Here is a 60,948-nt window from a genome sequence, read left to right as displayed (position 1 = left end):
GTACGCTCATCATGGACATGAATAACATGGGCTTTGATCTTTAGTGCCTTAAAAAAAAGAATTGTGGTCAAGTTTGAATTTATTTTGGATTTTTCCACACAGTCAAAAGTAGAGATACATGGGTCAAATATATGCATAAACTGAAATCTTTTAATAAGTGGTTCTGAATGAACTACACGGTCTTTTAAAATCGCACCACACATCAAAACTGGAACGGATGAAGAAGGTTAACATTCCCCAAAATTTTAGGACTATGCTTAAAAGCAGGGTCTGTACCATAAAACCAAACAATTTAGCCAACTACTTTTTGACTACCAAAAATGCCTGGTTAAGGTGGTAATTGCTAATGGACATTTACCCAAATATTAGTCCTGGTGTATTTGTACTTGTATCTCTATGTGTGTTATCATTATTATTATTATTATGTGTCTGTTATTATGAAAAATTCACCTCTTAACAACCAGGAATGCTGCAAACGTGACAGTAATCAAATTTGCTTCTGGAACACACAGAGAATGACACATTCCGGAAGTTTGGCTCAAAATTCAGGATTTTACCAGTAGTTATATTTCATTTTTCTTAGTTAACCATGTTTCTGCTAATAGAGCTCACACTGCCGAATGTTTTCTCCTCCTGTCAGCTGTTGTCTCTAGAGTCCAATAAAGCACTCACTTTTCAAGAATCACAGTGGACTTTGCTGTTACATATTATACACAGACACACATTATATTAACATGGACCCACTCCAAGTTAAGGTCAGAAAGGGAGAACATTCTGATACTTTCCCAGAAACACAGAGGAAATTTGAAGGCTACAACTTAACAAATTTTTAAAAAAAACCTGTGATCCAGCCTTATCCTGTAGACTGCAGGATAAGGCTGGTCATAGTTTGTTTGTTCTTTAAGTTAGTTTACTAAACACAGCCAAGAGTAATTCAGTAAGAACACAAGGGTCTACTGGTTCAGACCAGCCCGTGGTCATCAGGACTTGGCTCCATCCAACCTGGAAATTATCAAAGCATTTTGGAATACAAAGTTTCTTTTCTGGAAGATATACGTACTAGGGAAACTGCACTAAGAACCAGGAACAATGCTAAAAATTAACAATGGCCCTTGATCTTCAGGCAGTACTGCATAAAAACCAGGTTTCTGTCATGAAAACTATGGGATGGGTAGAGGAACACTTCTAGAAATCCTTGTCTGTGAACACAGGTCACAAATTCAGGTTAAAACCCTGTCTCTCTGCAAAGTAGAAGCCACATATGAACAAGAGCCAGAAACATCACCATCTTCAATGAGCACAAGCTCTTTTAAAATGGACTGGGGCAAAGTGGGCAACTGATCTGTGATCAGACATTTCTATTTCTATCCTTAACCACCATGAGGAAGTCAAAAGTGGCAGACACATATGTGAGGGTGGTGTAGAGAAATGTGTCGTGAAAGCCTTAAAAGACAAATTGAAGTATGCTAACTGTGTCTTACTCAGAGGTTGTGTTAAAATGCTGTACAGTTCAGTGCAGGCTAAACAGGTTAGATTTCTGTACTGTGGTGAAGTCTGCAATATGACTGAAGTATGTGCTGAGAAAAACTGCCAAGAAAGCGTACGGTGTGGTGGTGGAATAAAAAATACAGGAAAATATTCGAAGGGATGGGTTATTTATATCTGCTAAATTGAGTATGAAAACCACTGAATTGTGATAAATAAATGATCATTTGGGGAAAAAAAATATACCTCAAACATGCACTATGAAAAATCTCTGAACCTTTTTGTCTTGACGGTCATGTCTATAACTTTAAGCTGCCCTAAAGTGCTTTGGAGGCAGACACATTTACATTTCAGGTCTAAAAAAACCCAGATTCAAAATCAATGAAAAGCTGGAAGGCGTGTTTTGTTGGGTTAACTAAGTATTTGGGGAAGTAAAACCTGGGTGATTTAGTGGTAACTGAAATGTGTTTGCAAATTGCTGATGTTTTATCTCATAACTCACAACACACTTCTCTCCTCTACATAAGCTTTACAAGTTAAAAGTATCAGTATCGGTATTAATATCAGCGATAGTGCCCCTGTATTGACCTGATATTAATATTTTTTTTGCTGTATTGAACAAAACTTAATTGTAAATTAGGCGCCAGACAGGAAATCACGTGCTGCCTTCACGTCACCCTGTAAAAACTGGCTATTACTTTATTCGACATGATTGTGGGACAGTTAATTGCTATTAGCGTGAATAGTAATTCTGAGATCATAAGTAACATAATTAATAACTTTGGAGATGTTTAGAGAATCAAGCACTGGGCACGAGGAAAGTAAATATTTACTGTTTGATTTCCCTCTGTGATTTCCCACCCTGCGTGAACGTGGCGGGGAGGTACGACGGTTACTGACAGCGACACTTTCTCTGCATACTTCGAAAAATGTCGCTTTCTGAGGAGATGTACCTGCGCTATCACGGACTGATTGTGCCCAAGGAGACTCACTCTTATGAGAGTTTGGAGTTTGCTCAGGGATTCAAGTTTGAAGACGACGACGTCCTGGCTGTTACATACCCGAAGTCAGGTGAGAGTTTCTGTAAAACACTCAAGCGGCTTTTACTTCACAGAAAACTGCTGACTAAACCTTTGTGACGGTAGAATTTGATGATAGACGCTGCACCTGCGCATTTATCTGTGTAAGTGGTGTCAGACAGAGCACGCAGAGTCTGCGGGTGAGGGTGAATAAAAGTGAGGTTCGCGAGTGAATTGCACGCCGTCCTTGAACAGTTTGCTGATCAACCTGAATGCTCACTATTGCCAGCCTGCATAAACCTGTATATGTGGTTAAGTAAGCCTATTTACTGTGCGTTATGCAAGAGACAAAGTTTTTCCCGTCACTCCAAAGCCGTGTGTCAACTGTTATGATATTGTGAAAAATGATGCAAATGGCTGTGGTGAACACGTACTTCAAGCAGAGGGAGGGACATAGAGGGATGTATAAAAGTGTATAAAAGGTGCAGTTTGAAGGAAATGGGAGACCGCAAGGTAGTGGCAGGTGAGAATGTGGCTAGGCAGATGAGTCGCTGAAGTTGAAGAGCAAAGGATGTTGCACAGAGTTCAGAGATGATGTAGGATAGCTCTGGGTGGAAAGGAAGGGTTAACAGATGTCTGGGAAAACTGCCCAGAATGTATCCTCTGGATAGTTTCAAAACAACAAGTAGACTTGTTATGGAAAGAAGAACTACAGGAAGGTATCCAAAGTGAAGAAAGACCTGAGTACTGGGAGCTTGTCATACAGCAAAGAGAGCGCTTACGAAAGGAAATGGTTTATAATGAGTTGTATGTGAGGCTGCACACTAAGAAAAGAAAATGATTCTTGTAACAATTGGCTAGTCAAGACAAGGTAGAAAGGATGTGCAGCAGATTAGCGTGGTTAATGATAGAGATGAAATATACCAACAAGTGAAAAGAGTGTGTTGAGATGATGGAAAGCACTGCACCTGGCAGTCATGCGTGTGTATGATGTGCAGGATCTTTAATTGGAGAGCAGTTACAAACTGTGCTTACATTGACTAAGACTGATTTTCACAAGCGTTCCTGATACTAAGCACCAGTTCCCACTACTGTGTCTGTTAACCCGTTATGCAGTTATACTTGAAGACCTGTAGCTCATACTCATTTATTATTTTATTGGTGTTTCTTTAGGTACAATCTGGATGCAGGAGATCCTCCCACTGGTGCTGAATGGGGGGGATCTGACCCCCATCCATACCATTCCTAACTGGGAGAGAGTCCCATGGCTGGAAGAGAAACAGCTGGCACGGGTGGTGGCTAAGTTGGCATCTCCACGGGCACTGGTCTCACATCTTCCCTACAACTTCATGCCCCCTTCCTTCTGTACCTCCAAAGCAAAGGTAATGACTCTGTGTGATATTCCCAATGTGTTCCTGATTGTGTAAGAGACTTTACACACACTTATGTTTTTGCACTCTTTCTGCTGTAGGTGATTTATCTCATGAGGAACCCAAAGGACATCATGGTGTCTTCATACTACTTCCACCAGATGGCCAGCTTCCTTGAGGATCCAGGAACGTTTGATGAGTTCATGGATACATTTCTTGAGGGCAAAGGTCAGAGATCACATCTGAGGAGACATGCAAGAAAATCAATATTTGCAAGTTCTATCACAGTAGAAGAGTGCTTAGATGTTTAACTCGTCAACCAATGTCTGCTTTATTTGCAGTGCTGTTTGGAAAATGGACAGACCACGTGAAGAGTTGGAGAAACAGTGAACTGGGAGACAGAATAATGTACATTACATATGAAGAAATGGTTCAGGTAAAAACAATTTCAATGTTTTCACTGAAAGGATTTCATGTGTTAATTATTTTATTTTTATTTTTTGACTAAACTACCAGACGCGGTGTCTCATAGTGCACTGCATTGTCAGTGTGTGCGTGCACACTATGAGAGACAGGTGTAACACAGAGCTGCCATTACCTCCACAGAATAAATATTTTAACTCACACTTTCTCTTGTCATATTTTCAATTGTCATATTGTGCATTGAAGTAAACAGAAAGTAATTGGAGGACTGTTGAAACTTTTATTCATTATCAGGTCATCAGCTGAATTACATGAGCAGCTGTTGTTAGCTGTGTGTGTATTTGTGGGTGCGGTTGTCTTGCTCAACTTTAGCCTGCACCTCGTCACTACGGCATTCGCCTACAATATACAAGTAAAGAAAGCGATCTATATCAATATACAAATCTGTTGGTTAAATAACATGAATGTTTGCAAATATAAATCATAGTAGTCAGCTAGAACATCATAGAAAGACATAGTTTTTTCAGCCTTTTACTCACCTCTGCTGCTTCCTGGTTGCAATTTTATGATCGGGGAAGATTGTGCCCCACGACCTGCAAACAATTTATTGGTTCTGGGAGGAGAGTAAGGCATGAGTATAGGTTATGGGAATTTATTTATTCATTCATTCATATTCATAATAAGGTTATTGTTGGTTATTATTTTAAATGTGGCCTAAGTTGGAAATGTTTGTAAATAGTTTATTTTTATAAATATTTCTGTGTTATAATGCAATTTCTTTTGTATCATCTATATTCCTGAGTGTAACCTGCAGAATGGAATATCCTATGAGGTTATTTAAACCCATCTGTTCCATTCAATCAAAGACTCTTTGGTTCTTATGTTGGATGTCTGCTTCCATGGCTACTCGACCAAGCTGACAACTGTGTTTTTAAAAATTGTTACTTACCTACTTCTATTAATATTGTCTTTTGAGTAGGGGTGGGACTCGATTAAAAGAAAGTTAATCTAATTAATTAGAGGCTTTGTAATTAATGAATTAATCTTGATTAATCACATTTAATCGCACAAGCAAATTTCGCTAAAACAGTGTGATCATCGACTATTTTAGTGCAAAGAAATAACAAACCCATTGGACTCACAATACCTACATACGCCATACAGTCTGTGTCTTTTAATCAGTTACTTAGACAAAGTAGCCTGTTCACATTTTCAGAGCTCAAGGCAGCTCTTTTTTGCTACTTTTTTGCTACAAGTAAGAACTTGCCCCCCGCAAGTCATGTGCTTTTATCTGTTTTTTTGTTGTAAGGTGTGAAGATTCATGTGCTTTGTGCTGAGGTGTTTTTTTTCTGTTCTCAAACTGCTCTCCTCTCAGGAGCTCAGTCTGCTTTTCTCCTCCTCTCCCCTCATGTATTGTGCATTTCATTGTTTTTTCTTACCATCCTACCGCTCTCTGACCTCTCTTCCCAATGTGATGTTTTTGCTGTGTATGTATGGTTAGAACAGGGCTCGCAAATTCGCTAGCCCGACGTCCCGGGGCTAGCGAATTTTCCAGTCGGGCTACCAAAATCTATCTCAGCCCTGCCCGTCGGGCTATCATAGGAAGGAAAAATATATGTCAATGCTTTTGCATTCTTTCGGAAATGTAGCTGGGTAATTATGTCATTGGCATCGATGAGCCACTGTCAATATGTGACATATTGAAATCGCGTTTGAATTTGCGCTTGTTTTTTGCTTTCACTTTGCGATCGCGCGAACTGTGTATAGTGAGCGGCAGCACTGATTGGTGAGTGACGATTAATTGCGCACCAATTCCTCTGACATCGTCTTATCAATCGTTAGCTTACTATTCAAACGTGACAAGTGAAATCTCCCACAGCAAGCTTAAACATGTGAGAGGTTGATTGCGCAGAGAATCGCTGACCGTTATGTAAGTACGTGTGTAAAAGCAGCAGGATATATATTTTAGCTCTGCTGAGCCAAATAAGACAAGTCAGGGTGAAGAAGTGACAGCCAAAGAAAAGCCGACCACAAAACGGAAAAGTTATGACAAATCAGACTGAGGGAAAAAGAAAGTGCAGCTTTATGGTTTCATGGACAAAAGAATTTCTGTGGCTGGAATATGACGAGCTAAATAACCAGGGGTGCACATAAGTGGTCCGCAGGTGCGCATTCGCTGTCAAAATAAAAAACGCGCACCAGATAAGAAGTTGCAACGCGCACCTCCAGATTTTCTGGAGGAGGACAGACATTTGTTTAGAACTCTTAAAGATGTCGAAGAAGCTCCTTTAAGCAATTACTTTGGTGTTCCTCCACCTCCAGAGAAATGTCAGGAGTCTGAACCGCAAAAGAAGCGCGTATTCTCGGAAAAGTGGTTGCAGGAGGTGAGCTGGCTTCAAACAAATGATGAACGCACAGAGATGTGGTGCAGAATATGCCGTGAAAATCCCACTCTAGCGGACAAAAACAGTGCCTTTTATATGGACGCAAACGCGCGTTGCAACTTCTTATCTGGTGCGCGTCTTTTATTTTGACAGCAAATGCGCACCTGCAGACCACTTATGTGCACCCCTGTAAATAACATAATGTTCTGCCGGGTGTGTTGTTGGTTTTCCCTCGATTTCTGAGTCGACAAGCGCCTTTGTTACTGGGACCAGTAATTTTAAGAAAGACCCCCATTAGAACCCATGAGAAATGCAATATTGCTCAGTTTGTAATATCTTTCCCAGAACAAACACCAATTGCAAAGAACATACTAAAAATAAACCTGAAAAAATCTGTTTAGAATAGCGTACTATGTTGCAAAGAGTGAACTACCACTGGCAAAATGTAGCAGTCTTTGTAAACTTCAAAAAAAATGTCCTAGATCTTGGTTTCACTTATCTCTTACCTGTGACTTCAGTGGAAATTTCAAATTCAGGACCTGTCACAGACTGATTCATGTTCTACACAGTTCTTACAAGTTCATAGAAATTTCTGTTTAATTAGAACCAAGTATTTGAGTTGATGATTGTAATTTTTATACAATGTTTAATTTGTGTTTCAACAATATTTTGATTAATGTTTTGTTTCCGTTACAATATTATACATTAAAGTATAATATTGTAACGGAAACAAAACAGGAAACAAAACATCAATCAAAAAATTGCTCTTTTTTTTTATTCGGGCTACTTAAATTTATTTTGGGCTACCACAAACTGAAGAGTCCCTGCCCGAAGGGCTACCAGGGATTTTGAAATTTTGCGAGCCCTGGGTTAGAACATGTACATGAAACATTGCAAGTGACAGTTAAAGGCATAATCATCATCATCATCACTTCCAGGCCAGGACAGACAGCTGTGGGTGGGTCTCTGCTCGACTGGACCACCACTGCAGCAGGGAGTCTGTCTCACTGATGGTGGATTCTGCTCTGTAAAAACTCAGAGCCCTGTTGCACAGGGCTTCCTCATCTCAATCAGAGTCTGAAGACAAAGAAGAGAAGAGGAGGCTATTAGTCTTTGCTGCCTCCTTTGTGGTGGCATCTTTACACTGCTCCTGTAGCAGGGCCTCAAGGCTGGTCCAAACCTCTTCTTACTCTCCCCTTGCAAGACACTTTAAATCCTTAAAGCGTGGGTCAAGCACAGTAGCTATCTTGAGCCACTGATGGTTGAGTGTAGCTACTCGCTGGGATAGGTCCTTTGTGAAGGCAGTCTTAAATTTCACCATGTAGTTTGAGTCATCATTGGAGACCTCCATGGTGTGACGCAGGTGGCAGAAAGCAGGTAAAACCACGGAATATAAGACATATAATGTAAATATGTAAGAAAAATTGTGTATGTTTTTGTTCTGTGTCCTGTGTACTTATTGTTTGTATATGTGTCTTTTTGGCTGCTGTTACAACCAAATTTCCCCTTGTGGGACAATTAAAGGATTATTCTATTCTATTCTATTCTATTCTATTCTATATGGCTCACCTCCAAGAAGCTCACTCACAAACCTGTAGTAGACAGTTCAAGAAAGTAATTATTAATCTACACAATAACTGTCAACTAGAGCTTCTTGAAGAAACAGTAACATTAAGTTAAAAAATAGTTTTATTTGCCTGCATGGCTCAAGGACAGTTGCCAGATTTTGGAGTTTTACCAGCCCTGATGGAGTTAAAATGACTAGCTTGTGCTTTTGTTTGTCTAAAGCAGCAAAAACAGCCTTTTGATTCTTTAGTAGACGAAAAACCATATCCACCGTGTCTCTTCTCTCTCCGGATTGACTCCTAAGCCCATATGCTGCTGTAGGTGCCGGTGTTTGTCGAATTTCCTTCGCAACTTGTTTCCATGCATGACGATTGTTGGCGATTGTCCTGGCCTCGTCAAGATTTATTCTATGATTTCTGATGTCATCTTCGACCTGTTTTAGCCATGTTCTCTTCCGTGCCATTCGTTGGATTCTCCACTGGGTAGGTCGTTTACGCCAGGGGAGTTAGTTTGGTAGTCGGCTCGCGTCCATTCGACACACACGGCCAAACCATCGCAGTCAACGATTTTGAATTTGCTCCTCGATTGGCAGTTTATTGTCACATCTCCGTCAGATGTCCTAAATTCTTAGTTTAATGCTACCGCATCCGGGGCAGCCGATGCGCCAGTATTGGGGAACAAGGATGCTGGTGAGAAGTGGGCTTCTGGCCGAAGAAACCGAAACATCATTACACCGAAAGTGGAAATACAAATTTGAACTGGTCACAACGTCGACCAAAAAGAAATCATTGCTGAAGAACTACTGAACTGCAAAATCGACATCAGAGCTTTATCCAAATTATGACTCACAGGATCAGGGCAGACGGTCGTCGAACCATCACTCACCGATGACCAGATGGCACTCTACTACTCGGGTGGAGAAAAACGAAAAGCAGGAGTCGGTTTCATGGTTGCCCATCGCGCAGTCAAGAGTGTTCTCTCATTCCAGCCAATCTCCAATCGCCTTGTAGTGCTCACCATCAACAGTAGCATCAAAACCCGCCTCATTACCATCTACGCACCAACCGAGACAAATCCAGACCTGGCCAAGAACAATTTCTATAACCAACTACAATACACGTTGGATTCAATCGGGCTGGGTGGGAGAGCATGGGGTCGGGTCGTTTTGGACATGGTGTAATGAACAACAACGGTTTGCGCCTCTTGTCCTTCGCCAACACCAACAACTTCATCATCGGAAACACCCAATTTCAACATCCAAAGAAACATCAACTCACATGGCAAAAGCCGTTTCGCTGCACTGGTGCCATCCGAAGATGTCAACGTCAAAGAGCAACAAGTTTTGGACGTCATCATGGAAAGCGCCAAAGACCTGTGCCAACCCACACGCTGCCGAACACAGCCGTAGATATCCGACGAATGTCTCAATATGGTTGATGAAGCGAAATGTGTGAAGCTGGTCGACTTTAGGCAAGGCAAATTTATTTATATAGCACAATTCAACAACGAGGTGATTCAAAGTGCTTTACAGAGACATTAAAAACAAAATAGATAAAAAGCATGATTTAAAATTGATTAAGACAAACAAACAAACAAACAAACAAACAAACACAAACAAAACAGTAGATAAAATCAGTAGTTAAAATGTAAGTTTTGGAATTTAAGCTTAAAAGTGTGGATTTGGTGCTTTATTCAAAAGCAGCAGAGAACAGGTGAGTCTTCAACCTGGATTTAAATAAACTGAGTGTTTCAGCTGATCTGAGGCTTTCTGGGAGTTTGTTCCAGATATATGGAGCATAAAAGCTGAATGCAGCTTCTCCGTGTCTGGTTCTGACTCTGGGAACTGATAAAAGACTGGATCCAGATGACCTGAGAGATCTGGAAGGTTCATACTGGGTCAGGAGGTCACTGATGTATTTTGGTCCTAAACCATTCAGAGCTTTATAGACTAGCATCAGAACTTTAAAGTCTATCCTCTGACGGACAGGCAGCCAGTGCAAAGACCTCAGAGCTGGACTGATGTGGTCCACTTTTTTGGTCTTAGTGAGGACTCGAGCAGCAGAGTTCTGAATGAGCTGTAGTTGTCTGACTGATTTTTTAGGTAGACCTGTAAAGATGCTGTTACAGTAATCAAGCCTACTGAAAATGAATGCATGGACTAGTTTTTCCCGGTCCTGTTGAGACATCAGATCTTTTATCCTTGAAATATTCTTGAGGTGATAGTAAGCTGATTTTGTTATTGTCTTAATGTGTTTTTCTAAGTTTAGGTCTGCATCCATCACTACACCCAAATTTCTCGCCTGGTTTGTGGTTTTTAGGTGTATAGATTGAAGTTCTCTGGTGACCTGTAATCGTTTTTCTTTGGCACCAAAGACTATTACTTCAGTTTTGTTTTTGTTTAGCTGGAGAAAATTGTGGCACAGCCAGTCATTAATTTCCTCAATGCATTTACCAAGAGCCTGTACAGGGCCTCGGTCTCCTGCTGACATTGTGATATATATATCTGTGTGTCATCTGCATAGCTGTGATAGTTTATTTTGTTGTTCTTTATAATCTGTGCCAGTGGGAGCATGTAAATGTTAAACAGAAGGGGTCCCAGGATGGAACCTTGGGGAACTCCGCATGTGATACTTGTCTGCTCAGATGTGAAGTTACCTATTGATACAAAGTATTTCCTGTTTTCTAAGTATGTTTTGAACCAGTTTAGTACAGTTCCTGAAAGACCTGCCCAGTTCTCCAGTCGTTTGAGTAATATGTTGTGGTCAACTGTGTCAAATGCTGCACTGAGATCCAGTAAAACTAAGACTGACATTTTTCCACTGTCTGTATTCAGACATATGTCATTAAACACTTTGGTCAGAGCGGTTTCAGTGCTGTGGTTCTGTCTAAAACCTGACTGGAAGGCATCATAGCAGTTATTCTGTGTTAAGAAGTAATTGAGCTGTTGAGAAACTGCTTTTTCAATGATCTTACTTAAAAATGGGAGATTTGAGATCGGCCTGTAGTTATTCATTTGTGTCTTGTCAAGATTGTCCTTTTTCAGTATAGGTTTAATTACAGCAGTTTTTAGTGGTTCTGGAAACACACCTGATATTAAAGAAAAGTTTACTATCTGTAACAGGTCTGACTCCAAAGTCTTTGAGACCTTTTTGAAAAAACTTGTTGGCAGGACATCCAAACAGCAAGAGGAGGAGTTCAGTTGACCTAAGATGTCCTCCAGGTCTTTGCTGTTAATAGGGTGAAACTGGTTCATGGTATTTAAACAGTTTTTCGGTGGACACAGTACATATCCTGGATCTGCTGTTGATGTACTAATTGCTTGTCTAATCTTTTGGATTTTTTTTGTGAAGAATTTGGCAAAGTCATTGCAGGCCATGGTCGAATGAAGTTCAGCTGCCACTGACACAGGAGGGTTTGTTAGCCTGTCAACTGTAGAAAATAAGACCCGAGCATTATGACTGTTTTTGGTGATGATGTCAGAGAAGTAGGACCTCCTTGCACTCCTCAGTTGTAAATTATAATTGTGAAGTTTCTCTTTATAGATGTCATAATGAACCTGGAGGTTTGTTTTTCTCCATCTGCGCTCAGCTTTCCTACACTCTCTTTTTTCATTTTTCACCAGTGTGGAGTTTCTCCATGGAGACTTCTTCCTTCCAGAGATAGCCTTCACCTTAATGGGAGCAATAGTGTCCATTACATTTAACATTTTAGCATTGAAGCTAGTGACGAGCTCATTGACTGAACCTCTGGACAGGTCAGGTGTTAATGGGAAGACCTGGTTAAAGATCTCACTACTGTGTTCAGTTATACACCGTTTTGTGATCACTGCTGTTGATATATTTGTGTGGGCTGAGATTTTACTTTCAAAGAAAACACAGTAATGATCAGACAGGCCAACATCAGACACAGTAACCTTTGAAATGCTCAGGCCCTTGGAGATCAGTAGGTCAAGAGTGTGTCCTCTATTATGTGTGGCCTCTGTTACATGCTGAGTCAGCCCAAAGTTGCCCAGAGTGTTACTCAGGTCTTTTGTCCCTTTGTCCTGAGGGTTGTCCACATGGATGTTAAAATCCCCAACAATAATTACACAGTCGAAATCAACACAGATCACAGACAGCAGTTCACTGAGGTCATTAAAAAAGTCTGTGCAGTATTTGGGAGGCCTATAAACATTAAGGCACACAACTTTGGATGGGGCCTTCAGCTGTAAAGCCACATATTCAAAAGACTGAAAACTACCAAGAGATAACTGCTTACATTGAAATGATTCATTAAATAAGACAGCAACCCCTCCTCCTCTCCTGCTTACCCTGGCCTCACTGATAAAACTGTAGTTAGGAGGGGTTGTCTCGATGAGAACAGCTCCACTGTTACTTTGGTCCAACCAAGTTTCAGTTAAAAACATAAAATCAAGGCTGTGCTCGGTGATTAAATCATTAATTAAAAATGTTTTCCCAGCTAAAGATCTAATGTTTAATAAAGCCAACTTAAGTGTTTTAGAGGTATTATTTGCCCCCTCGTGTTTGGGAGCAGTCTGTGGCACACAAGGTATGTTTACTATATTTAAAGATCTTTTAAAGTGCAGCTTTCTGTGTTTTGACCAGGCCACATGTCTCCTTCTGTCACCTAAAAGTACAGAAATTTTAAAACCTTCTAATAAACAGGGTCCCAGCTTCTCCTGGGAAAAGTCACCACTGCCATAATCCTCACAGCCTGGACCCTCCACACATCACACATCAGACTGCGGAGACAGAGCATGAAGGTGATAAGGAGGAACTAAGGGGGCGAGGCTGCGCAATGTAACTTCGATTGCTCTGTTGAGGGCGGGGCTCGATGGCGAACCTTTGGCTGCTCTGGTGGGGGTTTATGGGGGACAAAAAGGGATTGGGCCGGGGGGTAGATCTGAGCCCAGCATTGACCCGCTCCATCATCTCCTCAGTGAATTTCAGGTGTGGGGAGGAGGGAGAAAGGGAGGGGGAGGAGGGTGAAGGCCTATCAGGGGTTTGGGGGACTGGGGAAGGTCGTGGTCCCTGGTCCTGGTCGTTGGTGTTGTTGAGAGAGTTGGAGGCAAATAGGGACCCCTCTTCTTGCCTCTGATGTCTCTCCTTTCTGAGGCTCATCCCGGGTGGGGGCAGATGGAGCTCCTCCTCAAGGTTTCTGCTGGGCTTTGTCTGTTCTTGCAGTACTGTTTGTTCCTCTTTATGAGATAACTCCTCGTTTATCTCAGCCCCAAGGCTGAGATAAATGGCACCAAGCACAGATGGATGACGTATGGAATAAAACAAGTTGGAGGTGAACAGTTTCACCCCTGACTTGTTAAAATTAAATCCATTTGCTTTAAACAGATGCCTGCGTTCCCAAAAAATATTAAAGTTGTTGATAAAATGCACTGAGTGGTCAGTACATGCTGATATAAGCCATTTATTCAGTGCAAACAATCTGCTGAATCTCTCGTCTCCTCCTCTGACGGGCGGTACAGGTCCACTGATGAATACAGCTGCATTCAGAGAGTTTACAGTATTTAATAATCCAGTAAAGTCCCGTTTCAGAACCTCCGACTGTTGTTTGGACACATCGTTTGACCCTGTATGCAGAACAATGTTTGTCACAGTTGGATATTCATCTGCAATCTGAAGAATTCTCTCCTTCAGGTTGTTGACCATATCCTTAGGAAAGCAGAGGACTTTAGTGTTCTTACCGCACATCCTTTGTACATCCTTTACGGCAGAGTCACCCAAAATCAGAGTTTCAGGCCTAGCCTTTAGCTTTCCCTGTGGCCTTTTACTTTTCAACAGATTTTCAGACCTTACTTCGCTACTTTTAGGTGGATGGTTGTCCGATATAGATCCAGGGTCCTTTGATAGTGGAGAAAATCTGTTCTGCAGTTTCACATTCACATTTAAACGATATTGTCAGCTCAACAAGGACATCCGACACCGAATGAAGGAAGAACACGAGGCTTACTGGAACCAAGTAGTGGCTGACTTGGAGGAAGTGGCCTCAAAGCATGAGTGCCACACGATTTATCGAATGCTCCGATGCCTGAGTAGAAAAACCAAATCAACAAACGACAACATCTGAAAGGCTGATGGCACCTTTGTACGATCATCAACTGAGCAGTTACAGTGCTGGAAGGAGCCACAAGGACCACCAGCAGAGCCGCCACCCATCGTAGCACCAGAGGCCCCAATGGTCCGATGATGAGTCGACCCTGGCAAAGGTGAAGACAGCCATCCGGACTTTGAAAAATGGAAAAGCGCTTGGTGTGGATGCAATTACCGTGGAATCGATCAAGACTGGCGGTGATGTTCTTCTCCAACAAGTCCACCTTCTTCTGCAAAAAAATGTGGCGCACGGAGACGATTCTAAGAACATGAAAGAAGGCCATCATTATCCCAATCTTCAAGAAAGGCGACAACCGAGAATGCCAAAACTAATGCGGCATCAGTCTGCTCTCGATCAGTGGAAAAGTCTTCATGAAAGTAATTCAATCATGCCTGCAGAAACATCGTGAACAAACGAGCTGTGAAGAGCAAGCCGGCTTCAGACCTCACCGCGGGTCTTGTGACCAGATATTCAGTATTTGCCAGGTGAGGAGCGAATTTTATGTCGGAAACAGACGGTCATCGTCTTTATTGACTTTCCGTCTGCATTCGACTGCATCGATTGGGCAGCACTTTGGATGACGCTGGAGACTGAGCACATCCCACCAAAAGTAATTAAGCTCCTACAGGAAAATTACAACGGACCACTGAGCCAAATTCGCATCCGAAAAAAGCAGTCGACTGAATTCGCCATCCGCACAGGAGTCGCCTTACTGCTGCTCTTCAACATCGTGGTTTACATCATCATTTGACCAGGTGGAAACATCCTGTATGAGTGGCTCTTTCTGTTACCCCAGTCTTGTTTGCTCCTGGTGTAGTTCCTCCATATTAGCAGGGGTGTCTGTAATGCATCTCATTTTGCTTGCCTTTCAGTACCATAAGGCTGTTCAATTTTACTTGAAATAGTCTTTCGGCACAGCAGTTGAAAGTTGAATCACCTGATGCTAACTGTAGCACATTTTCTAACCCCCTATCTTCTACCACTGATAGTAGTCTACAGTCCAGAGCAATCCTTTTATGCAAGAGTTGGTAAGTATGTCCAATATTGAATTACTAATTTGTTCTGAGGCCAGTCATTTCATCAAGTTTGGACTGCTGATATCTTTTGTTGGCACTGCCAGTGCTAGTTCCTGTGCTTGCTGCAACATGTTTTGCATTTGGATGGTACTGTAAGGTTGAGGTGCTTCGGTAGTATGGAAACTCCTTTTTGCACAGTTTGCACAAAACCACGCTTTTATCAAGGCTTCTGTCGGGTAGTCTTTTGAAATGAAATTTGCCTCCGATCAGTCCTAACAATGCACTTTCTTGAAATGCAAAGTGTGATTAAATGCGTTATTTTTAAAAAAAAATTATTTCATATGTTTAAATTCCCACCCCTAGTTTTGAGACACAATTTCCCTCAAATTTTGATGCTCCACCTAAAGGCCCGAGTACACCCTCCACATTTGTCACTTTGAGCATCCTCAGTAAGCCACATCCATTTACGCATGTTGTTACAATGCAGGTACCTGCTAATGTATTCTCCTGAATGATACTGCATATGTTGCACTCAGACAACACTGCCACATCAACGCTGATGTAGGAGAGGAGGGAGTGTTTGTGACGCTAACAAAACCCAGACTCATGTCTTGCCAAAAACTTGAAGTTGTGACTTAAACCATTCAAACCCCTGACTTTTCAGTTTGCTCATGAAAAGACTTTAGAATAAGTTTTCAATAAAAGCCAAATTTGAAAAACACCAACTGTTTCACATTATATAACAAGCGTGTTTCTTCCAGGACCTGCCTGCGGCTCTCAGGCGTATTTCTGATTTCCTGGGCTGTAATTTGACTGAAGAAGTAATTCAGAAGATAGCAGAGCATTGTTCCTTCAAGACCATGAAGAACAACAACATGTCCAACTTCAGTCTGATCCCCAAGGTGTACTTGGACCATGACAAGTCTCCTTTCCTAAGAAAAGGTGAGTTTCCATATCTCCCATTATGACACATCTGACTGGGTTGAAAAGTTACTGTGAATGAACACAATACACCAACTTGGACGCGTTTGTTATCAAAGATAATAATAATAATAATAATAATAATAATGGATTGGATTTAAATAGCGCTTTTCAAGGCACCCAAAGCGCTTTACAATGCCATTATTCATTCACGCTCACATTTATACACTGGTGGAGGCAAGCTACGGTTGTAGCCACAGCTGCCCTGGGGCAGACTGACAGAGGCGAGGCTGCCATATCGTGCCATCGGCCCCTCTGGCCAACACCAGTAGGCGGTAGGGTAAAGTGGGCGGTAGGGTAAAGGACACAACGACCAGGACAGAAAGGCCAGGACAGAAAGGCCGAGATGTCTTTTCAGAGTTTCTTCCATGGTCAATTTCTGTTCTCATCAGGTGTTTTTATGTTTATGTGACTCTTTGCATGCTTGGCGTGTTTTTGTTGTCAGGTATTGCTGGAGACTGGAAAACACACTTCAGCTCAGAGCAACTGGCCCGATTCACCTCTGTGATTTCCAAAGAGCTGGAAGGTGAGAGCTTCCCTCTGCCATGGAGCTTGGATTGACCACCATCTGAAATAGTGAGACGGAGAGATCAGGAGTGGTAAAGACAAAATCGAGACCTATATCGCGAGTAATCTTTTATTTTCTTATATATTTGGAAGGAAAATGACAAATGGGTACACCGATTTACTGAAGCATGCAAACACACGTGGAAATACAGTACATAAGGAGAAAACAAAGTTTGTCTTCTAACAAACTTGAAAGTCAGTAATTTGTCAAATCAATTTTATTCCTCAACGTAGCCTCAATTGTCTTGGCAAGGTTTTCTTGTAAATTCAGTGTTATCCTGAAAGATTAAGCCAATCAGACGTTTTCCAGGTGGTATTAGAAAGTGGATCACCTTTATACCTTTCTCCGGATCTCCTCCATACATATTGTTGACAATTTGAACTAGACTTTTTAAATTTGGATCCATCACTCTAAGAGACCTGTTGCCACTGATCTTCAGTCCAGTTCTTGTAGAATTTGGCATACCTCAGCCATTTCTCTCTGTTCACCTTCCTTAAGAATGGCATCTTGACAGCCACCCTTCCACTTAGATCATTTCTGATGAGACTTCAGTGAACAGTAGATGGATCAACTGAAGGATCCGATCCATCTTTGAGGTACTGTGTCAGGTCTTTTCTGGATTTCTTTCCTAATTCTTAAGGACTGTTCATGTACTGTAATATTTTTTTTATGCTGGACACTTCTTCATTTGTCTATCACTTGTCCAGTTTCTTCAGGTTTCTTTTAGTAGACATTGCACACCATGTCTAGATGTGCCAATTTTTAAATTTACTGGATGGGACAACTGTCTCTCAACTGTCCATTTAGCATTGTGTTCTAGAAATACTGTCTCAGCACTTCTAGAACACAATGCTAAATGGCATGATCAGGAAGTGAGACTACGGTTTAGAGAAGGCCTCAGAGGGGACTGGTGGCAGCTCGTGCTTTACTGAGCTGCAGGTGCTGGAAGGGTAAAGGTGCTTTCACGTGCCAGCGTTTTCCTTCATCACCACAAAGGAAAACGTTTTGTATTGTCAGAGTTCGCTGAATTTTTGGCACAGGTTTACGTGCTTATACAGGGACCTCCAGAGTCTTTCCAATGGCTCTGCGGACCTCAGGGGGAAAGCAGTGTTGTGGAAATTACACACTCTTCACTAGTCGGGATAGTTACAAAGCTTTCTTCGTTATGAATGAGCGATACATGTTTTTATTGAACATTTGAAGGTAATAAAACTAGTGCTGTCAGCGTTAATCTCGTTAAAATGACGTTAACGTCATAACCACATTAACGTGGCAAATCTCCATTAGCGAGTTAGCGCGGATCATCCGTGTGTGGGGCTGCATGGTGTCAACGCATTAGCACGGTTAGCTCGTTAACGTACAGATCTTAACAGGTGCCATTTGTGGTCCTTATACACACACAATACGATAATATTAAGTTGAAGCACAGTACGTTTTACTCCGCGAGGCTCCTGACTACAGTAGCCATAATGCTCCGACAATCCATCAAGCAGTGCGGCTTTGTAGCTTACCAAAGTCGTGTTAGCGCGGTTAGCTCATTAACGTGTTGACGCTATCCAGCCCCACGCACAGGGCGATCCGCGGTAACTCGCTAACATAGATTTGCTGCATTAATGCGGTTATGGCGTTAACGTCATTTTAACGAGATTAACGCTGACAGCACTAAATAAAACACAAACTCTTGTAAAGGATATAAAGTCAGATATACACATTTTGAAACAACAAGGAGCAGGCGCATCTGGGACATGTAGAGCTGCCCCAAAAAAACAACAGTGTGCAGCGGCCAGCGCAACAAATTTTGGATCCTTTGCTCTGATTTAGCTGGACCTGCAGCTCAGCAAAGCACCCCTTCGACAGCCCAACCCATCTGTTCTCTGATTGGATTGTTACATTTGTGATTGACCTGACATTGACCAGTCAGCTGAAAGGAAGAAAAATTTGGTCAAAATTTGTAAGTTGAAAATCACACACAGCCAGGGAACTTTTATGTTTTATGTGTAGTTTTTTGCTTTGTATCTGTAACCAGACCTTAACAAAACAAATTTGTAACGTGTAAATATTTTTTTACAAACACAAATCTTTTTTACATTGACACAAATTCTCTTCCATAGCTGCACAAACATAAAATTTTCAGATATTTGGTTTGCAGGTTACAAAACTCAGTTCACAACTATGCTGTCTGATTTACAAGTACAAAATATTTATAACCACAATTTGAGCCCATAAACTAGTGCTGGCTGAACCAAAACTCTCAGACTTGCTTGTGGTTTTAAAAATGGTTTGTGTTTGGGGCCAATCACGGCCTTTCAATTCAAGATAAATGTTGTAAAATTAGTAAAATGGAGTAAAAATATCCCTATTGTCATGTAAAACTGCCTGCCTGCCTGCCTGCTGTTTCAGTCAGTATTTTATGTCTGCACACCTTACTCTTTTTTTCTAGGGTTTTGTACTGCAATCTTATAGTGTAATGTTATAGCTTATGATTACTGAGGTATTAATATATATTGTTTTTTAGTTTGTAATACTTATTGCATGTTAACCTTGAATAAGATTAACTTTTGCCATCTAGGACCTCCATATTCTGGATTTGCATGTATTTGACATTTAACTGGTACGATTTTTAAAGTTACTGAGCGTAGCACATTAACGGCACAGTCCACATGTTTCTGCTAATACAAAGTTATGATACTGCAATCTTCATTAACATGGATGTAATATTGTATTTAATTTGTTGTTGAGAATTTTAACAACAAGATCAATAAAGTCATTAACAGTAACTTGTTGTCTTATTTACTTCTTTTATAGTTTTGATGAAATAGTAGTAAAATTTTAAATGCTAAACATCATATTGTTCTCTGGACATATGATAGACACACAGGCTTGTTTTTATTTCAGCTGTAGCTGTAATAACAGGATGATGGGGATCTGGAATTATCAAAAGAATCTGGATGATTCTTTGAAAAGACACATTTCTGATGGATTTTGTAAAAGTAAGGCCTACAAATAAAACTCCATTCCCCTATCTGTAACAGGGTTGCTTTTTTTCCCCTGATAATGAATCAAGCTACTTTAGCCACTCTGCATTCCTCTAATCTGATTTTCAAGCCTGTACATTATGTGTACATAGTGACTCAATGTGCTCTATTTACCACTTATATATTACAGAGCTGGAGCTTTTAGTCAGCAGGCGAGCTCACACAAGTTGATCCTCCTGGGATGTTGCAATGGTAGACTGAAAAAATGCTAGGATACTAGATATAAAAATGCTTTGCTAACTTTATGGAGCAAGTCAAAGCTTGAAAATGCCTTGCCTTTTTATGCTTTGTAGAAAAAAGGTTATTTGCAAACATATTCATCTTAAAATGCAACAGCTATTCAGATTTGAAGCTGTTAGCATATACAGGTGTGCTTACAGCAACATTTTATGATGAACTGTATCTTGGAGACAAAGGCAAACACATTCCTACATGTCAGACAACAGGGGTAGGAGGCCGCTCTGTGGTGTTGCTTGTGGCTGGAAGCCCACACAGGACATTGGATAGACTAAAGCAATTGTCTGTCTTAAATGAACCATATCCAACAAATGTTGCATCAAATCATGTTTTCACTTGAAATGTGTTTTATTTATTTTTAAATTTGTTAGATGAGAGTCAAACATCGAAACAGGATCTCCACACAATGTTAAAGCGTTGCAGATTGATGAGTGTCTGTTTCTCTCACAATATGCAAACACTCACTCTGTCACAGCCCAAAACACAGAAAGGCACAGGTCTTCAAACCCAGGACCTTCATGCTATCAGTGGAATAACTGACTCTCTGACTCTGTCATATCTATTGTTATAGTAAGGAAGTTACTTTTTTCATACACAAGCTCATTATAAGCATACATTACATCAGAGGTTCCCAAAGTGTGGGGCTCGCCCCATTGCAGGGGGGGCGCGGTATGAAAAGAAAAAAAAAAAGAGCGCTTGGACACTGTGTACAGGTTTTTGACGGGGCTCCCACACAAACGCAAAGCAGGAGATGAAGCATCGCCAAATATGTTTCCAAACCAACTTCCTTCCAAGCCAAAGACAGGAAAATATGGTGAAGCATATCTTCCCTTTGGCTTCACCTGCACAAGTGCCAAGGTAGGTCTCCCTTAGTTTCACACTTAGGAGCAGCGCTGTGCTCTCCAAATCACGGACAAACAGTATCCCACATTCTTGACTTTTAGTTCACAAACACTTCTTGTAATAACTAACTACTCCTGACATTTTGGACATGTTACTAACATGTCCAAAGCACGCGCTGTGCTCTCCAAATCACGGACAAACAGTATCCCACATTCTTGACTTTTAGTTCACAAACACTTCTTGTAATAACTAACTACTCCTGACATTTTGGACATGTTACTAACATGTCCAAAGCACGCGCTGTGCTCTCCAAATCACGGACAAACAGTATCCCACATTCTTGACTTTTAGTTCACAAACACTTCTTGTAATAACTAACTACCTTTTGAGCTATTACGTTTAAAGATAGAATGATCACATGTATGCATGCACAACAATAGACGTACACATGCAAACACAACAACTTTGGATGCGGTAATGTAGCTTCAGCGTTGAAATTTTAAAATTTTTAGTATTTCAGTCAGTCTTCTGCAAAGAGTTAGCAGCCAGGAATGCTGCAAAAATCTGAAAGTAATCAAATTTGTATCTGGAACAAGCAAAGAATAACACATTCCTGAACTTTCACTCCAAATGCAGGATAACTTGTATTTCTTTATAAACTAAAGAACTACTGGTGTGAAACTTTTTCCATTAATACATCAGTCAGATCCAGTATACTAATAAAAAGATCAAATGTGGACAAATAGGTCATCAAGGAGAAGAGCCCATTTTTATAATTTTCACACAGGATTGTTTTTTGGTAAGAAAAAACTGAATAAAAAGGAGGATGTACAAAACGAATGGTATTCACCCATTTTTCTGCTAGTTCAGCTCACACGGCCCAATTTTTTTTCTCGCTCTCATTTGTTTTCCCTTGAGTCCAATAAAGCTGTCATTGTTGAAAAGGCACAATGGTAACACAGACAGACATAAACACATGCACACACACTACTTGCTTTAAATGAGTTTGCTGAACAACGCTGTAGTGTTTACACTGTAGTGCTACTTTGCTGCTATTGTGAATCCCAGTGAGTCATATCAAGCCAGGCATTATACTAACATGGAATCACTCCAACTTTATGTCAAGACACAGAAAGGGAGAACATTCCGGTAACTTGATAGTTACAACCCAACAAAATTTCAAAACCTATGACCAGCAATATGCTGCAGTCAGTAATGTCTGCAGCATGAGGTTGTTTATGTTTTATTTTTCTTTAAGTCAGTTTTACTACATAAAGCCAAGAGTAATCGAATAAAAAGACAGTATACTATTTGAGACCAACCCGTGGTCATTAGGTCTTGGCTTCAACCTCTAAAACTGAAAACCAGTTTGGAATACAAAGTTCCCTTTCAGGAAGGTATACGTACTTGGGGGGGAAAATGGTCCAATCATGCCAACTAGGTTATTAAATAAGGAGGTGCTCAGGGAATGGGCACTAACTACGTAACAGGAGAAAGTCTCTAAGGAAGGATAGGAGCAAAGTACAGAAGACTCACTCATCCAGAGAACTGTCATGTCTGCCACTGAGTACATTAAGTACCATGGTCTCCTCCTGCCCCCGGAGGCCCACACCACGGAGAGCTTGGAGTACGCCCAAAATTTCTGTGTGGAAGACACTGATGTGTTTGCCATCACTTATCCGAAGTCAGGTATGTGTTTGTTCTCATATCTGTTGTCGCTTTTTAGCTTTTCTAGTTGTCTCTGATGGTTTTTGTTGGTTTACTTTTGTTGATAAGCTTTAGTTTCCACATTTTATATATAGAGGAATTTATTCCTGTATATTTAAGAAATTTATTTGGATGGCAGCAAAACATCTCAAAAAAGCTGAGATTTGGGCAAAAGAACACTGAAAAGGGAAGTGACACTAGAAATAATCACATGGAGGAGCATTTCAAAACTTATTTGATTAATTAGCGACAGGTCAGCAACATGACTTGGAATAAAAAGATCATCTAAGAGAGGCAGAGTTTCTCAAAAATGACGCTAAGCAGCGGTTCCTTTCTGAAAACAGCATCACAAGTTGTGGAATGGTTTCAGAAAAATGTTCCTCAAATTAACGCCTGCATCTCTGAAGATGCAAGCTATCTGTGCTTATAGAGTGGGTGCTTGCACATTTGGAAAGGTACCTTCAGAGCTGAAAAGTAACTTTTAGTTTAATTTTGTCTGTGATTTTCTGCCTCTTTTTCTGTGATTTCCTGCCTTTTTGGCCTAAAGAGACCACCCACCATTGGAAAGGCCAGGAACTCCTCTAATGAGCACATCAGGGCTTAGTAGGGTAGCTCAAACAAGTCAAACAATATAGACCAAAAACAAATATCCATTACAGAGCACATAAATGAACTGGCTTGGTCTCAGAAGGATATACAGGTTTTAGGGGAACATACAAAGCTGTCCAGGCAATATCTTCTTCAAGGAAGGTCTTGCATATTTCAGCAACATAATGCTAAACCACATACTGCAGCTATTACAGCATGATTTTATAGTAGAAGATTCTACTTCAATTGGCTCTTTTCAATATGGAAGAGTAGCGGCTCTAACCGGAGGCACAATCTCTAAGGGAGAGACCAGCCTCCCTTCAGAGAAAGGTCATTTCTGCCAACTTTCTCAAACTTGGAGGTGCTGATTCTCATTCCCACCACTTCATACTCAGCTGTAAGACAGGACAGCAGGGGGAAAAGTGGTTATTTCTAAAGGTAAGGGCTGCTCGGTGACATTTGATGAGCTTGAAATTCAGAGATTACACATAATGTGCTCATTTATTTAAAAAAACAAACTGGAGTGTACTCCCTGTGTCCCATTCAGAGGTTGCATGAAAATGCTTTGCAGTTAAGGCTAAACAAGTTAGCTTACTGTTTGTAATAATGCACCTTGTAGGACTGGTAGAGAGCAGACTATAGGCTTCATGGTCAGTTAAACAGACAATTTAAGCTGGTTGTGGGAATTTTATTAGTAGTAGGTAGTGATCCACTCACTGAGCTTGACATTTATAGTAGCTTCATACTCTGTAACAGTTGGAAATCAGCCATGATAGCTCATCTAGCATCTCTGTTGGCTAAATCCATGAACAACAGTGAATCTCAGAGCAGCAGCATACCTTAGCTGATCACAGCATGTACTCAAAGAAAAATCTACTGGAGCTCACATTGGGAATTGTTCTCATGTGATTCTTTTCCCTATGCCACCAGTCCAACAGATCTTAGCATTCCCCCACCTACTGAATCCCGCTATAATCTTGGACTACATTAATTTTTTCTGTTTACATGTTGATGCAAAGTCACCCATCTACAGTGCAGGCAACAGCAACAAATATAAGGCTGAGTTAGCTTAGCACAAAAATATCTGGTAGAAATGTTTTTCAAAGAGCTGTTTTTTATTTTTGTGCTTTGGGTACATTTACATCAAGTATAAGTACACATGCTTTACGTTTACTTGGTCAAAGAAGTTGAGTCATCTGGACGACCCTTTCAAATTGTGATTTGTCAGACCTCTGGAAAATCTTTCAATTAAGTCTTTGTTAGATGAAGTCAGCCTCAAAGAAGACAACAGCATTTCTGGATATTTTTTTTTTCCCATGCAGGGCAGGATGTTGTTTTGAAGTTGTGGTGCAATGACAAACTGTGTTCAGTGGCATTGTTTCTCAGAAGGGTTCCTGAGCTCGGGCATAGTTTCCAATATAGATTGTGTCTGTTATTTCACTGTTATTTCTTCAGGTACAATCTGGATGCAGGAGATCCTCCCGCTGGTGCTGAATGGGGGGGATCTGACCCCCATCCATACCATTCCTAACTGGGAGAGAGTCCCATGGCTGGAAGAGAAACAACTGGCACGGGTGGTGGATAAGCTGGCATCTCCACGGGCACTGGTCTCACATTTTCCCTACAGCCTCATGCCCCCTTCCTTCTGTACCTCCAAAGCAAAGGTAATGACTCTGTGTGATATCTCCAATTCATTCCTCTGTATCTCATTGTACAACTGTATAGTGACAATAAAGGCATTCTATTCTATTCTATTCTATTCTATAAGAGACTTTACACTCATTATGTTTTTGCACTCTTTCTGCTGTAGGTGATCTACGTCATGAGGAACCCAAAGGACATCATGGTGTCTTCGTACTACTTCCACCAGATGGCCGGCTTCCTTGAGGATCCAGGAACCTTTGAAGAGTTCATGGATAAATTTCTTGAGGGCAAAGGTCAGAGATCACATCTGCACTTCTATTATCACCAGTAGAAGAGTGGTTGCATGTGTAAATGATTAGCCAATGTCTTTCTTATTTGCAGTGATGTTTGGAAAATGGACAGACCACGTAAAGAGCTGGCGAAACAGTGAACTAGGAGACAGAATCATGTACATTACCTATGAAGAAATGGTTCAGGTAAAACACTTAACGAATGTGTTTTACCTTTTGTTAACATCTTCCATTGTTTTCCATGAAAGGAAAGCATAACAGATCACTGTACAGAACACTTTAGGTTATTTTAACATTCTTGTTGTTAAAAAAAACCTCAAAGTTCATATTACGTTTGGACGTATAGTATTCAACTAATGAAAACCAGACTTTTTATCTTGCCAAAAATGTGAAGCTGTTACTTAAATCACTCAAATCCCTGACCTTTCAAACTATGATCTTAAAATGACTTCAGAATGAGTTTTCATTAAAAGCTAAATTTGAAAAACACCGACTGTTTTACATAATATAACAAGCGTGTTTCTTCCAGGACCTGCCTGCATCTCTCAGGCATATCTCCGATTTTCTGGGCTGTAATCTGACTGAGGAAGTCATTCAGAAGATAGCAGAGCATTGTTCTTTCAAGAGTATGCAGAACAACAACATGTCCAACTTCAGTCTAATCCCCAAGGTGTACATGGACAGTGACAAGTCTCCTTTTCTAAGAAAAGGTGAAGTTCCATATCTCCCTTCAAAAGTGTATTTTTAGATTTTTCCCAGAATCAATTTCTTTTATCATCAGGTGTTTTTATGCTTATGGAAAAACAGCTTGGCATGTTTTTGTTGTCAGGTATTGCTGGAGACTGGAAAAATCACTTCAGCTCAGAGCAACTGGCCCGATTCACCTCTGTGATTTCCAAAGAGCTGGAAGGTGAGAGCTTCTCTCTGCCATGGAGCCTGGATTGACCACCATAGAGATCAGGAGTGGCAAAAATCCTGGCCTGTTATTTCAGAGCAAGTAATTCATGCTAACTGAGCCAATGTTCTTAAACTTATTTATGGTTTCAATATTAGGAACATGAGTAAATAGCATTAGAAATAGCAACGTTTATTCATCTGTCTTCTAATCCAATTAAACCAGGATTCAGAAGCCTCACAGAGTCCATTAAAGTTCTCATGACTGGCATGCTTTAAATTAAATGGAGACTATTTATAGATACAGATAAAACTAGCTTGACAAAATATTTAGTGTATCCTGATATAAATCTGAAGCCACAAGCGCTGGACATTAAAGATTGTACAATTTGTGCTGATAAGGAAATACTGCTGCAACATTTGAATTCCTCACAAATTAAAGTGAGATTTTTATACCTCTATACTGCTGTTTTTATTTTATTTCCAGTTCACATAATATGCTGAAATCTGTCTTTTTTAGTAAGCACTTTTTAACTTATTTTATCTCTAATAATTATTTACGTCTTCATTATTGTAATATGTTATTTTTTGCCTGTGGGAATGGATTAACTACTTCAGATTTTACTTTGAAAGTCATCAAAAATTATAATTTGCCCAGTGAGTCTAAACTCATGCACTAAAATGTACTATGTGAATACTTAATGTCTGTAACTTTGGTATTTTCTAATCATAAAATACAGGTTATCACCTGTTTGTATATGTGTGACTCATAATTTAACAGAAATGATGCCCAGAAAGAGGAGTGAAAATATCCCCGATATCATGCAAAACAGCCTGTCATTATGTGTCTTCAGCTTAGTGGAGTCAGCACATCCTGCTTATGTAGGATGTTATATTTTAGTATTTTTATGTCGTTATAACTTATAATTGCTTCAGGGTCACAGATTGGTTAGAGCCTGTTAAGGTTCAAAGTTGGAGAAAAGGAGTACGGAGGGCTCACCAGCAAATAACAACTCTGGTCCAGAAGATGTGATCAAAGCAAAGATTTATTGATAACACGCGTGGAGTCCGAAGCTGGGCAAAGTCAGCAATCGAACTGAACTTACAACCATTAGACAAAAGTTTTATATGAGTACAATAACAAAGCCCCCTCTTTTGCAAAAATAGACAAAGTACAGCTTACGTCACTTAAACCACAAAATGTTCCGTGAACTTTAACATAGTTTAAAGAACATTACATCTCATCTCCATCCCGGTGTCGCCCCACGTACGGCTTCTTATCTCAACCCCGGTTGCACTTCCTCTAAGTACCTCGGCACAATTCTGCATTTGCAGCAAAAACACATCTTCACTTCTTACTTACCAAAATAGATCTATTATGGTGTGTATGTGTGTGTGAGTGTGTGTGTGTATGTGGGTGCCTGCTGTGTAGGCTATGTATGTGTCATGACCTCGTCTTCACCCCAGCTCACCTCACACCTCTCATCTTAGCCAGACATAAGGCCTGTGCACATACACAGCTGAACTCTGTGTGATTTCTAGGCTAAATGTCACACTCGAACCATGAAGGAAACTCACTCAAACTGAACATAACTGAAACTTAAGACTTACTCAAAAAGATATAAGGTGTAAATGATAAAAACTTAAATCTTAACTCTAAAGGATATAAGTAATAAAAGATAAAAAATCACTCCAGGCGTATGTCATGTAAGCAGGTGTGTTGCCATTCCTTTCAGAGCTCCTGTCCTCCTCACCGTGTATTGGCTGATCCTTAACGCCTGCCAAGAGTTTCTGACCTTCACTTGACCCGGAGCCACAGCTCTTTAATAAGCTCAAATGCAATCATGTGTAAAAGATTAAAATCATTTTCATAACAAAAGTTCTCTCTTCTCAGATCTACCACTATGTTTGCTCGTCTCTACTACAGTTTAATCATTGAAAATTACACTGATCAACATACTTTGTGGAAATTACAGATTACATCATGGCAAAAGCATTTTTCAGACCCCTCAAGCCTATCCCAGCTGCCATAGTGCGAGAGGTGTGGTAGCTGAAAACACTCCACAGGAAGTCTGGGGGTCTAAATCTGATGTCTGAATGTACTGAAATATGTTGTTAAAGTGCTTCAGATTTAAAAACAAAACAAAACAAAAAAAACATTATTTTTTTTCAGGACCATTTCTTTTTAGGCAAACAAAATTGGTGTCAGCATTTATAATCTGATGTAGTCTCAGCCTTAACTGATAGATGATGGCTTTTCCACAGCCATAGCAGAGATGCTTTTATTTAGAGTTGCTATTAATGTAAATCAACTGTTATTACTTTAAGTGTAATACACTTTAAAGGAAAATGTGTTACAAGATCATCTAGATTTTAGATTTATTGTTATGTATTGTCATTCTTGGACATTTTCTTTACGAACTCTCTCTGAACTCCTAGATTGCTCACTTGTTCTTCGTTCACCTCAACTTTGGACTAAACAAAGAAAAGGCTCAGTACAGCTGGAACTCAGTGCAATTGGCAATCAACAAATATAGTTAAACAGTACATGATCGATTACAGACTTTGCACCACGTAGCGTGCACTTCATCTGCTGATAATGCACCAGATCCGTACCAGATGAGGAGTCTTGTAGTACCTGATCCAGCCCAAATTTGAGCCAAATGTTCACCTCATCTTCTCTGATACAGTGCCAGATATGTACTTTACTCATTTTTTTAGAGCCCTCTAAACGCTCAGTTTTAATAACAAAACAGAAGTTGAAGTACCTGTTAAGAATGTTCAATGTTATTCAAATCACATTCCTTTTAGAAACTATTGAACAACAAAACAGTAAAATGGGAGACAACAGTGGAAAAAAGTTAGCTTTTTTTAAAGTATCTATTTTAAGATAAATGAACATATTTGTACATTTTGTTTAATTAATTAATAATTTATTCTGAAAATATATTAATTTTTAACAGCATTTATTTTAAAAACTCAAATACAAAATGAAATGTTGCTTAAATTTTACAAGTAACAAAAGAGCAAGCAACAACAAAAAACAACACAACACTGTACATTTATTGTTAAAATTTCACACAAACACACAAATAAAATGCAGTGGTTCAACACTAAACAGATCAAACAGGATCTGTGCAGGAGTGGATCAAGAATGATACATACACTCCTAACAATCTAACACAATTCGATGTTCCTTCAATTCCTCACATTTAAACCCATGTAACATGTTTTCTAATATGGCATCAGACGTGGCAAAGTAGAAAACAATGTGACAGCAACTTTAGGTTAAGGCTTCTTTGGCTTTTTGGTGTTCTTTGGGACCTACATGATCACCAACGGAGAACAAAAATGAGTTAAATACAAATTTGAATGAACTAAAATCAGACAGTCGTATAAGTCACAACCACCTCACTACACAATTTTCATGGTCCTGGGTCAGTGACCGAGTGTTTTCTGTATTATCATTATTATTATTATTAATCTGTGATTTCATCATGGTTTATTATTAGTAGTGGTTTAGTTCAGTCTTCATGTTTATTATCTTGTTTGCTCCTGTCAGTCGTGTCTGTCGTCATTCCTGTCCCTGTGTTCCATGTTTCCTCTGCTCTATATCAAGTTTGTGCCTCTCGTGTGTTTCCTGTTTTACTTTGAAAGTCTGTGTCTCATGACAGTGTTTATAGTTTTGTTTCCCTTGTCTCGTTAGGTCTAATTTCTCCCAGCGTGTTTCCCTCCTGTCGCCCATTCCCTGATTAATCCAGTTTGTATTTAAGCCCTGTGTTTTCCATGCCTTGTGTTGTGTTGTACTCTCTCTGTGCTGTATTTTCACCTTGTGTGTTCCTGCAGCTTAGTTTATCTCTCAGTCTGGTTTGTTTCCCTTGCTTGTGTCTCCTAGTTTCTAGCTTGCAGTATACAGTTTAGTGTCTAGTTGTCCTGTTGAGATTTTGGTTTGTTTTTTTGAAGTTGATTTCTGATGACAAGTTTTTCCAGCATTGAAACTGCCATTTCAAGTTCATGTCTCTGTGTTCTGCATTTAGGTCCAATCTCCTGCCTGACACATGATATCATGACAGCAGTAGCATTTGTTGGAGGATAGCAGCACAGGTACATGTAGCTGTTTTGCTGAGCTACTCCAGGACTAATCCGTTTCACTATCGGTGTCAGTATCACCAAAGATGAGTCTACCAAACAAATCACAACAAGCCTTGTGACTTTTTAGCATGGATAACTGAAACGTTTGCTTCATTTATGACTACCGATTAATCAGTGATGAAACTACAATAATCCAAGAATTGCTGACATTTCAAATACTCATCAGTCTAATCTAAGAAGCCCTGGGTGATTTGGCTTCAAAAGCACACAAACAGTCCAGTACTGGACTTTATCGTTTCTTTTTTTTTATATGGCCTTGCATGTGTTTTTCGTAAAGTGAACCAAGAGAATAAAATACACACACATTAACGCTGTTTATGACACATTTAAAGCCATATAAACGTTTTTATTTCCATAGACTTGTTGAATTAAGTGGTTATATGATTTTAAAACTGTCTGTCTCTAAATAATTTCTAAAGATTTTACAGAGGCTGTAAGCTCACCTAGCCAAAACCCCAACAATGCTCAGAAGCTTTTATGTGGTTGAACTGGTTTATTTCATAAGTCTGGTGGTGCAACTACTATTTTTTTTTTTTTTGGTGCTGGTGCCCCCACACACCAGTGCACTGGTGATTCTTGGTGTGTAAGGGCTCACTCCTGGCTGCTTCTTGGGGGCTTCCTGCCCCCCTGGCTCTGTCAGGCCCCTGCTGAGGGGTGGGCGGCCTTTGGGACTTCTGCACCATAGCGGCTGGGTGACCCCCTTCCAGGGCTCCCCTCTGCTCTTCTCTGGGTGTGGGCTGGTATAGTCCCTGTGGTGGTCCTCCTGGGGCTCTCATGCTCTGGGGGGCCTCTTAGCCAATCTCCAATCTTTGTTTCACAACGATTATAGCAAGAGTTACTACTCTGACAACTGTACCCAAATACAAAGGGACAAAGACTAGACTTTGGGTTATTAGCTTACTGCAAGATAAATAAATTAATTAATAAAATAAACTACCTAATGAAAAGACTAAATATAACAAACACACCGTACATGTCACCCCACATGCAAGTGAAAGATGTGAGGGGGAGTGCAGTCCTTATTAATGATAATCTGTATCACTTGATTTCACTTAAGGTAAACAGGAACAAAGGTGCCAATCAGAGACAAGGAAATGTGGACAGGAAATAACTAAAGACAAATCAAGCCCAGGATCATATTAATGTGGATTCACTCCAACTTGATGTGAGGATAGAGAGAGGCATAATGTTGCTGATAATGTGTTTCCTTCAAATAGCAGTTTGCAGTATTACATTGTTCATTATTGTTCATTATTTTTTCCCTTTAAGTAAAGGGAAAAAAGACACAACTGGCAGTCCAGCACACATTGCTAATACTCAGAGCAGCAATAAAATGTTCTGTCTGGCAGACACTGATTCCCATTGTTTCTAATGGTTTTTGCAGCTTCACTTTTGCTGATAAACTTTATTTTTCACATTTTATATACATGTTAATGTCTCAGATAAAACAAAAATGAAATTAAAAAACAAAATTATATGATTTGCAAATCACATAAGCCCATATTTTACAAAATATTAAGCATATCAAAAGTTTAAAATGAGGAAATGTAGCATCTTATGAAAAAATAAAGTGATTTTGAATATGTTGGCAGAAGTGCTTTGACAGCTGTTTCTTTTTTAGTTCCTAAAAGCTATTTTTCTTAAAATTGTCAATAAGACAATTATGAGATTACATTTTATACAGCTTTCTAACTTTTTTAAAATGGTAACAGATGTTCAGTGATACATTACCGAGATGTGATATTAAAGCTTGTGGACATTATTTCAAATAATCACTAAATCAAATTCAGTGGTCATGTTTGTGGTGTTATGAAGATGCAACAGATGAAGAGTAATGGTCTCTACATGCTGTTCATCTTAGTAACTGGACGCTCTAATGCTTGTGCTTTACATTTTTTGGTGTATCAATAGACTTAACATTTCAAAGGGCTTCGAGGTGTCCTTTTGGCCATAGTTTCTACCTGAAAGCATCTCAGATGACACCGGAGGCCAGCAGTGTTACACGCAAACCGGGTAGCTGAGGGGCTGATGGAAGATTAGTTTGGTCTGTGGGTTTTGTGCTTCATTACAGGTCTTTGAAAAGAATTTAATGATATGCAAAAGAAATAACTGTCACAGCATTATTCATGCCCTCATGATCATGGTGCAATCAGCTGCTTTTAGTTTAATATAAAAAAAATTGAGATAATTAGTAATAGATGAGACATTTTGACTGCCAGCTGAAACAAAGACACACACAGAGAGAGAGAGAGATCTGGAACAATTAAATTCTTTACTAAGTCAATATGTCAGCTACTTCAGATCAAGTATTTACTGTTAACTGAGTCAAAATTCTTATATTTAAAAGCAATCCCCCCCCCCCAAAACCTGTTGCTCCAAATTATTACTTTCCTTAACAATGATTTGACTCAACCAGTAGATGGCAGCCAAGTATCCTCATGAACAAAGCACAGTAACCAGCTCCTCATAAAACACAGACACAGTGGCTCATCATGATACTTTTGTGCCCTCTAATATAACTGCGTGAAAAACAATAAAATCACAAACATGAAAAGAAAAACAAAAGAAACAAGAAATCATTTTGCAAAATGAAACTTTTTATTAAATAAAATACCATTGTGTGTGCGTGTGTTTCTACTGTTTTCAATCTGTTTTCTTAAACCTTTTGTGTTTTGTTATATATATTTGTTATGTGTTTTTGTGTATTTGCATATTTTGGTCTTGTTATTTGCACTTCAGGGGCCTCCACGAGCAAGGCAAAGTAAAAGAAGCCAAACTCAAGTGAGCTGAACGTGACAAAAATGTATTTATTGCGGAACTGTGCAAACCAACTCACATGAATATATAATAATATTAATAACATTGTGCAAAAGAAGGCTTACAGAACAGAACACAGACAACACTAATACAACATTTTTATATATAAAGGAATAAACCAAATCGGTCCAAACTTCTATCAGCTCTACACAGTAACAGATTTTGTTACAGAGAAACTCTGAGTTAAAGAGTTTCTTTTTCAAGTTTTTAATAAAAACAAAAAAAACAAAAAACAAATGAAATATTTAACCAACAAAACCATTTTATGCATAATACTGCACATTTCATTTTCTAAATTGTGCATAACATGTTACCATGTTATTACCAGTTATAAGTTCATTAATCATCAAAAACTCAAACAACACTAGATATTGAATTTCTATTAATTTGGTTCCACAAATCAGTACAATCTTACTAGTCATCATAAAATAGACTTAATTTCTGTTCCTGTTTATTTAATGAATCTATTTTTATTCTTTGGTGTAAATACTAAAGAATAAAAATAGAGTTTGATATAAATATATAAATGTGTGTATTTTTTAAATAAATCAAAAAAAATTATCTTCTCTTTATAACTTAATTTCATACCACTGCCACTCTGTCCCATGCAGCCTGTGGGTTGTTTGCAGTACGTGCACGCATACACGTTCAGCATCTTCGCCACATGATGGGCCCTCTTCCTGACTAAACCAAAACTAATAGTATGTTCATATTTGTAACTTTTTCATTTTGGCCTACGTTTTGTTTTTCCGTTGGCATAAAACATGATTGAGCCACTCCAGTTATGTCCTGCATTGTCCAGTGGAAGGAACATTTAATTTGTCAAGTTTTCCAACAGTGACTATCATTTAAGAATGAACTTAATACATATTTGTCCATATCGCTCAAGAGTTCTAAGTTTATTTTCTGATATTTACTTTTGTGAGACATTTTTTTCCTCTGTATCTGCTAAATGCAAACATAGACTTTAGCAATCATTCACTCAAACTACTAAGTTACTTTAACAAAATGTTGATGCACTCTCCTTAATCATTGCCTATTGTCCTTCAGGGTTTTTTTTCTGATGTTTTTTATTTTTACATAGTTACAAAACATTAATCTCTAAGTTAAAGTAGTTTCTGGAACAGCTTCTGTGTGTGTGCACATATGCATGTGAACATAGGCCTCTCCCCAGAGTTCTGACACTATTTCAATTACATGGTGGCCTTTTGTCCCCAGGGGAAGAATTGGGTGTGTGTGGATCTGAGAAAGTAGATGATGTGCTCTAGGACACCCACCTCGCTGCCGCCTTGTACCCGCTGGTCCTGCCCTGGGCTGCCCACAGGATGCTATCCTGCTTTGATGACACACACACAGCATACAGTACACAAGATAACCAATAGTCCCTTAGAAGATCCTGTAATCTTAATAAAGTTTGCGACAAGCAGCCAGCATAGTCTTCCTTAGTCTGTTGACTTCGATCACCCGGAGCACTGCTCACACTAATCAAATGATTTTTCATTAAAGGTGTTTTTGACCAGCCTAAAAATGACAAAACTGGTTTTGGCACTGAAATGTCCCAAAATAATTTGGACAAAGTTGCTTTGAAATAACATCTAGCAGAAGCAATTAACTGGAATAGATGTAAATGTGATGGCTAAGTACCCCAAGGCAGTATCAATACCATAAGCTCACCAATTACTGCATTATATCTTCTTTCATCTGCAGAAAAACTGGATATAAAAAGAGTTTGCTGCAACTCTTTTTATATATAAGAAACAGCTGCCACCCCCCCCCCCCCCCAAAAAAAACAAGTTAAACAAGTGGTTGTCTACAAAAATATCCTGCTGTTGTCTTTATAAGACACATGCCGCCAGCCCTCCCTAGGGTCATATAGCCTGCTGTAGACATCTGCAGATAGACCAGTGATAGCATACAGTGCATCTAAACATCCACCCAGTCTGTATGACCCAGTCCCAGAAAGGCCAATAAACTATCACTGTTGCGTGTTGTGTGGTATATGGTATATATATGGTATATTACAGGCCGCTATCATTCATCACAAATACAAAGTGGGTGTTTCTCCATAGCTCCATTTTTATTAATTTAGAGCTTCCGTGCATTTGATGCTTGAGACTGCTCATGAGCTCTCTGGTTTTTATACCTAATGCGTGTATCTTGTTTGCACTCTCTTCTCCTTTTTTATTGTCTTTCCCTTCATCCCTACACCAATCACAGCAAATGGCTGCCTGTCACTGAGTCTGGCTCTCCCAGAGGTCTCGTCATGTTAAAAAGGGGTTCTTCCTTCCCACAGTCGCCAAGTGCTTGTTTATAGCTAATTGTTGGATTGCAAGGGTTTTCTCGCTAACATTGTAGGGTATAAACCTTATGACAAAAACCATCCTGAATTTGTTGTGAACTGCTGGCATATAAATAAGATTGAATTTCACTCAATTATCTACATGTTTCTTCTCTGTTCCTCTGTTGCCACTGTTAAAACAGCACTCCTCTATCTCGGACATCTGATGATAAACTCATAAACAGGTAGTTAGCATTTGCAGATATATGAAAACTTAAATTTCACAGACACACACACACACTCACACAGACATACTCCTCAGTCACGCCCCACCCAGGGTGTCTGCACAGTTCTGGGCCGTGGGGCAATTAGGAATAATGGCAGGAAGCTAGTTAGTGTTATCTCCTGCCACGGCGGCCTCCACTGGCACTGAAAGACCCGGGACCGGTCACGTAGAGACACAGACAGTCAGACAGGGAGCCTGGAGAGAAGGAGGAGGAGGAAGAGGAGGTGGAACAGTATAAGAGCCCTTGAGCAAATGGCCTAAAAGGACATCAATATTATTATTATCATCCGCTGGGCTGTATGTTAAATTAGAAGTCACACTTGAGAAAACACTTGAGAAAACCAAGTGTTGTAGCAAAGAGTCTTCTAATGCGGTTATGAGGATAAATTTTTAAATCCACACATTCACATATTAATAAACTCATAGTCCAGCACAAAGGGTTCCAGAAATTTGACAAAAGTGACCTAATGTCTCATCTATGTGCCACTGCTTCGTCTGCAGTGTGGCTCCTGGCTGCAGTTGAGATGTCTCTCTATTGTTTCAGCAGCACGTTCCGTTTCCTGTATGCATGACACTGTGCACATGCCTAGGACTACGTGGGTGTGTTTTGATGGGGGGCGACAGGGATGACGGTAGGAGTAGCGCTGAAAAAACGTAAGAGGATGTGGTCAGGGAGGCCCGAAAAAGACTAAAGAAAATAAACAAAGAAATCCCTGAATGAGGCTCAGGCACAACAAACAGTCACGTTCACCAGCTTCAGGTCACATCGTCAGACTGGCAGGCACACAGTGCTCGGAGAAGTCATGCTTCTGCAAGATATGTTTTAAGATCTGGTGTGTGGCATGGATAAATAAATTAGCAATGCTATGAGTGGGCTGTTGCTGAGAAGAAACATAAAGATAATTTTTAAAAAATCCTATAAAAGTAATTTTGAGAAATATGCCTTGTATAGTCTGTGTTGCACTACAGATTTTATCAGAAGGTTTATCAATGCTATAGACATTGGCCTGTTGTTGTGGACACAAATCTGTTGCGCGGAGAGAACTTTCTTATCTCTTTGCGGCAATCTGTACTGAGTTTACTATGTATGTGGGGAATAAAGTGGGCTTACCGAATGTGTTTATTTGTCAGATCTTCTCTTTTCCCTTTTATCGTCGCACCACTTCAACAAAAGAAAAGGCCTCTGTCAATAGAAGTGGCCGAGATAAGACCCCAAAATATCCCAATAGACGATTTACAGTAACGCCGCATGATGTTACGTGCCAGTTTGCAAACCCTGTCTTTAAAGTACATGAAGGTCACTGTTGCCACTATAATGAACTTCCTACGTATAAATCTGTCGTGTTTGTGCTGATTGTTGGTAATCTGCAATAATCTAAATGGGATGACTTTCCAAACCTTCAGTGAAGCCTGTGCTCTCAAGTTCCCAGCTGTATAAAAATCAGCTCTTTATTTTTTCTCACTCTGTCCAGATCAGAGCTTTAAAAGCAGTTGTTTGTCAGAAAGCATCCTTAACGGAAACTCTAGTAAAATATCAGCCACTGCCAAAGTGCACTGTTTGGACATGTATTCATTCACTCATGTAATGGCGAAAAAATAAACTATAAGAAAAATAAACAGGCCTGTATTTTGGTAAAGTTTGTATTTGAGTTAAGAAGCTGGGATGGAATTGAAAACTTCCCCCCAATTAACAATGTCAGCGTTTGGGTTATTTATTGTTTTATAAGCAAACTTTTTTTCCCCAAATGGCCAAATGATTAAATTTGAATGATCTCAGAATAAATGTGTAATTGAAATTCATCCAAGGGCCAAGGCCAAACTGACCTGTGTACGCTGCTACAGAAGCTGCTTGTAGATAGGTATGTCCCTCTGTTTGTGTACAAAAATAGCTGATTAGACTAAAGATGTTTAATTTTAGATGAACTGTCTTCAGAGCAGCCTACCATCTGTCTTCCTTCTATTGTTGTGGCTGATTGTATTTTGAATTTCAGTGACGTACAGTAGCATCGACAGGCTCAACTATAGTAAAACTAATTCCAGGGGAGTGGCTCCCAATCACAGACTGATGATGGATTGTGTGAGTGAGGAAGAATCATGAATTTCTGAATAATAACAATGCTAAAAACTTTTCACTCATTTGACAGGATTGCCAATATGCTGACATCTTTAAGAAGAAAATATCTTGATGTTCTATCAGGAAACAGCTCTATTTTTAAGTTAACATAAACAAATGTAAAATGATGTAACTGCAATGCTCTGATGTTGGGGTTTTTTTTAAATCACGGCAAGGAAACTTCATCAACTCATCTGCAGCTGGATCTGCCAGAGTGGGTCTGGATGTTCTCGATGTTCAGATGAAAGCTCTGGTGAGAGACTTTATGGCGACATCCAAGATTGTTTAGACTGTGGGGCTGTTTGATGAGCGACATGGCTTTGGCTGAAAAACCATTTCTTACAGTACTTTGTTTAGTCAATACATTTTAAGAAAAACATCTAAATATTTCCTGTTACCCCTCTGGGGTCACTGGAGTGTAACTGTAGTGCTTTACCTCTGACCCAAACCTTTCATGATATCGCATCTCATCAGAGAAAACCAAGCAATCAAATATTAGAAGGTCATGCGTATCACCTGTCTTTGTCCTCTGTGTATTCACTATGAGTTTCCTGTATGGCAAAAGAGGTCAGGAAGAGAGGAGCACCGAGCAGGAAGCTGTGTGGGTGTGTTACTCCCATTATGGGCTGGAGAAATGTGGAGGTGCAGGGTCACACAAGATGCTGGATGAGTTCAGAATAGCCACACACAATGCACGTAAAAGTGGTATACACACAGACAGCGCACTGCGGTGTTTGTTTATTAGGTGTTTATGTGACAACAATGGCTGGTGTAAACAGGGCTTCATGACCTCAGGGCATCTTTCTGTCTGTATTTCTGTGTATAAATACACCTTGTATAAATTTAGCAAGACGCTGCATTACTATCACTTTTGGATTTATAACAATAAAGAGAAGAGAGAAGAAGGGAACAATTTCTTTTGTTTACAGCCCGGTCCAGGGTTATTTTAGTAACAATGGCTGTGTCTCAATTCAGGGTCTGGATCCTTTGGAGGCCGCATTTGAAGGCCGATTATTTCACAGCGACGCGATGAAGGCTGTTGCAATTCGAAGGCTGCTCCAAATGTGGTTGACAAATGCGTCCTTCATTGCCCGAATTTGAAGGATGGGTCGGGTGTCCTTCGTGGCTTCGTGACCCGGTCAGCTATCGACCTGACCGGGTGGTCAAGGCTCACTGGAGCTGGCGAGAACAGCGAACTCCCGGCACATCGTTTTCAAACCCCGCGCGGTCTTTCACTACTCAGGTTATGGAAAAGTCACTTAGATAACTTAAAAATGTCATTGTTTGGCTTTTTTAAGTGTTTTATGAGTAAATCGGTTTGGCTGAGATTAAAATTATAGTTTTTACACAGCTGAATAAACCTCAAATAGAAAACTGATTAAACAGAAGTGTGAGATGGTCGAGAATTTACTCCAATGTCCTGTTATATTTTAGATAGCAAGGAGCAGACGGCTGAGGTTATTAAACTCCACCGAGACAGCAGTGACACGAATCCGAAGGCTAGACCGTCACAGCGTTGCACAGCCTTCTCTGGATGCAGCCCCTGCATTGAGACACAGCTAATGACTATCTTACAGACATGACTGCAGACCACGGCATTTTTGCACCTCATACATTTAACTACGGGATAAGCAGAAAAAAATATCTTCCAAAATTTTCCTCTTAAACTGGTGGCAGGCACTTTTTTCCCACTTAGATAGAGAGTCTTGTATTAGTTACAATGTTTTCTTTTTTGTTCAAGTTTTCTCTTTCATCCCTCTCGCTTGCCCTTTTCCATAGTTTTCTTCCTTCTCTGTTCTTTTACTGCACCGATCACCTATTTCACTACGCAGTCACAAACAACACCCTCGATTTTTACACATCTGCACGGCATGATCACGCACTCAGCGTCAGCACATCCGCTACAGCCTCACAAGTGCATACAGACATATAGGACCCACACGCGTAAGCGCCTACGGGCTCGCTCATATCAATTAATATGCATACACATAATCAGACTTATGGAGCCTCTTGCCACATATTTTTTAAAACCCAACTGATGTAGTTCCTTTTTCCGCACTCGCTACACACACACACAACTATGGAATATCACATGGAATATGCATGGAGCTTGCTCCAGAGAGAAGAGGTTAAAGATATGTAACCAGCTTAAAAAACTGCAGGCAGATGTACTCATAGACCTGTCACAGCTACAGATGAACTTAAAACACCTGAGTTTCTGAATGTGTTCTCAGCCTGCTATAACTCTAGGCAAAGGGGAGTAGCAATTTTAATACACAAAAATATTAATGTCACAGTACTCAACACAGTTATAAATCTGGAGGGCAGATTTCTAATCATTAAATTATCTGCACTTAACAAAACGTTTTGTATTGTGAGTACATATACTGTTATATAAACTGTTTAAAATCTACAGTTCTTCAGATTAATTGCTTCTTTCGTAATTCTTCTTCTACCTAACTGCAATCTGGAAATGTTAAATAAATTCCTCCTTGCAGATTTAACTGCATTAAATCACATCCCCCTTTTAAGGAAAGTAGAAGACGATCTGCCTAGATGGAAGTCTCTACCCATGTCGCTCATGGGAAGAGTCGCTTCAATACAAATGATGGTTTTGCTAAGAATCAATTATTTATTCTCAGTGATCCCGTGTAAACCATCACCTGACTGTTTTAGATCTCTGGAACTTTCCATTTATAAATTCCTTGGGAAGATAAGCTCTTAAAAAACGGTACAAAGGACCAAGGATAGAGGAGGACTAGATCTGCCCGACTTTCACCACAACTTCTTAGCCAACAGGCTACAAATTCATCTCAGGATGGTTAAAACATACTCTCTTAGATGAGCCCTGGCTAGATGTAGAACAGCCATTATGCAATTATATAGAGCAGGGCTCTCAAACTCACAGCCTGGGGGCCACTTGCGGCCCACGTTGTACATTGACGTGAAGAAATATAATGCAATTTGGCCTTTACTTTTTTTGTTAGGGAGGATTTGTTTGTTGTTAGAATTACAGAACAATTAGAACAAAATTAGAACAATTAGACGGCACTCGCATCTGACAGCTTGGGTCATGTTGTTCAGCCAGGGATCAGATTTAGATTTTATGCAGCACAGCTCTTTAGTCTGGCTGCATAAAACTCTGTAATTTGTTATTATGGGTGTCCTGAAAGCTCCCTGAAAAGCCTTCAGTTGATCCAAAATGCAACAGCAAGAGAACTGACAGGGACTAGAAAGAGAGAGACCATTCATCCTCCCATGATGCACTGTGTGTGTTTCTTCTTCACTTACCTCTTTTCACTCACTCTGCATTTATACACCTCTCTACATTTAAGTATTAGTTATTATTAATCTCCGGCTCTCTTCCACTGTGTTTCTTTGTTAAACAATTTATATAAAATATACATTTTTTTTTTCCAAATCTCATAAGCCCATGTTTTATTTACAGTAGAGCATAGAACGTATATCAAAAGTTTTAAATGGCACTGGGGCATTTTGAATTTGATGGCAGCAACAGGTCTGAAAAAAGTTGCGATGGGAGCAACAAAAAGCAGAAAGTATAAGAGGTACTCAAAAGAAACATATGGAGGAACTAATTATGTAATTAAAACTGTTGGCAAGAGATCAGTAACATGATAGAGATAAAAATGGGCAAATAATCACCAATCTGCAAAAATATATATCTACAAATTATGAAATCATTTCAGAATAATGTTGCTCAATGTAAAATTGCGAAGACTTTGATTATCTCATCATCTATAGTACATAATATCATAATGCAGCATGCAGCACACAATAAACTCAATTAAGACAACACATACTCAGACAGCTTGATGGATTCAGTCTGTAGTTAATGTCTACCGTTGCGCACATACACAGACACATGTACACAAACCCTTGCAATGTCGTACGTGCACTGGCTAAGCATCCGTTATCATCTGTGTGCAAGCACTAAGTACTTCCTGCATCGTGATGTTAGAGAACAACAATACTGTGACCGCATGAATAGATTTCTTGGCAATGATAACGTGATTCCTCCTCATTGTATTTTCTATTAATATTTTTGTCCGGAACTTTTAATTCACCCGAGTGTCTGCATTAAAGTTTTCATAAAGAAGAAATTTGCATAAATCCTGAGAATCTGGAATCATTTATGTAGTCTGATCTGATCAGAGATGAATGAAACTCGGATGGAGCAATGTGTGTTAGGAATGAAAAACTGTCCTCTGGGATTTGGAAAATTATTTATTCGTTACATCGTTCCATTGCAGTTTTTCACATGTTCGTAATCTGCCAAATAATTTTGTTGTACTTGCCTCACTTTTCCATTCTTCAAACTGGAACAAAAAACTTTTGCCTTTTTCGACAATCTGAACATTTGGAATCTGTTTAAACTTTTAAAAAGTTGAATTTAAAAGTGTATTTAAGTAGCTTTTTAAAACAATACAAAAAACATGAGCCAAGATTTTCAGCATAGTGAAGACACTTGAGGACAAGCACATACACACAGCGGTCTGTTTTGTTCACACAAAGGGGAGAGCGAGGGTGCGCCTCTCCTCTCCTCAGTCACGAGAGTCTTGCTGTCTCTCACTCCTTCCTGCCTGTCTCGTCCTCATGTCTTCAGCTGCTCTTGTTCCTGTCAGTCTGTACATGTTCGTGTATGCAATTCTTTTGTGTATTATCTGTCCTTAGACACATTCAAGGTCCTCTGTCACTTTGACACTGAAACATGTTTGTTTAATAAGGTCTTTTTTATCTTAAAAGATACATAAAAATCTATACTTCTACACTTCTAAATTTCTTCAAATCTAACTTTACTTACCTGGTTAACTTTAACGTACGACTTAAAACTAGCTAAAAGAAATCCTGAAAAGAAAACCTGCTTTTAAAGGTTTTGTTAAAATGTTTGTTCTTCAGTGAAAATGAAGACAAACAGCAAGTTTCCAACTCATCTTTCCTTATGTCTCAAACTCCAACAAAGAAGGAGAATTGAGGTTTTTTGGGGTTTGTTTTTTAATCAGTGTAGTTTAATAAAATTAGTAAAATGAGTTTTTTTATTATTCTTTACTATTTTAAGTCTATATGGCTACCATTTTAACTTATATGTATCCTTTTAACACATAAGTTAAACATGAAAGAAGAGTTGTTTTTATTTGTATAGAAAATATTTGTTACATTCTGATCCACCAGAAAACCCCCTTAGCATCATTTTCTTACTTGAAAACCCTACAAAGTAGACATGTTGACCCATTGCGTGACCCTAAAGCCAAAGACAGTTTACATCCTGGAATCAGTTTTTGTTTTACACTTTTTACAATTTTATTTCATTTTTTTGTCGTTGGGTTTAAGGATGGCTGAGTCATTCTAGATTTGGAAGACAAATTAGGCTTCTGTTATGTACATAAGAAAAACAAATCATAAACCATTATAAATTTTGATTTGTTCAGCTCAACCAAAGGTGCCTTTATTGTTAGATGTTTTAGCTATCGTGCTATTCTTGGCACCACCTGGTTGCCGATACTCTGGAACCTGAAAAAGCAGATTATACAGAAGGAATATTGTTTAATAAAGTCTTAAATATTATGTTAAAGATGATCATACTGTCATTATTGGAATATTTACTGAATTTCAGATAAGAGATAAATCAATCTAAACAACTTCCAAAATCTGGCTTGCATTCTTTACAATAGTCCTAAAGTATAATAATTAGTATAAAGTATAATAATTTAATCAATTTCAATATACTTTTCCCCTTGATATTAGAACCCCCCCCCCCCAAAAAAAACAAAACAAAACAAATGGATTCCACCATTGACAATATGGTACACAGCTTTACTTAGTTTTTGTATATTTTGTTTGACTATATTAACTGGATTTAGCCTGTTGTTGAGCATTTGCTTGTGAATTTGCATGTGTGTCTGAGACAGTTTGGCTATAAATATATGTAGTTATAAATATAAGCATAATGTTGAGGTTTTGGCACCAACAGCTGGAACAATTGTTCTCAATTTGTTTATTTATTGGCTACAAGGACAAAACAGAGGACGTGAACACCGTTACCATGCTGTGTGTGTGTATATATTTGTGTGTTTGTGGACGGTGTGTCTTCAACGAAGAATGTTGTCTTGGGTAAATAAGTGGCACATAGACAGTACGATGGAGTTTTTATCTGGGAACGCTGTGTTCCCAGATGTTAAATCTGTGCAAAATGTTCAAAATGGAAATTGGTAATAAATTGAAAACGCCAAGTGTAATCGTTTGAAGTAAAGTTTATTTAACTACTAAGGAAGTCCGTTTTACAAATTCTGCCAAGTCCTTCTAGGTCTTGTTAAACAGAACGTTATTAATGTAAGCACAATGTTAAGTTTTTGACAACGTCGCCTGGGCCTGTTGTTCTAAGTTTATTTGTTTATTTGCCACAAGGTCAAAAAGAGGGGTTGCAAAAATTCTTAGATGTCAACAGTGTTAGAGAAAGTATTAAAGAATACTGTCTTGGGTTACTTTATAACCCACAGGCAAGAAATAAAGCTCTTGGATAATCTAATGTGTAACAGTTTATGGCCACTATAGCCAAAAAATGCTGCTGAGACCAACAAATGAAAAAAAAATTTTAAAAAATGAAACAAATATATATATGTTCACTATTTACTGATTAGTTAGTCTCTCTGTTCAGGTAACATATATGTTTATGTATTTAAAGCTGATATATTGAAACTTTCCTTTAGAAAAAAAAGAGAAAATAAAAACAATGTGATATTTAGGGAGGTATGAAAACTAATGTCCTCTTTGCAAGTAATGTACTCTCAAAATTCATACTCACATTTACTTATGCTGACCACTTAAAGTTTCATTTTTAGCTGACAGTGCATTATTCTATACACTTTAAGCTTTAGCCTCACTAATTACTCTAACATGCATGTCTTTGGACTATGGGAGGAAACCCTAGTCCCCAGAGAGTATGCAGGCCCCCTGTCGTGGTTCTAACCAATAACCTACTAGCTATAAGGCAACAGTGCTAACCACATCATGACTCCTCATGATCTACGTGTGACCACTTAAAGATGTGTGGTTATTTTGGATTTTGCCTTCATAGAGTTTTGGGCCTGAACTAACCAATTTTTAGCAGCACCATGAATTAAAGCAAGACTTTTGTCAGTTTTATAAATTTTGCTACTAATCAAGCCCCCCCCCCACCAAAAAAAGGCTCAAATAAATATGATGCCAACAAGATCTGTGTGTGTGTGACCACCCTCGTTAAAGCGCACTCTGTTCTAATGAGCCATAATAACACCTCCTGATAATCAACCTGATAGGTGTCCCCTTTGGGCTCTCCAACCTTTGACTGGCTGGCTGGACGTTGGTGGGCAGACACTGATAGGCTATCAAAGGGAAAGAAGGAGAGGCAGGCTGGCAGTTGGCCAGTGGAAGTGATAGGACCCAAAGGAACAAGACTTGACTAACATCACATAGATGAAACACAGTGGCATAAACTGTATGCGTGCATGTGTGTACACTTTTACATGTTTAAGTTCATAGCACTGATCATCATTACGATCTTTATGGCTATGATCAAAAGGGATGTAAAGTGTTTCCTATTGCTAGTTACTGTGTTTGATTTTGTCATAGTGGATTCGACGACACTCAGTGGACAAAAGTATTGGACGACATGGTCTCTCAGTTTTTGAAGTATTTTCAGTTGCATTGCCACAGGTGTATGAAATCAAGCACCTAGTCGTGCAAACATTTTGCGAAATAATGGATGGTTCTAAAGAGCCCACTGTATTTCAGCACAGTACTGCAATAGGATCCACCATTGCAATAACCTCAGCCACAAAGTGGCACTGAGATACATAGTGCATAAAAGTCAGCAGCACTCCAATGATTCAATAACTGCAGAGCTCCAAAGCTCCTCTGACATGAACATCAGCACAAACACTGTGCACCAAGAGTTTCAAAGCATGGGTTTCCATGACTGAGCAGCTCAAACAAACAGTGTGGCCCAAACAGTGTTTGCTATTTTATCTCATATACATGGCAACCATGTAGTATATGGGATTATGTGGCAGACCAACACTTGAATTTGGCACATTTATGATGATGTAAACAATCATGTTGTTTTTTGAAACCAAGAGTGACCAATTTGGACTAAGTTATGAACTAATATTATACCGACTTCGGTTAGCAATAGATAGTTAAATCCACCCACTATAGATGCACTGGCTGGATCCCAAAGATCGTATCTAATTCTTGCTGACATAAAAATAAATTAATACATCAAAAAATGAGCACAGGCACAAAGATGGTTAGAACACTTAAAGCAAGCCTTATTGAAACGTAGCTGCATTAAAAAATGGTCTAAAATGCTCCAGTGCAGCCAGGGCCCTTTGCACACCTTTAGCAATGCATAATTTTAAACTCTAATAAGATTTAACAGATTCAGCAGTAACTTAACAGACCATGATAGATTCACAGAGCATATAGTGCAATGCTTAAAAAAACACCTACATCATTTTGCTTTTTATTGATTACCGTTGATTGTGTATTCTTGCTTTAATCTGATGTGAGTAGCACACACTTGCTCAGTGGCATGTCTCATTTTGAGAGTTACAAGAGAAAAAACCATTCTCCTGTGAAAACACAACATTTATGTCACCTCGTCACTGTATACACTTCGCTCCTTTGATTTGATGTCGCTTTGACATCTCAAACAAAAGCTTTTTTTTTTTCAAGGTCGGTGATCAAATGTAGCCAACAATTAACACTACCAAAGGCGATCCCAGGATACGAGCTGTTTTGCAAAGTTAAGAAGTTGTTTTCTTTGCAGCAGAATGGGCATCACTGTGGTTTGCTGATCTCAGCTTCCTGCAGGATGTCAAATGTCTGTGAATGTGAGCGGTGCCATGCTGTATGTGCAGTCTGGTGCGCTTTCTTGAGAAGAATGTGACCCTCTTTAAATGAGAGGAACAAACGATGGAATGATAAAAATATCTTTCTCCATCTCTTCTTTCCCTTGAGGGCTGCCTCCCCTCGCTTTCATCCGGCAGCCTGAAGGGACAAGGAGGGAACAGGGTGGAGAAGGTGAGAGAGAGCGAGAGGGAGAGGGAGAGAGAGAGAGAGTGAGAGAGGGGGAACGTGAACTTTAGCAAATGTAACTTTGTAACTCCAAATTTAAATAACCTAATGCCTCCTCAGTAATGAGAATAATGAAAATATTCATATAAAATGAGATAAGGATTGTGTCCTTACATGCAGCAAACTGAAGGACAGTGCATGCACATACACACACTGATGTGATGTAAAGGTATATTTAGCAATATATGTAATGTAAATGCTGTACCTAATTTGTGCACATTGTTTATTCTGAAGAAAAATGTTGTTGTTTTGCAGTGTGAAAAGAAAAAAGGTGCAAATGAAAAGACAGAAAAGAAGATAAATTTGAATTAATACAGGATAACCCAACAATACTGGCAAAAATAGGCAGTCACATGAAATGAACTTACAAATATATAAACAAGCAAATCTACTATAATTGCCCTTTTTCCCATTCTTGATGCACATTCATGCATTACTTATTAAATTGAGCTTTTCTGTGTCACACATTTTCACGTTTGTGAGCTGTATCATTCACTGGCAAAAGTGCACAAATGACCTATGCGCTGATAAAGTGCGCCGAATTGAATTGAACTGGCCGAGAAACTGGAGGTGAGCAAAGCAGTATGCGGTGAAAAAAATGAACAAAAGAGATAAAGATAATAGAACGTCGGGGACCATTTTGAGCAAAACAAAAAGAGAGAGATTAAGGAAAAGATGAGAGGAGCAATGACGTCATTCACTCACCACATCCCAGTTTTCTTCCTGAATGACCCAAAGTGACTCTGCTGGAGTTTTAGGAGGGACGAGAGACCAGAAGTCTTGCTCCCCCTGTTCCCCGCCTCCTCCTCCTCATTTCCTCTCATCTCTTTTGCCTGTGTGCCCCTATATAACCACTGACATAGACCCTGTTTCTCTCAGAGTGGTGCTCGGTGGATAGGATACAGGTGTTTGCCTGTCAGTTTCATACTCAGACAGATTTATTTTTTGACTAGCTGATTTTTCTGAATTTTATTTGATTTGCTGACAGCACAGTTGTCATTTGAAAGATCGGTAACCTGCAGACCCGTGAGCAAGATGAACCAACCAACTCGCATCCTGACATTGGCCTTGCTGCTCCTGCAGCTGATGGACAGCACAGGTAAGATCTGCTGATGTTTTTAATGATTTTGAAGCGGAAATACAGAGTTGTCAGAGTGGGAAAACTGAGACTGTGGTCTATGAAAACTGTGAATTGTAAGGAGGAAATTACTCAAGAAAAATACTCTTTATTGAGAGACACATCCATAGAGAGTGTTGTGCATGTCATTCAACTGCTGTCTGTTAAATGTTTAACAATGAACCAAAAAGTCCTGATAGGTGATTTAGGAACAACATCGTTACTGGAACATGTTTGTTTTGGATGAGATGTTGCTCTGTGTTCTTCTTCTTCCAAAGAGAGGAAAAACATCCCAAACTAAAACCAATCTCCTCTCCTGTCTTCTCCAGATGCTAAAATGAGCATCATTTCCACTAAACTAGATTTTAAAGTTGGAGATGAGATCTTACTGCTCTGTAAAGGTGAGTCGTCTATATTTCTTATCTAATTGAAACGATTCAGCATGAACATATTTTGCAATCCAGCTATAAGGCTACAAATTATATTTTTTTTCCTCTCTTTTTGTTTTTGACCCTCTTCTTGTCTCTCCTCTCAGCTGGAGCAGAGGGAGAAATAACATGGCAAAAGGATGGGCAGGACATAGATGATGAAGAGCTTGTGAATAGGTTGGACGAGGCCTCCTCCAAATTGGTAATTAACAAGGCTACAATGCAGGATGCCGGCAAGTACACCTGCCACTGCGAGTTTGACAGCGGACATAAAGATGATGTTCAGATACAGCTGTTTGTTTATGGTACGTAACAGCTGGCGGCACTTTTTCCATTTAAACTTTAAAATCAGTAATGTGTATGCTAGGACTTGTTGCTTTATCCTTGATCTTTTCCTCTTCTGTCAGATGGGCCATCATTTGGAAGCACTAAGACCTACCATGAGTTTCTGGAGGGTACAGATGGGCTGGTGCCCTGCCTGGTGACTGGACAGCCACAGGTGGATGTTCAGTGGTTTAGAAACCAGCAAGAAATCTCTAATGGTAAGAGCAAAATATGGGAACAACAACTGCAATATGAAGGCTTGCTTTGTGATTTAAAAAGAGCGTTTTGTGAACCTTTTGTGAACATTCAGTTTCCCGAGCAAGCTCTCTTGTAAACTTTAGAGTTGTAATAAGCAAAAGTTAGTGTATGACTATCATACCCAAAGCTGCTCTAATCACTATTTCTGCATCAAAGTAGTTTTTAGTTAATTTTTTTTTCTGCCTTTCTTCGCTTGCTTCAGTGGGAGGGCATATGCGTAAGCAGTCTGATAACGCGCTCCGTATTGAAAAGGTGAAGAGAGAGGATGCCGGGACATATGTGTGCAGAGCTCAGATCAGAGGGAGGCCATTAATCTTTGTGGAACTCTCTGTTTCTGTTGTTGTCAATGGTAAGTGACTGTTTTGCACCAACACATTCATGAGGCTGAATTATTATCATCACTTTCCTCTTTAGAGTGACATGAATGAGATTAACAAAAAAAAAAAAAACCCTGAAAATGTACTGAAACTCAACCCTCTCCTGCAGCTCCTCCGACTGTGAGACTGAGAGAAGAGGTGAAGAAAGTGTTGGCTGGACCTGAAACTAACGTCTCTTTGTTGTGTTTGGTGGATGGTCTGCCACAACCCAACATCACCTGGACCATGTAAGACCACATTTTATGACCTAATAATAAAAATCAAATATAGTATGGGCACAAAAGCTGAACACGATCTGAGCACGTTACATTCCTCTCTCTAACGGCACAATAAAACCTCTAAAGATAAACTTGTCTGATTTTTCACACAGTTCATTCTTTCCTTTTTATTTAATTAGCATATATGCATGCTTGTCACAAAATGTAAATAATGTTGTTGTTGTTTTTATTGGTTTTAATTACCACCATGGCTGAGGGAAAATATACAATCAGCAAAGAAACTGGGTCACATTGTGTTGATGTTTGGACTAGTCCCCCTGACGCTCTCTGTCACTAATGTAGCGTGACATCTACACTGTGCATCAGTGGGTGGAGCAGAGTGCACGTGTCTAAGGGGGCTGTGTGTGTGTGTGTGTGTGTGTGTGTGTGTGTGTGTGTGTGTCTGTGTGAGAGAGAGAGAGAGAGAGAGAGAGAGAGAGAGAGAGAGAGGAAAAGGAGAATTCCTATCAGCTTTTCTAATGTTCCTTGGACTCGCTCAGTTTTGATTTCCAGCTTTATCTCTGCCTCCCTCTCCTGGCCACGTTTTCTCCATTCCTGATATCTAAACAGTCTCACTATCTCATATTGCATAGCATATTAACATGAAAAAAATAAGCAATTTTCTATTTATTTCATTTTTCCCAGGCCTGTGGAGTTTAACCCCTCCCGTCATCACTTCAACTCAGACAGCAGCCAGCTGACTATACAGTCTGTTGTGAGGGAGGACTTTGGGGAGTACGTCTGCACGGCCACCAACAAGATTGCTGAGAACAGTGCTACCATCACGCTTCATGTCTTTGGTTGGTTTGATTGTGTTTCACTTTGAAAACAGCTGTGCAAGAAAAACTCTTTTTAAATCTTGTTTCAGCAGTTTGTGTCACGATCATTGATGTGTTTCATTTCAGAGGCCCCGGAGGTGTTTGTCTCGGCAGAGCAGCAGCGTGTGTTGGTGGGTGAGGCTGTATCTGTGTCCTGTAATGTGACCGGCCATCCCCACCCTGAATTACACTGGCTCAACAAGCAAAATGGACAAACACTGGTAAGACTGTATAAACATAAATAATTATATTCAAACAGTAAGCACTAATCCTGAATTGAAAAATTTGATAGAGCCCATAACGTTATATGGTTAAATGTATGTAATGTTTTTTAAAGTTTTATATTTACCTTCTGTCTTTTTCTCTCTGTCAGAGTTCAACTTCAGGCCGTGTCCGAGTGGTGGATGATGTGTTGATGATCGATGAGGTGGTGCCCTCTGATGGTGGATTGTATTCCTGCATGGCCGTCAGTTCTTCTGGAAATGCATCAAGAGATGTCGCCATATACAGTAAGAGTTTGTCTTTGTCATATATGGTTAAATGGAGAAAGTGCCTTTATACTTTATTTATAATACCAGTGCATGTTACTGTTCCTTTTATATCAATTTGTGTTTTGCTGTTCCCTTTTTCATTTTTTTAATTTCACACCCTCACTTCAGCTCAGCCCGGTCCACCTCTCTACCTGTCAGTCTCTGCGGGTTCAGCTTCAGTCCACTTCTCACTGAAAACCACACCTGTGAGTGGAGGAACACCCATCACAAGTTTTGTCCTGCAGTGGAAAGAAAAACCCACAGAACAGTGGGAGGAGATCACCGTCCCAGCTACAGGTAAAACACCTCCTCTTTCCAGCTGTGTATATGCATCAGTTATCATTTACACTTTCACCTGCTCACAAGTAAAAGTTTTATGAATGAGTGAATGAGTAGTAAGACTTGAATATGTGCAGTATCTGATGCTGTTTGTGTGTTTTTGTAGATCCTCTTGTTATCAACCTCAAGCCGTACACTTCGTACACAGTACGTCTCTCTGCACTGAATGCAGTGGGACGTGGAAAGTTCTCTGAGACACACAAGGTCCACACACAGGGAATACGTAAGTTCTTCACACATTACCAACATATTAGTTAAAACATTACATTATACATTATATCTCTAATTCATTCCATAAATTTAAATAGGTGTGAATGAATTACTGGTTCACACTGTGCAGGATGCTTGCAGATGTTTTTGTGGTACTACATCCTCATCTGCCATCATTACTTTTTCTTTTCCATGTCATCTTCTTCCGTCTCCTGATATTCACTCACACTGTTCATCACATGATGTAATCCACCCTCATCGATCCTCAGAAGGTAAAGTTCTCACAGTTTTTTGCTAAACTAAACTGACATGCTAACTCATTCTTCACATAGTTTAGCTAAATCAGTCAAATGCAATGATCAGGTTTTAAATTTTGTTATGAATTCTTCATGTTTTTCTTTCATCGTTCCCACAGGTGAACCCGACAGTCCAGTTCTGTCCTCTGATGAGATGAAAATAGAGGGCAACACCTTCTCTGTGCCTCTTAAACACACAGTAGATGGTGGCAGCCCTGTGTTGCAGTTTAATGTTCAATACAGACAGGTAAGAGACAGCATGAGCCTGTCTTTGTGTTTGTCTCCATCAGCCCATTTCCCTTGATTAAGTCCTTTGGTTGCTCTGCTGTCTTTAACCAGGATAAAGAAGAGGCTGAGTGGAAGGAAATGCAGATGCCACCTGATGCTGACTCTGTTTCCCTCAAAGACTTGGCTTTTGGCTCAAACTATCAGCTGGAAGTCTCAGCAGTCAATGCCAACGGTTCCTCCATACCTGCCACATTCAACTTCACCATCGCAGAACAGTCTGGTATGTGGCCTCTTGAGCTCTGCAGCATATACGGAGCTAGAAGTTATTCTCACAGTGTAGTTTATACATGGAAAAACTGACACTCATACAAAATCACAGCAGATCTACCTGGAATAATAGAATTTTCTTGTCAGAATAAAGATGTTTAATGTTTTCTGTTTGCACATTGAGACTTTTTCCTCTCTCCCACCAGCCAAGGGCGGCATGACCAAAGGCGCTGTGGTTGGCATCGTCATGATCATCTTCCTGGTGGTATTCATTGCTGTCGATGCCACCTGCTGCTACAGAAACCACTGCGGCCTGCTCATGTGCATTGCTGTGAAGATCTTTGGGCAGAAAGTTCCAGGAATCAAAAAGCTGGAAGAAGGAGGTGAAAAGGGGTAAGTGTTTGGAATAACCTGGAGGAGATGAAGCTTTATCATATATTTCCATGATCATAACTCAAATATTTATGTGTTTTGTCTGCAGAGAAGTAAAGCTGAAGGGCATGTCCACTCTGAAAAGCAGTATGCAACAGGTGGGGGTCCCACTCAAGGAAGGGAAATGTGACAAGGCCCCACTCACCAAGAATGAGTACGTTCATTTTCTCCCACACACTGTAAATCTACACAGATATGTCATAAACATGCGTTGAGAATCTCACCGACTAATTATTTTTGTCTCGCAGGAAAACCCAACCTGACAGAGACCTGCCCAGCATCAATGCATGAGACAAGGAAACAAAGACAGGAAGATTTCATGTACTTTACAGACAACAAAAGAAGAAGTGAAGTAATGATAGGTGCCATGGGAAAGGGCAAACATTTTAACACTCCGTAGGGGACTGGCTGATTTTGGCCTGACCCAAACCTCTGAACGGTTTCAGTCAGAGGACAGCGATTCTTAGTGCAGCCTCTCGTGACAGCACCGTCCTCTCCTCAAGCTTCTAGCTGACCTGAAGGTTGATACGTGACTGCAGACAGGAGATTAGCAGAATTATTTTTTTGTTACTATGTCTGCTCCAATTTACATTAGTTCATGATAAATGGTCTTTTACAGGGTAATCCTCATGTCTGTGGTTTACAGGCTAAAACCATTGTTGTTACTTTCTAATTTTACACTTGATTTATGAAAAAAAAATCATAAAGACACAACAAAGGTTTGCCTTCCACATTTGAATGTTACACAGGCGTGAGGACCTAGTTCATTTTGGTTTTTGTTACTAACTGTTTATTATTACTGCACTGTGGCAGCTCTACTAACTTATGTCTATGACAAAATATCTTATTAATATAACCGAATATGACAACTTTACCATGTGGACCATTTAAAGGGCAATATATACTAAAGCTACACATAATCAACCTTAATTTAATGTATGCTAATTTGTGTTGATATTTATTGGGGGGTTTAAAAGCCATACCGTGACTAAATGAGAAATGTTGTAAAAATGAAAAACATAATTGGACTTTTTAGCCAGTTTTGTTCTTAAGCACTTTTTAGGAAAAGTTTTGAAGCTCTGCTAGTATCACTGACCACTTAGGGGACCTTAAAATGAGATCCCTCTTTAAAGTACCTGTAATAATAGCCAACATGCATGATATGGTTGCTAGACACAAAACTGATTAATGTAACTCATTTTTGTATTTATGACCAAATTAATGATTACAGGAAGCAAGCTGTTCAAATGACAATTTATTTGAAGTATCTTCGAATTATTTTTATATTATATTTTTCACTGTACATTCTTGTAAATACATGTTACTTCTTTCTCTTTGTGTTTTATAAAAAACTTTGACTTGGAAAGCAGCTGTATGTCTCTTTTACTCACCAAATGAATGTTTTTCCCTTTTTCCTGGTGTAATTATCTCATACAGTAAAACTATGAACACAGAGAAAACCTGTTTTTTCTTTATTGACTAAGCCTATTACAATTACATATGACACCCGACTACTATATTTAGAGAGTTTAAGAAAGTATAGATTATGTTCCATTAAAAAAAATGCATGGGTTAGGGTTAGTTTGTTAGTTAGACTGAGTTTTCACAGCTCACTGAGCACCATGTTCAAATTTAATGTAAATGTATAAAAAGAAAGATGGCATGGCTCCACTTCCTCCCACTTTACAACAATGAAGCCAAAAGCTTCTACAGTCACTGAACACAACATTTATTTAGCAGTTTTTAATTCCAGATCAACCAAGTATTGACTCCGGTTGTGCTGAATGGAGTTCTGACTTAAATCCTTCAAATAAGCAAAATGTACTATTCAGATGTACTATAACTCACATGACTACAGCATTAGAAAACTTATTGTTCAGTCGTGGTATCAGAATCAGAATCAGAAGACTTTATTTATCCCCAAGGGGCAATTAACAAACCGAGCAGCATAACGTTGAAGATAAGGACAATAAGAACAGGAAATAGGAGTGAAATAATAAATACACAGAATATACAGTATATACAGTTTTAAAATTACACAGTTTTAAAATTAAAGTGACTGAAAGGTGAATAAATAACTGTAAGTGACTAAAAGTGAATAAAGTGTCGGTAGTATAAGAAGAGTGTAGTTTATGTTTATGGGTGTGGGAAATGGTCGGCTGGAGTTAAAAGCAGAGTGGCTTTGGGGACAAAGGTGGCTCTCCTCCTCTCAGGCCAGCAGGAAATGCAGCGGAGGCGTCGCCCAGAGGGGAGCCATTGAAATGTGGGGTGAAGAATGTGAGAGGGGTAGTTGATGATTTTGGCTGCCTGTCTAAGGGCCTGTTGGCTGAAAACCTGTGCCAAAGTTCTGACAGGTTGGCCAATGATTTTAGAGCACACTGATGCAGTGTGCTGCAGTCTGTTCTTGTTCTGAAGGTTGAGGGAGTGGAACCAGCAGGTGATGGAGAAGGTCATGATGCTTTTCAAGAAGGCATAGTAAAAAGTCATCATGATGGGTGTGCTGACTCCAAAGGAGTTGAGTTTCCTAAGGAGGTATAGCCGTTGGTGGCACCTCCTGAGAATCTCCTCTGTGTTGGCAGAAAATTTCAGGAGGTTGTCAAAGATGGTTCCCAGGTATTTGTACTCCTCAACTACCTCCACAGGCTTCCCGTGGATGGTGGTGGTGACTGAAGCAGCCAGATCCCTCTGCCTACTGGAGAAGGTCACCACCATTTCTTTGGTTTTGCTCACGTTCAATTCAAGTTTGGAGCTGTCACACCACTCTACAAACTCCTGAAGAGTGGGCCCGTGGTGTTGTGAGGGGCCTGACAGCAGTGACAGGAGAACTGTGTCGTCAGCATATTTAACCAGGTGACAGTTGGGCTGTGTGGATCTGCAGTCATCAGTGTAGAGGATGAAGAGCAGGGGGGAGAGCACACAGCCCTGGGGGGAGCCAGTGGAGGTGGAACGGAGACCGGAAAGAGAGTTGTTGACCCGAACAACAACTCCAAGTGGTATGCTGAAAAAAAAAAAGTCCAAGTGGTATGCTGAGCTAATGTTGGTATTTTGATATCCAAGCAATTAACTTTTTTAGGGAAATAATTGATACCAACTTGTTATCTTTCTCAAAATGCAGCTGTGTATAAACAGAGTTAAACTGTAGTCTCAGTTGCTTTCTTCATGTTTGAATGTTTAGGAAGTGATAGAGTCCAGTCATGTAAACATCTGTTGACTTCTGAAGAAAACATCAGGACTAGAAAACAAAGAAAAAAGTCTGTCAGCAGATGCAGTGCTGTGTAATAGTGAATTTGATCAGCATGAGTATGACGTGGCAGCTAATCTGAATTTCTTCTTTCATGTAATATAAAGTGAGATTGACCACAGTTATAACTGATGGCAGTTTTTTCTGTACAATGTGAGAATGGCCCATCATGTCTAAGATTACACACCACCTGACAGACAGGCCACAGTGCTTTGTTTTATATGGTGGTGAGTGGCTATGCTGTCTCTACTCCTGTTCACCTCGTACACCTCAAACTGTCAGTGCAGCTCTGCACTAGCTCGGTGAAAGCTTCTGCTTCAGAAAGTGAAAAAGACGCGAGAACTCATACTTTTACAGAGGGAGTATCGAGAGCGTCCCGAGCAGCTGCATCACTGTCTGGTATGATGATAACTGCACTGTACTGGATTCCAATACCCTACAACGGATAGTGAGAACAGATGAGAACATCACTAGAGCCTCTCTTCCCTCCATCACAGACACTTATCGCACCAGCTACATCCGTAAAGCCACAGGCATTTTGGAGAACCCCATACACCCCTCACACACACTCTTCACCCTGCTGCCTTCTGGCAAGAGGTACCAGAGCATTCAGGCCCTCACTGTCAGACTGTGAAACAGTTTCTTCCCCCAGGCTGTCAGACTCCTGAACACTCAGTGACTGGACTGACACACACACACACACCCATACCTTCATACACGTCACTACCAAGCACTTATCTGCACAATTTCATACACAAACAGACAGCACACCTTCATACACCAAGTTACTTTGTGCACAATGCTCAGTCTTCTGCACATTTCTATTGCATTGTTGTGTGTGCACCGTCTTGTGTCTGTATTGTTCTGTTCTGTCTGGTTTCGCACTGTCTTGACTCTTGTCTTGATTGTGTGTTATATGTCATATGTAGCACCATGGTCTTGGAGGAAGGTTGTCTCATTTCACTGTGTACTGTACCACTGCACATGGTTGGAATGACAATAAAGCCACTTGACCTTGACCTGTCTATCTCGGGCCAGGACGTTGAAATGGTGGAGTATAGATACCTGAGCATCCACATTAACAACAAGCTGAAGTGGAAGACTGTATACATTGACTTTATTCTTCAGTAATTTACACTGAACATTAAAGTTGCCATTTTAATGTTTTATGATTAGATTTCTATGTTTTTTTTTTTTAGCTTCTTTGTTTTATTTATCTCATTTACATCTATATAATTTAACTATTTTCTTTTAAGTATTTTTTTTGTTTTTTCAAGGTGTGTGTTTTTTTCAAGCTACCTTATTTATGTAACTGTTTTATAGATTGTGTTTTGGCTGATTGACCACAATAATTTCTTATTTTCAGGAACAATTAACATATATTTTATCCTTTATATGTAGAGCTGTCAGTGTAAGTAAACAACTCTCTGTTATTCTCTAACATTCAGATTAAGGATAATGTTTTGCTTTAGGTTAAGAATCACATTCAGACCTATACTGACAGACAGAAAGAACAGTTTTAGTAATCAGTAACTCATTTGAGTAAATATGTCTTGTGCATGTGAATCCATATTGAGACTGCACTGTTAATAAGAAGTTTATCAGTCCCATAGAAGCTGGCCTCTTGTTGTGTGTGTGTGTGTGTGTGTGTGTGTGTGTGTGTGTGTGCGTGTGTGTGCGCGCGCGCGCGCAGCGGACATTGTTATCTATCTGGGTAGATCTGATATGTTTACAACGTGTGAGAGTGTGGTGAAGAAAATTGGTTTACCGAATGTGTTTATTTGTTAAGTCCCCTGTTTTCCTTTCATCATCTCCCCAAGGCGGCTGCCAAACAAAAGAAATAACTTCTGTCAATAGTAGAGGCCGAGATAAGACCCAAAAATACCCCAACAAACAACTTACGGTAATGCTACATGATGTTACGTGCCAGTTTGCAAACTCTGTGTTTCTTTGACTAATTTCCTCCATTTACATTTGACTAATGAGATTGTAACAATCTAAATGGGTTGACTTTTGACTAAAACCTCCAGAGTCGCCATCAGTTAACTCCATTGTATAAAAATAAATTCTTTAAAACATACACTTTTTTCCCTTCTCTGAGATGTTTTTCTGACAAACAACCCCTGATTTCTGCTGCTGGCAAAACAGTGTTAAATAATGACAACCAAAATAAAAATTAAGTTAAAATAAATAGGACTCTATTCTGGTAAATTTCATAATTGTTAAATTAGGATGGAATTAAAAATGTCTGCAGATGTTTATTTCTCTATCTACAGGTAAACTTTTTGCTTTCATAAAATGGAAAACAAGTATAACCATGTCAGAACAATTATGTGGGTCAATTTCATTTACACCACATGTAATGGAAAAAGAAAAGCACTTTTGTTCAGTTAGAGCCAAAAACAGCAGCGTCCCAACAATGCTAGGAAGCAGAAATGGAGGACGTTGTACTATGGCAAGGAAGTTAGCCTGTACAAAAAGAAAAAAACATTTTGGCCAGAAATGCTCAGAATATTGACACAACATCAATTGGACGAAGCATGTGAGGAAAGGTGGGCTGAGTGAATGATTCAGATTGAAACTGAGTAATAAAGCTGAACCTTGACAGAGAAGTTTGTTATATGGATTATGGGACTGAAGGCCGTGAAAGACAGCACAAAGCAAACTGTAAGGCTTCGGGGCAGGACAGAGGAGAGAATAATTATCCTGCCAGGGATTTTCTGTTGATGACCACTGGCTCACTGTTCTAAATGAGATGCCTGAATGCATTTGGGTGCATACACCACACCGGAGAAGCAATTGTTTAAAGTGTTGAATATCCTAGGCTTTTGGCTGACTGTCGGGAATTAGAAGGAGAAAAGATTGGGCAGTGATTTTTCTGATCTTAAGAGATGTGAACTTGATTTTTGAAGTAATAGAACCTGTACCAGCTATAATTACTGAACAAGTACTTTTCAGAATCAGAATCAGAATCAGAATCGTGTTTATTGGCCAAGTATATGTGCAGACAAATACAAGGAATTTGATTCCGGTAGATGGTGGCTCTCAAGCACAGCAATGTAAATCTCACACACACACACACACACACACACACACACACACACACACACACACAGAGCATAGAGTGAACAGGGGCTATTAAGAGTGTGGCCTGTGTGTATCTATGCCAGCCTGGATCTGCTCAATTTGAATCCACCAATCAGAGCTGCTGCTTCTGTCTGCTTCATCAGGCTGTGTAGTTGTTCCTGTCAGTACAGGAACAACTACACAGAGACAGAGATGCAGGCTTTCTGCAATGTATTTCTGACATGGAGCATTAAAATAACATCTTAACAAAAATATTGTGACTTAAGGGAAACATAATAACTGTCAGAAAAACTAAATTTGGCACAAATACTAAAACAGAGTAGAAACACTACAATTTAGCAGAAAAGTAATAACTTAAGCAGAAACATTGGACAAGCAAAATGAGCAGCTGAAAAAAAGCTGAATGAGGTGAAGTTCACTCAAAACTTCTTGTTGTTCAACTGTGAAAAATTGGGAGAAATTTTAAAAACGCACGAAAGAACAGCCAGCAGATACACACAATTAGAAATATGGGCACATATGGAAACACAAATGCACTCCGTGAATCGCTACCTTATCGTGGTGGAGGGGTTTGTGTGTCACAGGGATCCCAGGGGCTATGTTGTCTGGGGGCTTTTGCCCCCTGGTAGGGTCTCCCATGGCAAATTGGTCCTGGGTGAGGGACCAGACAAAGAGCGATTCAGAAGACTCGTATGAAAAGAACATCGAGGGAACAGTTTACCCTGCCCGGGATAGGGTTACCGGGGCCTCGCCCTGGAGCCAGGCCCGGGGAGGGTGCCCAAGGGCGAGCGTCTGGTGGCCAGGCCTTAGTCCATGGGGCCCGGCCGGGCACAGCCCGAAGAGGAGACATGGGCCCATCCTCCCGCAGGCCCACCACCCGCAGGAGGCGCCATAGGGGTCGGGTGCAATGTGTGTCGGGCGGCGGCCAGGAGCGGAGGCCCTGGCGGACCGATCCCCAGCTGCCAAGACTGGCAATAGGGACATGGAATGTCACCTCTCTGGTGGGGAAGGAGCCTGAGTTAGTGCGTGAGGTTGAGAAGTACCGGCTAGATATAGTCGGGCTCACCTCTACGCATGGCTTGGGCTCTGGAACTAGTCTCCTGGAGAGGGGCTGGACTCTGTCTCAGTCTGGAGTTGCCCCTGGTGAGAGGCGGCGGGCTGGGGTGGGTATTCTAATATCCCCCGGCTTGCTGCCGGTACGTTGGGGTTTTTCCCGGTGGATGAGAGGGTTTGTTCCCTGCGCCTCAGGGTCGGGGAACGGGTCCTGACTGTCATCTGCACTTATGCGCCGAGTGGCAGTTCAGAGTACCCAGCCTTCTTAGAGTCCCTGGGGGGGTGCTGGAAGGTGCCCCACCTGGAGACTCTGTTGTCCTACTGGGAGACTTCAATGCTCACGTGGGTAACGACAGCGAGACCTGGAGGGGCGTGATTGGGAGGAACGGCCTCCCTGATCTGAACCCGAGTGGTGTTTTGTTATTGGACTTCTGTGCAAATCACAGTTTGGCCATAACGAACACCTTGTTCGAACATAAGAGTGTCCATAAGTGCACGTGGCACCAGGATGCTCTAGGCCGCAGGTCGATGATCGATTTTGTAATCGTATCACCAGACCTTCGACCATATGTTCTGGACACTCGGGTAAAGAGAGGGGCTGAGCTGTCAACTGATCACCACCTGGTGGTGAGTTGGATCAGGTGGCGGGGGAGGACGCTGGACAGACCCGGTGCACCTAAACGCGTAGTGAGGGTGTGCTGGGAACGTCTAGCAGAGGCCCCAGTCCGCGAGATCTTCAACGCACACCTCCGG

At 40.0% G+C, this 60,948-nt stretch overlaps 3 protein-coding genes and 1 long non-coding RNA gene across 8 annotated transcripts; 3 read left to right on the top strand and 1 right to left on the bottom strand.

Annotated features, from left to right (window-relative positions):
* The first annotated feature begins 2,182 nt into the window (after window positions 1–2,182).
* LOC100699736 (sulfotransferase family cytosolic 2B member 1) lies at window positions 2,183–18,386 on the top strand. Of its 3 annotated transcripts, none has more exons than XM_003443627.5 (6): window positions 2,187–2,556; window positions 3,678–3,886; window positions 3,976–4,102; window positions 4,216–4,310; window positions 16,130–16,310; window positions 16,795–18,386. In XM_003443627.5, exons 1-6 carry the CDS (start codon window positions 2,415–2,417, stop codon window positions 16,908–16,910), a joined length of 870 nt encoding a protein of 289 aa, XP_003443675.1. In that variant the 5' UTR covers window positions 2,187–2,414; the 3' UTR covers window positions 16,911–18,386. The 3 variants fall into 3 exon arrangements, with proteins under 3 accessions (XP_019220618.1, XP_003443675.1, XP_013125917.1); XM_013270463.3 differs by lacking the exon at window positions 2,187–2,556 and adding an exon at window positions 3,013–3,223; XM_019365073.2 differs by lacking the exons at window positions 16,130–16,310; window positions 16,795–18,386 and adding an exon at window positions 4,391–5,891 and having other exon boundaries at window positions 2,183–2,556.
* Window positions 18,387–22,515: 4,129 nt separating this feature from the next.
* Window positions 22,516–34,540, top strand: LOC100690729 (sulfotransferase family cytosolic 2B member 1). Of its 2 annotated transcripts, XM_013270462.3 has the most exons (8): window positions 22,516–22,721; window positions 24,783–24,991; window positions 25,138–25,264; window positions 25,353–25,447; window positions 25,791–25,971; window positions 26,091–26,171; window positions 30,193–30,259; window positions 34,343–34,410. In XM_013270462.3, the coding sequence occupies exons 1-7, from the start codon at window positions 22,586–22,588 to the stop codon at window positions 30,249–30,251; spliced, it is 888 nt and encodes a 295-aa protein (XP_013125916.1). In that variant the 5' UTR covers window positions 22,516–22,585; the 3' UTR covers window positions 30,252–30,259; window positions 34,343–34,410. The 2 variants fall into 2 exon arrangements, with proteins under 2 accessions (XP_013125916.1, XP_003443727.2); XM_003443679.5 differs by lacking the exon at window positions 30,193–30,259 and having other exon boundaries at window positions 34,343–34,540.
* Window positions 34,541–45,619: 11,079 nt separating this feature from the next.
* LOC112848253 (uncharacterized) lies at window positions 45,620–47,716 on the bottom strand. The gene is made up of 3 exons (XR_003222275.1): window positions 47,639–47,716; window positions 47,139–47,161; window positions 45,620–46,846 (listed from the first exon to the last, which is right to left on the bottom strand). It is a non-coding gene; the product is annotated as an uncharacterized LOC112848253 (long non-coding RNA).
* An 81-nt stretch (window positions 47,717–47,797) lies between these two features.
* On the top strand, window positions 47,798–54,267 carry ncam3 (neural cell adhesion molecule 3). 2 transcript variants are annotated; one of them, XM_005450624.4, is made up of 17 exons: window positions 47,798–48,032; window positions 48,380–48,451; window positions 48,586–48,783; window positions 48,886–49,020; window positions 49,263–49,409; window positions 49,547–49,664; window positions 50,340–50,494; window positions 50,600–50,733; window positions 50,886–51,021; window positions 51,172–51,339; window positions 51,488–51,604; window positions 51,861–51,863; window positions 52,007–52,134; window positions 52,227–52,395; window positions 52,589–52,775; window positions 52,864–52,968; window positions 53,063–54,267. In XM_005450624.4, the coding sequence occupies exons 1-17, from the start codon at window positions 47,969–47,971 to the stop codon at window positions 53,103–53,105; spliced, it is 2,079 nt and encodes a 692-aa protein (XP_005450681.1). In that variant the 5' UTR covers window positions 47,798–47,968; the 3' UTR covers window positions 53,106–54,267. The 2 variants fall into 2 exon arrangements, with proteins under 2 accessions (XP_005450681.1, XP_003443674.1); XM_003443626.5 differs by lacking the exon at window positions 51,861–51,863.
* Window positions 54,268–60,948: the final 6,681 nt, after the last annotated feature.

The sequence above is a fragment of the Oreochromis niloticus genome, linkage group LG11, assembly GCF_001858045.2.
Source record: "Oreochromis niloticus isolate F11D_XX linkage group LG11, O_niloticus_UMD_NMBU, whole genome shotgun sequence".
NCBI lineage: Eukaryota > Metazoa > Chordata > Actinopteri > Cichliformes > Cichlidae > Oreochromis > Oreochromis niloticus.
This window is presented reverse-complemented; position numbering and strand designations above follow the sequence as displayed.

What these genes read in the sequence shown, in the direction of transcription:
- LOC100699736 (XM_003443627.5), top strand. Translation starts at nt 2,415, where the DNA reads ATGTCGCTTTCTGAGGAGATGTACCTGCGCTATCACGGACTGATTGTG. An exon ending in TACATTTCTTGAGGGCAAAG is followed by an intron (nt 4,103 to 4,215) that starts GTCAGAGATCAC and finishes CTTTATTTGCAG; the next exon opens with TGCTGTTTGGAAAATGGACA. An exon ending in CATATGAAGAAATGGTTCAG is followed by an intron (nt 4,311 to 16,129) that starts GTAAAAACAATT and finishes TGTTTCTTCCAG; the next exon opens with GACCTGCCTGCGGCTCTCAG.
- LOC100690729 (XM_013270462.3), top strand. Translation starts at nt 22,586, where the DNA reads ATGTCTGCCACTGAGTACATTAAGTACCATGGTCTCCTCCTGCCCCCG. An exon ending in TCTGTACCTCCAAAGCAAAG is followed by an intron (nt 24,992 to 25,137) that starts GTAATGACTCTG and finishes TTTCTGCTGTAG; the next exon opens with GTGATCTACGTCATGAGGAA. An exon ending in GTCTCCTTTTCTAAGAAAAG is followed by an intron (nt 25,972 to 26,090) that starts GTGAAGTTCCAT and finishes TTTTGTTGTCAG; the next exon opens with GTATTGCTGGAGACTGGAAA.
- ncam3 (XM_005450624.4), top strand. Translation starts at nt 47,969, where the DNA reads ATGAACCAACCAACTCGCATCCTGACATTGGCCTTGCTGCTCCTGCAG. An exon ending in CCAGCAAGAAATCTCTAATG is followed by an intron (nt 49,021 to 49,262) that starts GTAAGAGCAAAA and finishes CGCTTGCTTCAG; the next exon opens with TGGGAGGGCATATGCGTAAG. An exon ending in CATCACGCTTCATGTCTTTG is followed by an intron (nt 50,495 to 50,599) that starts GTTGGTTTGATT and finishes GTTTCATTTCAG; the next exon opens with AGGCCCCGGAGGTGTTTGTC.